The following is a 72,089-nucleotide window of genomic DNA, read 5'->3' as shown; positions in this document are numbered from 1 at the left end:
TGAGGCTAAGGGAGGGGGTGTGGGAGGCGCGTGGCTCGGGGCGACGGCGGGGAGGCGTTGCGGTCGCTTTGGTCATCAGCTGCGGGGTTCACAGCGGCGAGAAGGCTCCAGAAAGGTGCTAAAGTGCATCAATGATGTGTGGTCATGGATCATCTGAGGGCCAGCAGACACAGGCTGGACATCGCTCAACGACAGGATCACTTCAACGAGTGCAAAAGTACAAAAAAAAAACCCTGAGAGGAGACAAGAAAGACACAATAAATCAATTTAGAAAAGTTGTCATATGCAGCTACAAGTCAGGGCAAGTATTTCAGGTATCTGCATTCGGGGGTTATTCGGATCTCAAAATAAATATTCGGATATTCGGGTCCAGCACTAGTATTAATATGATACATTATTTTGAAAGAAATCCATTCCTGTAAATAGCGTGTTTACAAAAGAATAATAATTGTAATGTTGGCCACTTGGGACTTGCAGTGGATTCTAATAATATCTAACACATTTATCCCCTTATAAAGTTGTTATGGCTGACTAATGTTAGCGGACAGTTGTCTACTTCAACATCCTGTAGATAGAGTAACATGATCCACTAGAGTGCAGTTGGTGTACAACCAATATTAAGTCAAATATTCATTGCTTTGTGGGTTTTTAAAGTCTGTACCAACTCCTGAGGGACATCTGGCTCTTAATGCTCCACTTTCGTCACCAAATAGACTGTAACTACAGCTGCCTATATGAAAGAGACTGGAAAGGCTTGTGCATGATCTGAAAACAACTCTTTACAGCTTAAAATCGAGTCAAAAGCAAGTGAAGGTTCCAAATCATCCAAAAAACACTGTTTACAGTGGCATTTACAGTGCAGAGGAGAAGTGAAGTCGCTGTGTACAGGGAGTTCTGTTCCAAAATAATAATATAGGTCAGGCAATGATTATGAAAGTCAAGAATCTCACCAGGCAGCCAAGTAATTATTAGGTTACCAGTTGCCTGATTAACCCTCACAGATACTGTTAATACTCTATACATGAAGAATTGCAGGACCACAAAAACTTCTGGCCCTTTAATATTTATTGGTATTTTCCTTGTAACAGTGAGATCAGATCAGCATGTGGTGGTGTGTTTTAAAAGCTGCTTTTGTATTTACTTCTGTCTCTCCTTATGTTTTGGTTTGCATAACCTTCTCCAAAACAAGATCTGGATCTAAAGAAAACATTCTGGCCAAACAATAGAACAGAAAAGATGAATCACTTTCCATTTGAAAGCTTTGCTCCTGAATCACAAAAAAAGCCCTTCCTTATTACGACAGTGGCTTTCACATGAGCTGACTAACACATGAGCAGTGGTAGCACCTCAAGACAGGATGCTGGGAATCTTTAGTTATCCTCATTTTCTACATCTGGCAACTAAGAGCGCTGGTGACTTTTGGGGGATTTCTAAATTCCATTACATGGATTAATCAAAATACACAGATAAACCCAAAATGACAATAACTGTCAGCTGCAGAGGTAGTTTTGAAAACAATACAGCCAAGATTTTCTGGCTGCTCTCTGTGACAGCAGCAATTCTGATGTCTGGTTGTAAATGTTCCAAGGTACTAGTTTTACATGCTAAGCATCACGTCCTCATTCCTCATAAAAGATGTCAGGAAAGACTAGTGCACCTCAGATAAATATTGTGAAAACACACACTGCAAGGTCTTTAATGACCATTCTGTTAATAATCGCCTGCGGACGCACACATATCCGGGTTGTAAAATTGATCACCATCACTGGTTTAATTTCCTGTCAGGCCTGATGGACGTGAGCAGCAGCTGCAGCCTCTTCAGTTATTGATCTGATGGAAGCGAGCAGAACGGCGCTGTTCTGTCTGCGTCTTACTCACTCGTAAATAAAGAGATCTGCTGTGCTCAGAGTACACTCAGACGCAGCTCGATTGCAGAATGTCTGCTGAACTTTGCACTGGATGGTCTTTCATGCTAAGAAAGCAGACAAAAATGAGAGCTGATGGGGGTCACTGTCCAACCGCAGCTGCTGTATAAATGGTATTTACTGGCACAATGAGTGGGCAATGCTGCCCTTGCTCTTTAAATCCTTCTTTTGTTCTCTATTTTACAGTTTGAGTATACTTAAGTTAATCTAAACAAAATCCTCTGACTGTCCAGCAGCCAAAATCCAGCTGAGAGAAGCTCTGAGTTTAAAAAATAAATTTTATCTAGATAAAAGAAAAAAATCTATAGGAGTGCATGTTTTTGACACTTTTTAATCTGCATTATCCCTGTTGAGCGACATACAAAAAAACTTCTGGACCATTTCTATATGTTACTGAGTGTGAATCAACAAAACTGTAGTACTATTTGACGGTTAGATGACAGTCATTAAAGGAAGTACAGATCTATATATTTTTATTTTTATTCCATTAGCATTTAGGCTAGCTTGCACAATAATTGCTTGCAATGGCCACTCGGAGGCTGAAGCAAACGTTTATCCTAAAACCAAACCGGAAGGAACGCCGCATCAACAACCAACAACTTGAAACCCGAAATGCCCGATTTTTTTCTACCGACACTAAAACGCGCTACCGTCGGCTGTGATGCGTTCATGTCTTCGCGTCTCGGCTCGTAATTCTCCGCCGTCGTGTAAAAGAAGTAAACAAAGCGCTGTTCAGTTCAAGAACAGCCAAACTCCGCCTCTGTAAACATCAAGCAGCTGTGACGGGCAGAAAACAGAAAAAGGTTTTAACTGTCTGTCACACTGACAACAGCAGGCTGATAATCTGCTGCACCTGTTTCTCCTCCACTATTCCCCCCTCCTCCTGCCTGACAGGACATTTCAGGGATAAATACGAAACATGATTGTATCCGTCTCATTATAATCACCACCCAACACAAAGAAAAGCTCCCGATTAACGGCGATTAATGTCGTTAAACGGGTCACTGAGTCATGGCTGTGGCTCACAACGCAATTGATGCATCTGTTACATCAGCTCCTGCATTATTTACTCATCTAAGGGCAGAAGAGTCTGCAAGAGAGGGAAGCTAATGCAGGACGCCTAAAATCCTTAAATCTGAGATCTCAGTAAGGTTGCAGGATTAGTAATAAACCACAGTGGATGTACCATAATCAGGGATGTAGAGGAGGATAAAACACAGATTACACGGTTTAAGTAAGAAAACAATTGTTTATACACCAACTACAAATAGCAGTAAATGGGGTCTGCTAAGGAATAGTCTATTTCAGTTGGTCTTAGATGTTTAAACCTGAAAACGTATTATTATTTCTATTTGTTGGTCTATAACGTGTTAGAAAACAGTTAAATGGCTGATCATAAGTCCCTACTATGGCAACAATCGACGGTCATTCGCCCTATCGATTAATCTGTCGAAAAGGGCGTTTTGTTAGAATATATGGAAAACTGTCCTTTGCCAGTTTTGCAAAGCTCAGGATCTTCAAATGTCTTCTTTGTTCAACCTCAAATACCAAAAAAATTGACCTTAAATCAGCAAATCTACATTTTGGAAAAGCTAGAAACTTTTTTACTTGACATTTTTACCCTACAAAAAGACGAATTATAAAAGCTGTTCTTGTTTGCATTTCCTGTCCATGGTCCGCTAACTCATTTAGTACTAATGTGATTTGCCAAACAGTCTGTGGGGGAAAAACGCCAAACTGGGCCAGGAATAATGTGTAGCAGCAGCAAGCTGTGATCGCTGGAGGGTTTTGATGGTTAAACAAGGGAAGGGGAGGAGGTTGTAATTCTACACTGGCAGGGCTGAACCGCATAGCCTGGCTGCTGTTAAACCTCTATCTCCAGAAATGTAAGATACAATATTTGCCAGAATATACTTGCAACTTTTGAGAGTAAAGTCGAGGAAAAACACGATGTCCTGCAGAGCTAAAAGAGCTAAAGCTAGCTTAAAAATGGCTAGCAAGATTAAGCTAATACTGGAGTAAGTCGAATAAAATGCATAGTTAAGGTTTAACAACACACTGTAGCTTATTTATAAATGTCTATTTTCTTTAAGTATGAAGTGTCTTTACTGTAATGTAGAAGGAAGAGACAATAAACTACAAAGTAAGAGACAACAGAGCCGTTAACGTCCATCGAGAAGAAAACAAAGAACCCACCTGCGGCAGAAGGAGGAGATGTAAACGAGTTCAAATCGTGATTAAAATCCTTAAAACTGAGGTAGATGCGTTACTTTTCGAAAAATAGAAAAACTTGAGGTTTCTTCTCGGAAGAAATAAGGTATAAAAAACGTTAATTTATGGACTGTACATCGGGAGTCACAGTGCTGTTGAGCCTTTTTTTTCTTTCAGTCCGTTTCCTCCTCGGTACCCCGACTGCGCCTTCTTTTGTTGTTGTTGTGGAGCTCCAACAGCTGATTGCCGTGACGTCGACAAGGACAGCCTATCACAGGGGCCGGCCCAGGAGCCTCTCATCCAATCAAGATGCGCGACAGGGGCAGTCACTAACCCACGTGATTGTCCCCCACCTTCTCCTCAAAAAGGGCATGACTGGGCAAAGAGGACTACATGTGGGCTCCCTCCCTCAAAAACAGGAGAATGTTACATAAGCAGACCAACATCCGGGTCGATCTGCTCGGTTTCCTGTTTTCTAAGTATCCACCCACTCTATTAATGCCAACATTTTGGTGAAATATGATCCAACAGGTCTGAGGCTTGCATAATAGAGTAATAAAACATTCCCAGCAAAAGAAAACGTGGAAGTTTTCAAAACACCTTTGATCAGAGGTGGATGTTCCTCGTCCACCTATGCAGCAGTTTGCATTGAACTTTCTAAGGACATCATTCTTAAGTTATGTTATTACCATGGCCAGATTAACCTCCTAAGGGGTCCAACTACCATGCTTTGCCCTTTTATCTTCTTTATACGTGGAAGTTTCATTATTTCCCCAGTCTCACAAAAACAACCAGCAATCCTGAGCATACACAGAAAGGAGTCTATTTAGCTAAAATTTTACAAAAGCAGCTTTTCAAATGGAACTTTTTGCCACTAAGTTTTTTTTAAGACATACCAAAGTGAATCTGTTAGGTTTGGCATCAGAGGATAAAGATCTGCAATCAGTTTACTTAAAATGTTTATTCAATGTTTTAATAATGGAAACAGTTGCAGATTGCACTTATACAGGATTTCTATGATGAAATAATATTGTTTTTGTCTGTTAATTACTTGACAGACAGCTAAATATTAAAGCTATTTGATTAAGAAGTACAAAACTACAAGTCAGCTCAAATTGAACTTAAAATAATCATATGCAAGGTCTGATGTGGTTGATATTCTACTACAGAGGTACAATGTTTCTGACAAAGTAGCCAGTCAAACTATTAAAACATTAATAGACGAAACTTGGAGTTCTTTAGAATGTGGTGGCCCAGAAAATATAATAAGTGGCAGATGGTGAAAACAATTATTATGCAAAACCTGGGTTTTTGTTGCTACTTAATCCAGAATAACAGCAATAAAGTCTTTCTGGATTTGTCTGAATTCAAAGATTAACAAAATTCTTCAATACAGCAGCTCTCTACTCAACTCTCATATGTTAAATCTAAGTCCAAACTTCAAAAGTTACAAGTTTCTATTAAGGTACCCTAACTGGTTCCTAAGTCAAAACAAATAGCTTCATTAGTGATTATTAAATGATTTACGCATGCTTAGTTTAGCTTATCTTTTATAGATCTGCTGGAATTTCACACGATATGGAAGACTGGTGTTCATGGATGCCATAAATGCTACGAATGTTTGCTCATAATTAGCTTTTGCTACATATTTAGCCCTATACAGCTAGTACAGCAAACAGCAGACAGGCTGACTGTATTATAAAGTAATAGGATGGCTGATTTCTTTTTTCTGAAAATATAACATATAAGGAGCTGGAACAAAGAATCACAAAAAAAAAAAAAAATCTTAAAAATGACTTTAAAATGAATCAGCTAAATCACTGACGCAGCTCTGTTTAACTTTCAGTGTTGACTGGCCAAAAAAAGCTTGGTGTGTGTCCAACTTCCTCCAACAGTTTGTGTCTGATCCTTTCCTGTTTCAACATGACAATACCCAAAGCCAGCCCCATAAAGACAATTTGTCAGACACTTTGTTGTTGCTCATCTGCACATTGAATAGCAGTGAAGTACATGCTGAACCTCAATCTGGACCTCGTGCGTAAAAAATGGAGATAAAATCAGGTATTTGGGTCAGCAGTGGGCTCAACAGGTTCTATCAATCTTGGTAGGATGAAATAAGGAAACCCAGCCTTCACCCCCTCCCCTCACTGTACACCTCACCCACCCATTACCCTCCAAATGACCCATAATATGGAGGAAAGGCCATAAGTTCCACACCAAAGGCCTCCAGGATGTTATGTCACGCTCCTGTGCATCTCAGACCATCATCTGTTCTTTATCTGGGAAACTGCGAAGATGTTAAGCTGTCAAGAATCTCCCTGGTATTCAGTCAAACTACAAACTATTTCTCGAAAACCTCAAGGACTTTTATAAGCAAAATATCAACATGCAATAATGACTTAATAATGTACTGTAACTGAGTTGTAAGTGCTTTGTATGGCAAAATCAAGATATAAACTGTGTGAGAATGATGTAGCATTGAATATAGAGCAATAACACTACATAAAATGTGATAAAAATGTGTAAAATAAGTAAATAGAACAGATACAACATGGTAGAAAATGTGTTCTTTTATTCTCAGTTTTTTTATCTTACATATTCCAAAAAAAAAAAAAACTGCAGAAGGTGCTGTTATTGGATTTTTCCACCATTGTCAAATCAATCTGCGGGTTGTGACCTTTCACCTCCTCACTGTTGGTCACTCAAACTCACCGCGGCCCATAAAGATGCACGATAATTTTAAAAAATGCACACCACAGCAGACACATAATGAACCACCATGATGACGGCACACAGAAGGCGGACAGATGGGCTGACTAGGAGTCGCTGCAGCTCTGTCACCGTCTGCACATTCTTGTCTCGCCTTGTTTATTATAATGACAGCAGACATTACAGATGACGGGCGTAGTCAAAGAGCAGGTTACAGGAGCAGGTATTTCCTCTACGAGATTACATGAAATTTACCATGGATACTAGTGGTGCCCAAAGAAGGCATCCAGTAGGATTTTGGTGACATCCTGACATTTCTTCTACCGCCAAGAAATGTCAAAGTCTAAGAAGCAGATTGTTTTGAAATGTAACTGGCCAGTAAAATATATGACTTTTGGTAAGATTTCACTTTTAGGCAAGCAGCCAATCTGCATTCCTTCCTCCATTCCATTTTTTATTTTTTTATTTTTTTTTTTGCCTTAACTCCAACTGTAAGACAGACTGGGTTTCGCTTGAGTTTGAAATGTGCTGCAAGTGACAAATGGAACTGAGGGGAAAGGTACAATCCAATAATAAGTGACCCATAGTCCTCGTAGAATATCTAAAGTAGTAATAATAGTAGCTGTTAGTGTCTGTTCTGACCTTCTCAATTACTCTCAAGGGTCAAGTATATTAACTTATGTTTAACTGCAATTTCAGACACTTGTGCCTTATTTTAAGTACTCCTGATCCATTTAATTTCAGAGTAAATTACTTTTTCTCCCTACCATTGTGTAATATGTATAGTTACATTTATGCACAATATATAGCTAAGCAGCTAATAAAATGTGTTACAACGGCCTGACTGCTCAGTTACTATCATTCATGTCATGCTTTTGGGTTAGGTTTTTCTATTTGTGCTTATTTTTGTGTTTTTGTGTTCATTTTGTCTGTCTTTGCGGTTGTCCTGCATCTCTCTGTTGTCATTTTATCTTCTTCTGGATTCCTTTTGAGAATGTTTTGTGTCTCTTTAATGTTGTTTTTGGCTCTTTGGTGTCATTTTGCCTCTCTGCGGAGTTCTTTTGTGTTTCCTGTAGTGTTGTTTGGTGTCTGTTTGGTGTAATTTAAGGTGTTGTGGTGTTTTTGTGCGTTCCTGGGGTTGTTTTACATCTCTCTGGGGTCATTTTGCATTCTGCGGAATTTTTGTGTATTTGTGATTGTTTTTTTTTTTCTGTATCTTTAGCGTAGTTTTGTGTATCTTTGTGGTTATTTTTTGCATTTCTCTAGCATTGTTTTACATGTATATCTCTGGTGGTTTGTGTGTCTGGGGTTGTCTTTAATCTCTTAAGGGTCATTGTGTTTCTTCGATGTTATTCATCTCTCTGCATGGTTCAGTTGTGTTTCCTTTAGTGTTCTTTAGTGTAATTTATTGTCTCGTGGGGGTTTTGTGTCTTTCTGGGGTTGTTTTTCACCTCTCTAGGGTTATTTTGCATTTTGTTCATGTTGTTGTGTGCATTTTTAGGGTCATTTTTGTGTCTTTATGGTTGTCGTTTTTTTTTTTGCATTTTTAAAGCATTTTAATTTATGTATGTTTGTGGTCGTTCTGCACTTCTTTAGCATTGTTTTACATGTTCACCCATGTGTGGTTTGTGTGTCTGAAGTTATCTGTAATCTCTTAAGGGTCATTGTGTCTCTTTGGTGTCATTTAGTATGTCTTTTGTCTGTTTTCTGTTTGAGGCAATTTTGTGCATCTTTGAGGTAGTTTTGCACGTCTTTGTAGTCGGTTGCCTCTCTGCATGGTAATTTAATATTTTTTTGGTAACATTTTGTTTCTCTGAGGGGAATCTCTGTGTCTCTTTGGTTTCATCTTATTGTGGTCAGTTTCTATGACTTTGTGATCCTTTTGTGTGTGTTTGTGTTTGGTTGATTGACTTCCCAACAACAAATCTTAAGTCACTTCAAACAGAGGCCCTGAATATGGGCAGTATCATTACTGTGGCTGGTATAAAAAACTGCCTTCACAGAAGTTGTGTGAATCATTCCAGCTAACAAAACACAAACTCTGGTTAAACATCCATGTGGAAAAATACACAGAGAAGCAGGACACTGGGACATCATGTTACCCTAGATTTTTCCATTCCTAACAAGGACACACCTGTACTGTTTTGCATTATAGCACTGATAAGACGTCCTTCACCGCTCCCTTCCTGTGTGTGTGTTTTTGTCTTTACATGGTGTTACATCAGTCCTGCTTCATCTCCAAAACAGACTCTAATCTACAGTCTCAAACTGGACATTAAAGATTAGACCAGCATGGCAATAAAGAAGTTTCATATAAGGTGTGTAGCAGTGTATTGTGTGTGTGTCAAAGCTTGGTATATTTCATTGATATGTGCCACAGAGGTCCACATTTTGTAAAGAAACTAGTAATCAGTGAGCCACACTGCTGGGGGACATTTTCCTTCATTACTATGAACTCAAACACTGTAGTTTACAATGTCTAAGCCGCACACTGAGATTAATGCACTGCTCAAAATAGTCACCAACAAATGTACTATAAACTCTTGTTACAGTAACATTTGATGAGTTCAGCTAATTTAGGGAATTACTGAGCCTTTCAGCTACAAGTGAAACTATACATTTAAGAGGTGTTTTTAAAGACTTAAACCTTAAAGATGACAACCAAAGATGAGGTAGGGAAGTCTGTCCTCTGCTTGGCAAAGTGAGAGAAATCTGAGGCATGACAGTGAGCTATGTCAGAAACACAAACTTTACATTTAGGGGTTGTAGCTGGACAGATTATTTCCATGATTTTAATGCTATGAACAGAAATTTCTTGCCTGCTGAGTCTCACATTCAGCTTGTTTCATGCAAAGTGTTTTCCACTTGAGTCATATGTTTCTCATTTTCTTCTTCTTATTTCTTATTAACTAATTGTACAGGTGTAATGGAGCACACAAGGTGGTCAGGGCTCTGTGTGTTTGTATTGTGGGGACATTGTGGAGACATGACCTACTAATAGGGACAAAATGTCCACATAATGTAAATCATTACATTGCAGATTTGGGTTAGGTTAATATTAGGTTAAAGTTTGGTTAAGGTAAGTGTTGGAAACTTGACCATATGTGGCTCAGTTGACAACATAATAAGCAATCATTGCTACACATGACATCATCTGCCACACTGTAGTTGTGGTTTAAGGTTACAGTGAGGTTAAGTTAAGGTAAAAGACAGAAACATTTTGTGTGTGTGCAAAAAACAATGCCACGAACAAACTGTCCCTCTTGTGAACATAAGTAATTACTGTCATACATCACGTTCATGTGTCACAACAATGCACAGCCGCCTTACTTCTGCTGCGTCTTTATGCAGTCTGGCTAATGTTTACTGTCAGTGTTACACAATTCTGTCCTCAGTGAGCGAACGGCAGAAAGTCAACAACCTCATGTTGTTGTTACTGCTGACGACTCATTGAGTAATGAGTACTCACAGAAATTTCTCAGAATCCTCACTGCTGAATGTGACGCAGTTCATTAACACCACAGAAATAATTATTAAGGTAAAATAATTATTTGTGGTCTCAATTTTGTTATTTATAATATGAATTTATGCAAACTATTTACCAGTGTAGGAAGAGCTATTCAAATCATTTGCTGGAGGGTAAAGGCATCAATACAACTAAAAAACACTAAAAGCCCCAATAACAAGTAAAAGTTGTGGATTCAAAGTAGGTATGTGAGTATCAGCAGCAATAAATACAAAAGGCAAAATAAAAGTATCTCATACTCAGATAAAATAGCCTGAAATAGTTCAACATATGTATATATATATATATATATATATATATATATATATATATATATATATATATATATATATAGTGAACAATTACAAATTTACATGTAAAAAGCATTGTAAATATTACAATTTTTGCAATATGTAGATACTCGTCTTACGAGTAGCCAGCAACAAAAGTTGTCATGTCGTGAAATATTTTTCCCTGTGATGTTGTACAAAAAAATTTTTTGTAAAAACAACCTCAAAGTACATTGAATACTTTGTTACCTTCCACTACTGCATAACAACTATATGAAAAGATTGTCAGTGATGAGTCATTATCATTTAAAATGAAATTAAAAAACATCCATTCACATTAGAACAACCTAAGCCCAACTTGCTTTTTAGATGAGGTTGTTCAGTATGTTGCAAATCATAAAGACTATGAATTAGCAGTTTGAGAGCTTCATGACCTCAAAAAAGTATTTTTGTCCTTTGTGTTTACATCCTAAATCTAAGACATTACTTTTTACAAACAGTTCTTGTTTTGGACCTGTAACATGCAGAGTAATAAACACATCAACTGCAGGCTGGTTTTAATATTTCCTCGTGCTGTAGAATGTAGCTGTAGAGATGAGTACTCAGTCATGGTTCAGCTGGGGGTTTGTCCTATAGATCAGGGTATTAGCATGTATGTAGGAATGTGGGCCAGGCTCTGTGTGTAACACACTGACCTCTGAGGTGTGACAGTTCATTACATTACAAACAGCCAGGATCAGTATCAGCACGGCCACTTTATCCTCATGCATGCAAAACATCACAGGACAACTTAGAGGAAGCAACTTGTCTTTTCTATACTGTGCTCTAGCTATAAGTTTAATTAGTTTCAAGTTATTTCTTCTTAAAAGTTCTAGTTTTCACTTCAGAACTCACATAAAGGTCAAATGTTCTCAGGTCACAGTTTGTTAAAAATAAATAACTGCAAGTTTCCAGTTTTCTATGATAGTAGAGTTTTTAAAAAATGAGTGTTTTGATTAATGCTAAGAGAAAACTGGGACATTTGAATGTTATGTAGTGAACACTTGGACATGAAAATAATTGCTTGTTGCACTTACTCCTGTACCATGAAAAGAACAACACAATCTCGCCCAGGGTTTTCTATGTGTTCATTGAGTGAGTTACAATTTACAACAAATTAGTTAAATATAAACTAGATCTGCAAGATATTATGAAACAGCCCCATGCAAATTGGCCCCACAGCCATACCTGTCATAAGTTATAGCTACAGGAAAACAGTCAGGAAAAGAGTGTTATCTGACCACAGGTTGATGATAGAGAATGCAGAACCTGTTAGAGTTTATTGCAATGGTGTGAATTGCTAACAGATTTGCAAAAAAAAGGTAAATGGTATACATTAAAGTGGAGCTGTTGCTGAAAATATACCAGTGTAATTTTGAAAGCACAACTTTTCCTTGTAATTGTTTTTGTGTCACTCAGTGTTTTCGAGCAAAAAATCTTACACTGTTAATTAAAAAACACAAATTTAAGATCACAAATTATTCCTTTTATCTCTTATCACAAACTCAGCAGGGTCATGTGGACAGATTTATGCCTATGAACATTTGAACACTTTTCAGAGCTTGAAAAGCCCTCACTGCTGGAATCCCTGAAGCAAACAGCAAACTTTTTACTGTCACCTTTCAAAGCTATAAGAGGTGAGTTTTATTTAAGGCTGACAACAACCAGTTCTAACATTTTTCTAGAATTACTTAACTGCCAACACAAGGTCACTGACCTCTACTGTCCGCTCACAGAGGCCAGAACTTTGTTAGACAGATTACATAAAGAGTAATAAGAGCTGAGCCGACTGGGGGCCGGGAGGAGCCACAGAGGGCCAGCAGGCCATTGGCTCTAATGTCCTGCTAGCTATCTCTGTGAATTACTTTTCTCCTGGCCGAGCTCCAGTCCTGCCGCTTATGAAGTGACTTAATAATAGCAGTGAAGTCCTAAAACGCAGCCTGTTTTCTTGCTCCATCAAAATAACCGGAGGAAAATGAGTCACGGTTTTGAAAAAACGTTTGACCGCACATGAAGAGATCCAACACTTTAAATTAAAGCTGCAAGCAGCGTTGGACGGGTCCTCGCATCCTTGCTGGTAGGCGAATCCGCGCACGTCCACCAGGTGGCGCTGCGACCGAGAATGCATGTCGGCCTATGGATGCGACGAGGGCTGGACTCTGATCACACGTGTAAAATTTCAGGCAGATCGGACCATGTCCAGGCTAGTTATAGAGCATTTCCTTCCATCCACCAGGTGGCGCTGCGACCGAGAGTTTATGTCGGCCTATGGATGTGATCAGGACTGGACTCTGATCACACCTATAAAGTTTGAGGCAGATTGGAGCATGTTTAGGGCAGTTACACAGCAGTTGATGTTTCATGGCGAAGCACCAAAATTCACGAGGCCGCCATGGCCACGCCCTCAGACTTAAGGTGAGCATTTTGATAACTTTTGATCACCCATGCCTGGAGTACATGCTGGCCAAATTTCAGGTCACTCGGTGTTACCCTGTTTGAGTTGATAGCTTTTCAAAATGTGTAAAAATCACCAAAAATTTAAGGTTGGTGTTAAATTCTAGAAAGAAGAAGAAGATTAAAGAAAGAAAGTACATAAAAAAGAAGCAATTAAAGAAATGGGAAAAAGTTAAGACAATTAAACTTTTATAAAGTATGGGGGGAAAAAAATGTAAGAAATTAAAGAATTGTATTTAATAAATAAACAGGAAATTTGTGAAAAAGTGTTGTAGTCTTTTGCAGTTAATTGATGGATAGGCGTAGTGAGAGACAGCCAGACAATGGGGTAGAAATAAGAATGAGAACAATTCATACAGCACGGGGTTGCGAGCGGGAATCGAACCAGGGCCTCAGCATTGAGGACCTACTACATGCGTCAGTGGCTTAACCCGCAGAGCTATATGATCACACATGTTACCTGTCAACAAAGGTGTACCAATCCAATAGAAAGTCTAGGGGTAGGGTTAGGGTTACAGAGGCAGGTCCTGACAGTAGCAATGTACAAAAATGGATATTAAATTTTACAGATTTTCATAATTTAATATTAGGTCAAACTAGCCAAAAAATTCTTAAAAAGAAGTTGGGGTTTTCCCGGTGGATGTTGGCCGTGCTATATAGAGCGGCCAACATCCAACGGGAAAACCGGGGATTCATTTCTCTTAATATTCCGATGCTTCGCCTGGACAGTAAAAATATTTATGTGTAAGATTAATTTAACCCTATTTTTGCACTACAGCTGTAAGGACCTTGCTCTGTAACCCTAACCCTACCCCGAGACTTTCTGTTGCATTTATACATGTTTTAAAGCACATCACATGTGTATCCATATAGCTCTACGGGTTAAGCCACTGACGTATGTACTAGGTCTCCGACGCTGATGCCAGGGTTCGATTCCCGCTCGCGACCCCGTGCTGTATGATTTGCCCTCATTCTTATTTCTACCCCGTTGTCTAGCTGTCTCTCACTACGCCTATAAAACAAAAAGTGAAAGACACAACTACACTTATTTACATAGTTCAATGTTTCTTTACAAATAAACACCTTAAAGACAATAACACTTTTACTAGGAATTATACACAATTTACTATGAAAACTTTAAATATACAATTACACATTAAAATCTACTACAAGTTCTTAACATTACAAACTACAACAGTTTAAACATTTAATATTGAAAATAATATTTTTACTCATCACATCCAATAATACTTTTCACTCAGCAATTACACATTAAAAAGACAAAACAGTTGTACATCCAATCTAATATTATAAAATCATGAAGAATGACAAAAGACCAAGACTAAACTTTTAAGACGAATCTAAATACAGACAAAAAATTTGATAAACACCAGTGACACTTTTGAATATCTAATTACACAGAAGACACAATAACAAAATCCAAAAAAACAAATAAATTTACATATCTTAAAACGTTTTCTATTCTGAAACAAAAACATCTGGTTGTTTCTTCAAACAGTTCCTCTTTCAATGTTCTGGGTTGCACTATGAATTAATTTACTAATAACTCTTTTCTCAAAACTGCTTCCCTCATAAAGTCTACTAATAGTTGAAATCATTGATCAAACTAATGTTACCTTCTGATCACCACTAACTATACTTTTCAGTGAATACAATCAAAGTTTCTGGACCATTTCTAAATAGCACACAGGTGAACATCTCACCAAAACTCAAATGGATACTCTAAATGTGAAATCAAGACTCATGTTCACAACTTTTAAGGCTTCGATTAAACAGAAATTTCTAACTAACAGAGAAGTACTAAGACACTTTGCACATTTCAGTCCTCACACTATCTGACATTTCAAACTAACAGACAACTACACATGGACATAGAAGACACGAGTCCTTGGACTATCTCAAGGTTCTAGTTTACAGACAGCTACTGTGAAACTTCGAAAATTTCAGCCCTCACACTGTGTGAAAGCTCATCTCCTCAGGACTCAAGAGGTCTGTACACTTAGAACATCTTGGAAATCAGGGTTCAACCCTCCAGCACAAAGCCTAAAGTCCAACCTCCTCACAAAAACTGTCGAGTCCAAACTCAAGTTAAAAATTAAAGCTGCAAGCAGCATTGGACGGGTCATCCGTCTTTCTCTACAAAACTCCTTTATGTCCCCGAACAGTGGCCGTGAAAACCAAAAAAATAAAATCTTTACGCTCTTTACGCTCTTTACGCTCTTTACGCTCTTTACGCTCTTTACGCTCTTTACGCTCTTTACGCTCTTTACGCTCTTTACGCTCTTTACGCTCTTTACGCTCTTTACGCTCTTTACGCTCTTTACGCTCTTTACGCTCTTTACGCTCTTTACGCTCTTTACGCTCTTTACCTTTTTCGGGCAACTTCTTGGTCTTGCCAGGAACCACCCTTCAACTCCACTCCACTAACACTCCACACCACAGACCACAACCTTTCCACTCCGCTATCATCCTCCGCAAGGTTCCCAGTGGGGATTCGAACCGTGACCCTCCACATGACAGACACACAACCTATGTGTGAGCTATCTTTCACACAAGGTCCTTCCTGGACTTTGTTGTAATGATGGTTGAAAGAGGTTGTCATACAGCCAAAGTATGTATATATTGTAAATAAAGCTGCTGTAACAATGTAAATTTCCCCTGGAGTGGGGAGAAATAAAGAACTTCATCTTATCTTTATCTTATCTTAAAAAGTGTCAAAAGAGCCCTGGGCTGGATTCGAACCAAAAACCTCCTGGATGACAGGCAGATAACTTACCACTGCGCTATCCTTCCTACTGGGTGTAACTGTTAGTTTTCGTAAATGATGGTACACAAAACTATTAAGGAGGTGAAGATAATAAAGGTACTAAGGTGGATTTCAACCGGGCACCTTCAACATGCCAGGCAAAAAACTTACCTCTACACCACCTGTCCTACAAGATGCTGCTCTAACTTTGCTTAAATGATGCTAGCAATTAGTATTGGAGCATCCAAAGGACACATAAAAAGTCTGAGTGGGGATTTGAACCATGGACCTTCAACATGTGAGGCACAGAACTTACCTCTGCACCACATTTCCTACAAGGTCTTGTTGTAAATTGGCTTAAATGATGGCATCAATCAGTACTGGAGCAATCAAAGGACAAATAAAAGGTGTGAGTGGAGATTTGAATCATGTGAGGTACAGAACTTACATTGCAGGTTTGTTTCTGAGACTGAATACACCCAATCTCATCTGATCTGCAAAGCTAAGCAGGGTTGGGCCTGGTTAGTATTTGGATGGGAGACTACCTGGGAATACCAGCTGCTGTAAGCTTTTTACTTCTCCTCACAACCTGAACAAGACACTGCTGGTCATTCACTAGAGACAGCTATCAACTAAAACCTCTTGATTTCTTTATTATACACTCTATGAGGTGGATAAGCTGCAGCTCATGCTGACTTATTGCTGGTTCTGGTTGGAGCCAAAGAACAAAGGCGTCACCTGTTGGAGCAGCTGATGTCCTGCAGCCTCTTCACCACAGAAAGCCTCTGACAGCTTCAATTCTTTACACTCTGACTGCAAGACACCAATCACATAGGAACATATACATGTGTGGAACAAAGAGCTGAGCTGACACTCAACATGTGTTTGACCATTTATTGATAAAGACATTCAAACATGTCTAGAGATAGAACACCAACGCACGGTGTAAGACAGGTCAGAACAGACTTCACCTGCTCAGGAAACTGAGGTCCTTCGGGGTGCAGGGAGCAATTCTGAGGACCTTTTATGGTTGTGTGGTGGTATCAGCCATCCTGTATGGAGTGGTCTGCTGGAGCAGCAGCATCACGGCTGCAGACAGGAAGAGACTAAAGAAACTGGTTAAGAAAGCAAGCTCTGTCCTGGGCTGGTGTTAGACAGGAGGATGATGACAAAGCTGTTGTCTATCATGGAGGACATCTCCCACCCCCTGCAGGAAACAGGACCATCACCGGCAGCTCCTTCAGGGACAGACTGCTTCACCCACAATGTTTGAAGGAGGTCCTTCCTTCCTGCAGCAGTCAGACTGTGTTCAATCAAACCTGCTCCCAGTAGTTCAGATCACCCATGAAGTAACTGCAATAAAATGTAAATAAGTCAATATGTGCAATTTCACAAGGTTTTTTTTTTTTTTACAAGCATTTCTATTTCTTCTCTAAGGAGAAAGCATCTATTTATATCTGTGCACTGAGTGCTGCTTTTCTTTTTACTTTTTTTCCTATCTGCTACTGCCACACTGAAAATTTCCCCACTGCAGAATCTACCTATCCATCCATCCATCTCTCTCACGGGTGTGGGGGTTGATTCACCTGTTCTCAATCACCTTAATCCACGAAGGCCCGGTTCTTCATTCTTCCGCTCTCTGCCAGACCAGAGACTTTGAAACCAGAACCTTTCTCCTACAATTAGTCTGGTTTCCCCTTTTTGTTTTCACCTTGGTTTAGTTATCCTTTCTGTGTTGGTTTTAGTTTCATTCGTTAAATAAACTCCTTGTAATCTTTGACCTGTGTCTGCAGATGTCCTGTGACACCAATGATCCCATCTGAGATTTAGCATGTTTTCAATTATTGGTCCCATTTCTTAAAAAAAAAAAAAAAAGCCCCCTGAAATCTGATCAGATAAATGAATGTGAAACTACTTTGTGTCTGCTGCAGCTGCCTCCCTCTGATCTTGTTCCTGCCCACAGCACAATCTGATCAGTGAAACACTGAAGGACAACTTCAGCATGTAAAACATAAATAAGCAAAGGCTGCAACTCGTGATTATTTTAATTTTAACTTAACTTTATGTGCTGTTCAAAAACTTTATTTTTTCTGCAAATGTGTAGTGATTCCAAATCTTGGTTACTGATCTCCTTGATTAGAAAAAAAATCTGTATCGCCCCGGAAAAAAAACAAACATGTCAGGCACCCTATGATGTTAACTGTTTGCCTGAATGTTTTTGTTTAAAATCCTCAGTAATAACCTTTGACTGGTTGCTCTTAACCCTGTAAAACTCACTGCTGCAAAAATACAACATCAGCTTATTTTTTAATTACTATTTTCTATTATATATATCTGAAATAAACCCTAATCTGGGGTCTGACAGCAGCGTGAGGTCAAAGAAGCTGCCATCAGCTGCTGCACTTCTGTCCGTCCAGCAGATGGAGCCATGGAGCTGCAGTGAAGTGAAGAGCAGCACAAGGCAACCACCACTTCCATCCACTGACGCATTCAATTTGACTGACGCTAATGTTCTATTGACTTCCAACCACTAAACCAATAAAAGCTGCAAGCAGCGTTGGACGGGTCCTCGCATCCGAGCGGCCCGACTGGCCCACGCACATCCACCAGGAGGCGCTGCAACTGAGAGAGTAAAGTTTCAGGCAGATTGGAGCATGTACAGGCTACTTACACAGCACTTCCTGTTTCATGGCGAGAAATCCAAAATGGCCGCCAAGTGGTGCAAAGATGTGATTAGGGCCAGACTCTGATCATACATGTAAAATTTCAGGCAGATTGGAGCATGTACAGGCTGGTTACACAGCACTTCCTGTTTCATGGTGAGAAATCCAAAATGGCCACCAAGTGGCACAAAGATGTGATTAGGGCTGGACTCTGATCATACATGTAAAATTTCAGACAAATTGGAGCATGTACAGGCTAGTAAGACAGCACTTCCTGTTTAATGGCGAGGAATCCAAAATGGCCACCAAGTGCCACAAAGATGTGATTAGGGCCGGACTCTGATCATACATGTAAAATTTCAGACAAATTGGAGCATGTACAGGCTAGTTAGACATGACTTCCTGTTTCATGGCGAAAAATTCAAAATGGCCGCCAGGTGGTGCTATGACAGTGAGTCTATATCGACCTATGGATGTGATTAGGGCTGGACTCTGATCACACATGTAAAGTTTGAGGCAGATTGATGCATGTCCAGGCTAGTTAGACAGCACTTCCTGTTTCATGGCGAGACATCCAAAATGGCCGCATTCTGCTGGTCACCATGGCCACACCGTCAGACTGTTGCAGAGTATTTTGATAACCTTTGATCAACCATGACTGGTGTCCATCCTGACCAAATTTGAGCTCTCTCGTGGTTACGGTGTTTGAGTTAATAGCTTTTTAAAATGTCCAAAAATGACAAAATGTCCAAAATATGAATCATATTTCAAAATGGCCGCATTCCGTGGCTCGCCATTTCCACGCCTTCAGACTTTTGCGAAGCGTTTTGATAACTTTTGATCACCCGTGATTGGAGTACATCCTGGCCAAATTTCAGCTCTCTTGGAGTTACGCTGTTTGAGTTTATAGATTTTTAAAAATGTCCAAAAATGACACAAAATTGTCCAAAACATGACTCATAATTCAAAATGGCCGACTTCCTGTTGCATTATGGGTAATGATGCAAGAGGCTTTTTTGTGCGTCTTGATGAGTTACATATGTGTGCCGAATTTCAGAAGTCTAGGTCGAACGCTGTCCGGGGGCTGAATTTTCGTAATTTCTAGGGGGCGCTATTGAGCCATTTTGGCACGCACGCGTGCCATTCCCCTAAAATATCAAATTTTTCGCCAGTCCTGATGTGTGTGGCGATTTTCATGCGTTTTCGTGTATGTTTGGGCGTCAAAAATGCGTTTTCCCCGTCCGTAGAAAAAAGTATAATAATAATAATAATAATAATAATAATAATTCCTAGGGTTTCAATAGGTTCCTCGCACCACTTCGTGGTGCTCGGACCCTAATAATAATAATAATAATAATAATAATAATAATAATAATAATAATAATAATAATAATAATAATAATAATGATAATAATAATAATAAATAATTCCTTGCATTCCAATAGGGTCCTCCGCACCGTCGGTGCTCGGACCCTAATAAAGACAAGAGCCAATGTGCACAACACTGGAATTACATATTGGTGTTTTTTTTGCTGGGCAGCACCACGGGTCATTTAATCTTTTAATCTAAAAAAAACTGTCGGTTTATTTTCTGGGCTGGAGGAAGTATTCAGATACTTTATTAAAGTAAAAACACCACATTGTAAAAATACCCCATTAAGAGTAAAAGACTGCCTTGAAAACATCACATTAGGTTAATGTGTGCAAGTATAATCCGGAAATATTGTGGGAAAAAAGGGTTTGAAACCCTTTTTTTTGACTTTTAATGACATCATTATTACTCATACAGGACTGGGAAAGCAGCATATTACTGACACACTTTTAAAAATGACCTTATATAAAACTGGAGAGGATTTTTTATGCATACGCTTATATGCTAAGTTGTCACCTTGATGGCATGTTATTTAGCATGTTTTTTGGGGTTTTTTTGTGAATCCTCAACATTACAAGTCATTCAGGAGACTCTGGAGAAGCCGCTATGAGCTGCAAGATGAGGGTCACACGAAAGATGAAGACAACTAAACATGTTTTCTGATGGTACTATGTTGATGGTACAGCTGTTACTGGAAACCCAGCAAAATTACAGTCTGAGAGGAAAACATGCATTTTTTGGGTCTGTTTCAATTGGTCTGTTTTAATTAATCCATGGTTTTGGCGCCTGGATCCTTAAAGACGAAAAGTACTGAACTTCTCCTACTGATTTTCTGTATTTTATTGATGTAATGGTATTTTTTTCCCTCGTAGTTAAACCTATCCTGTGATTTGAGAGGAAAATGTCTGTCTGTGCAGTAAATGGCTTTTAATCCAGACAGGAAACAATCTTCAGACCCCTTTAGGCGTGTGCTGGGGTGTGTCAAAAACCTGGCAGGAAGACAGGAAGCAAAAATGTCTATGTAGTTGAGCTTTGAGTCTCCTGTTTACAAAACCTGTTTGGGTTGCTGCACCTTCACTCTGCTAATTATTCTGAGGCATTTGATTTTCTCAGACTGATGTAAAGTTCCTGAACATGGTTATTTAATGAGACATCCGAGCTCCTATTCAGCCTCCCAGTTCTAAAAGTATATTTGACATTTGGACGGTATGTTAATCTGTACAAGAGTTCAAAGTTCAGTTATACAGTATTTTAAGTACATCTGCTCCACTTAATTTCAGAGTAAAAGTACCTTTACTCACTACCATTGTTTAATACGTGTAGTTACATTTATACACAATATATAGCTAAGCAGCTGATAGTTACTATCATTCATGTCATGCTTTTGGGTTAGGTTTTTCTGTTTGTGCTTATTTTTGTGTCTTTGTGGTTGTCCTGCATCTCCCTGTTGTCATTTTATGTTCTTCTGGATTCCTTTTGAGAATGTTTTGTGTCTCTTTAATGTTGTTTTTGGCTCTTTGGTGTCACTTCGCCTCTCTGTGGAGTTGTTTTGTGTTTCCTTTAGTGTTATTTTGTGTCTCTTTGTTGTAATTTAGGATCCCATGGTGGTTTTGTGTTTTTCTGTTGTTGTTTTTCACCTCTCTGAGGTCATTTTGCATCTTGTTTGTGTTGTTTTGTGCATCATTGGGGTAATTTCCCTGGTTTTATGGTTGTTCTTTGCCTCTATAATATAGTTTTTTGCATCTTTGTGGTTGTTTTGCTTGGTATTGTTTCACACATTCACCTCTGAGTGGTTTGTGTGTCTGAGGTTATTTTTACCTCTTAAGGGTCCTTTTCTATGTATTTTGTCTGGTATCTTTTCGTGGCAAATTTTGTTAGCTTTTTGTGTCTTTGTGGTCAGTTGCATCTCTCTGTGGTAATTTTATGCTTGTTTGGTGTCATTTTGTTTCTCTGTATCTCTCTCATGCTGCTGAGGTAAATGTGAAGCAGTTTATGTCCGAAGATTCTCAGTCACCCAACTCAGGATATGTGTAAATGCTAAAACAAATACATTTGTTGTTGCTGAAGTTTCTTGAATTGGTTTCACCTCTTATCTGAAAGGTTTTAATTCTAGTTCACCAGCTGGGAGTCCCAGACAGTTCAGCTCTGTTAAGTTTGCTTGAGTTGTTGACCCAACTCAGCCATTGTGTGAGTCGTTTGCATCGCCTGAATCAAGTTGTGAATGGGAGTTCAACAGTCTCAGGAGGGATGTCAGGGCCGCATTGTCAGCTGATAAGTGGTTTCGTAGACCATCCATTTGTTTAGTGATGGTTGCTCCAGCTGAACATTGGTGGTTTCTTTCCCCTCTCTTTTAAAAAAATCTGTCCTCTTTAAAGTGTTTGCATTGTTGTCCTCAAATGAATGTCCCTTGTATTTCAAATGTGGTGGATTGCTGAGTCCTGACCTGAGGATTGGGCTCTCCTGTGTTGCGCTTTGTATTTGTGAAACTGTTTCGTTTTCCTGGTGTACAGATCTGTGCATTCCCTACTGTATTAAACTGTGTACCTTACATTGTTCTGCTTATGTCTCTTTGAGCTTTTGCAGAGGCCCAGTAACCACATGTTTCAAATGTTTCAGTCAGTGATGGGAATCAAATGGTAAATATTGATCTTTGTGTGTGGGTTTTCTGAATGCTGAGGCTTCACTAATCTTTCATGTGCACTGCACTGTCCACGAAAGCCAGAATATTTTGTCTGATATCTTCCCAAATTAACTTCCTGTCCGCTGCATTGTTTTGTGAAGGTGTCAACGTAACATGTTTTCAATCTGACCTAGCTGTCATCCACATACCTAAACCAGTAGGTTGGTGCATTTCCTGCAAAGAAAACAACAAACAAACAAAAAAGACCACTGCTGGATGATGTGTGCATGCTTCTGTCTGTGAAAACTCTCCTTATATTAGAAGTAGGTGGTGATCAGGCTGAGATCGAGCAGCAAACATAGTTCTGGTGGTCAAATTGCTGTTCTTTAGTAATCATTTCCCCTAAGTCTTTACAGCTTCTGGGATGGGGGCGCACATTGGGTTACCGTAGTTTCAAGAAAGTCTGGTTTTGTTTCTATAAACCTCTTGGCAAAATCATGAGACTTTTCAAGGTTGCATAGAGTTTTAACAACCAGAGGAGCTAGGATGGTGGCCTAGTGTGTGGTAATGTTATAGACAACCAAGCTGCAACAGATGATGGGTCTGAGTGATGCGCCTGCATTGTGCATTTTAGGGATTTCATAAATGCAAGAGGTGGATACCCTGGGGTAGAAATGGTAATGTAGTGGTCAGTCAGTGTATTTGTCTTTTTCCAGTTTTTGCAGGCAGTGTAATACATCCTTCTTTAGCTTAGCTTAGCATAGCAACTTCAAATAGAGGCTGCTCTTAGCTCTTTGAATTCCTTTCAGCAGGTTCTGTTTTGGGTCTATTTCTATTCTTATTTATTTTTTTACACCTTAAGTACATCCTCCAGAACACATCTTACACATTAGAGAAAAATAATACCAGCTTGAAATGTTTACGTATTTAAACTATGGTGGTTTGTTTAGCTGGTACATTTTATCTGTTAAAAAAATATGTCTCAAACAACACGAAGAAGCAAATATCTGCTCCTATTCGGAAAATTAGTGGTAGATTGGAGCGACACTCTCTGCAGCGTATAACGTTCAGCTTGTTTTTGTTTAAGATCAGCTGAGAGGAACTGATGCAATATTTGTCAACGGTGGAGTTTTTTAACACTTGCAGCAGAAAATGTGTATTTGTTGTAAAGCTGTCAGTGTTTCAAAGAAATAAGTAGTAGTGTGTGACCTATTTCTAGGAATGGCACTCAGCTCTCCTGTAAATGGCAGCTCATATCTGAACTACAGGGCAGCACTTCAGTCTGCTGAACACTCTGCTGTGCATGTGTGCATGTAACCTGTCAGAGTCTAGAAAAACACACCTGCAGTGCCTGTGGCGTGACACACAGATGTTTGGAAGCCTTAAGTTATGTCTGTTACATTTCGGACTGTCAAAATCTGAAACCGTTTCATATTTTAGACAGTTTCTCTTTATTTTACAGGCTTGTCATCAATATTAGTCTTCTATTTTACTGCTAGTTCCACTTTTTCTGACAGTTCATGGATAATTTATTTATGAAGTTGAGGTGAATTCACCTTAATAATACAGTTTCTTTCTGTCGTCCTCATCAACGTGTGTGCTAGTAGTTTCACTGATTATTTGGTCCCTGACGAAGGTTCCTTAAACTAAACCTAGCCGTTTAATTCACTGTCAGACATGAAAGAGAACCAGAACAGACTTTTTTCTTATAAAGGTTTTTTGCTATTTAAAAATTGAATACAAAATAACATGCACAAAATAGTATTTCATCGTGTCAAATAAATAAAGATGTGTTATTTCCTGGAAAAAACTATTACTATTGTTATACATGGAATACTTTTTAATCGTGATGGCTAGAGTAGCCTTTGAGGCTCGATCACAGCAGGAGGCACATTTAAGTAATTTGAAACTTCTTTCGCAAAGAATTTAATTAGCAGTAATTTATGAAAAATGCTTGTATTAAAAATAACACTAAGCCTGCACTATTGAAGGTGGCATATCATTGTTTATTCAAGACAGCTTCTGTAATCTGCCAAACACTGAAATGCTGTCCATAGCAACAGCTTTACTGTGACAGATGGAAAAACAGAGAGTGAAAAATTTGCTTTAAGAATCCTCAAGAAAGATCTGCACTTCCTTTCTCTTTCTCCGATAAATCCAAATTGAGTAGAACATTAAAAAAAACACCCATGCATCAGTAACTGACAAAAGGTTGAAACTAGAGTTAAGTGTGGTTTGCATGTGAAGCTTTTTAGGGCGACAAGCGTGCAGGTCATAGTCGAGGTCGTAAGTCAGATGAATGCTCCAGTGAACTGCCAGGCGACAGAAATGCTCCTATAGTTGCAGTGACCTGTGGGTGAAATCTCAGCCTCAGTTGACCTGGATGTCAACGGACATAAACAACTGTGTCTGCATGCAGCAACACTAGTGTCCTCATTGTAACACAAAACTGGTGCTGAGTGGGGAAAAAAAAACTGAATTAAGTCGGTCAGGAAAACACAGATGACCAGGCACGACTGAAAATTACATAAAATTTCCGCACAAACATTGTATCCACAATTAAAAAAAAAACATTTCTTGTGTTTCTTGTGACCCCTAGTACCTTACTATGTGACGATCAGCGTACGTTTGGTAGTCTGTACATTACTCAAAAACGGAGCAACAGATTTATGAAATTTTGAGGGAAGGTCAGAAATGACACAAGGACCAAGTGATTAGATTTTGGCAGCGATGCGGCTTCTAGTCTGGATCCACAGATTTGTTAAAGATTTCTGTATCATTGCAAGACAGCAGCACAGTGTCACTGTAACTATGACAACAAGTGAACACTTTGTCAGCTGCCTGCTGATGATCACATAATTGCGATCCTACTACAAATCCAGCGCTGCGGACTTATCGGGACTTATGTTGGAAATCATACAACACTGAGCGGCCTTGGCGGAATGCTGCGCTGTGCTATTTGACCATCGGTGCACAGCGAATTGAATAAGAATTATAAGTGGCACAAAAATTGTGAAACTGCACGTGCTACTGATGAAGGCTTGTTTTAAGGTGACACTAAAAGTTGGGCAGTGCTTCCCTGTTGCCTCATCATTTGTCAGTCAAACAGTCTGGTCTAGTGTGAAATATCGCTTTTATCCAAAGTGACGTACATCTGAGAGTAAATACAACACAAGCAAGGATCTAGTCAGGAGAAAACAACCTGGGTAAGTGCCATAAAACAAGTCCAAGTGTGTTTTCTTTGCATATTGGATGCAAATATTCATGTTGAACAAATAGAAGGACGTTGCAGTGATTGGAGCCTGGAGATGGATGTGTAGGAGGAAACTATACTGAGAAAAGGTCAGAGCAGCTCAGTAAGGCAGAGATAACAAAAAGAACAAATGAACATAAAGTACGTCATTTTTTGGGACTGCGAACGGAGTTCAAAATCCATAATTGTGAAATATGAATTGTGAACATAAAGTAGTTCATCTTATGTGATCTGTATGAACTGCACTTTGAGCTGGCTGAAGAGAAAAGTTTCACAACACTGGCACTGAGACTTTACAGTCCATCTTCCCCGAAAGGCCAATGAAATCCAGCAAAGGAAGAACCTCATGATTTAAGTAAATCAGTAAAAATCTGTGTCTATGAGTGAAGTTACTTATCCAAGATACAGGCGGATACAAAAACAAATCAGAAAAGGCTTCTTTTAGCAGTCAAAATCAAATTGTGATATTTACATTTAATTTTGTTTAAAACAGGCAAAAAGCACCTGCCAAAAATACATCTGGTGTCTAGTGACATTTAGAAATTACATCATATCTTGAAATCTTGATTTGATGCAAAGTTGGAACCTTTTTACAGAGAAGTTTAAACATACCAAAAAAATTGACATTTGTGCTTATTTAATTGTTTATCTGATATAATTCTAGTAGCATATTATAATAAATCATAAAATATTTAGTTATTTTACATTCAGGCATTGAGCAGAGTATATTGAGAAAAAAAAAAAAAATCTTTGTTTTGATTTTTCTTTTTAAATGTCAGATAAAAACCCAGTTTGCTTTGAACACCACTGTCCCTGTGGTTAAAGTCCATCTGATTACGTGGCAACCTATCAGGAGGCTCTACCACAAAGCAAGGTCAATTAGTCTGGGTGAAAACACTGTTGATGACGTGTTTGTTTTATGAACCAAAGCATGAACAATTTATTGACACTTGTATTGTTGTTGATAGTTTCTGGTAGAAAATAATGAACTGACAGGATTATTCTATTAGCTGACCAAGAGAAACTGAATCTGTGAATTTTAGCAGTTTATAATTTGACTGATAAATTTTACTGGGGATTTTTCAGTAAGACCTTTGTCCCTGAAATGTAAGACTGTTTAATAAATTTGAAGACCTTGAAATAAATGTTTTTAAGACCTACATATACCCTGACTATCCCTGAAAGATTATCATGGGTAGCAAAGTGAAATGATGACATATTAAAAATGCCTCTATTGCTTTATGTCCCTTTCAATGTAATTTTTGCAAATTACATGCATTATATTTTTGTCCTTTCTGGGATCTTGGACTCAATTATTCCAGTGATCTGATTGGTCAACTCATGCTATCGGCAGATCTGATCCTATGATTTTACCTCTTCCAGAAACACACTGCTACCACGGAGACCGAGCCCAGAAAAACTGACTTAAGATCAAAGATCGCTGGATAATCCATTAACATTATTTTGTAATACAGGCGCCTGGGTAGAATTACTTTATGACAAAAAGTTGAAAAGCTCGACGTGGCCGAAAGTGGGATGTGGAGACTGCTGACAAAATAAAGCTTTGACCGCTTTTCATTCATCATCACATTCAAACATTTTGGCTGTAAACAAAAGCCGCGAGCAAAAATTTGAACAGCTACCAAAAGCATCCTCTAAAAATACCTGGTGGTCAGTTTGATGTCAACAGATTATAAAGAATGTTACAAAACTGTCTCATTTCAGCAGGACTGTCAATGGAAATTTTTAGATTAAATAAAAAAGGATCACTGAGTGTCAGTTTCATCTCTTTGTGCAATAACACTGTCTCCACTTGGTCCTCCTGACAGTTACAACCTCCCTGAGCACGACGGAGACCAGGTTTCATCCTGAGAGTCTGAGTCGTCCAGTTCAAAATCCCCCTTCCCAGACACTACGGCTTTGTCTCTGGCACGTGAAGCAGCTCCGTTGATGTCTGTCAGCGGGACGTAGGAGTAGTCCTGGCGCTCGGGGAAGTGGGATGCCACTGTGCTGCAACATGCCTTTACGATGTGAACCAGCAGGCTGAGCGACAGGAGAAAAGCCAAGACGAGCGTGATTATCAGCCATGTTCTCCTGAGGAAAGAGGAAGGTTAGATTAATTTGATGACTCTGCAGCTCAGTAAGTGGAACTAAAATCGTGGAGGTGGCCACAAAAAGCTAGCAATTATCTTGTATGTGTACGTAAACACAGCAACGGTCAATAAATTATGACAAATGGTTATTAACGTGCAGCGTTCACTGAGTGTATTACTTCCAACTCACACGTGGTCCTTTTCTCCTCTGTCTTTACATGCTGGGTCTAATTTTACTACAGTGACTCGCAACTCTGACCTGCAAAAACCCCTTGAAAATTTAAGTAAATTCTCAAAGTCACCGACATACAATTAGTAATGTAATATATGTGCAGAAACAGCCTAACTTATTTTCCTTGTGTGTTACTAAAAAGAGGCAAAAAAGGAGACACAGAGATGGACAGTTTACCTGTTGCTGAAATACTGTTCAGGGAATAAACTAAATAAAGCAGTAGCCAGAATGAGCTGAAAACAATAATCTTCACCCTATGCTTGTGAACACAACAAAAATATCACTTTAACAACTCTTGTTTGAATTGCTGCAGCTTGAGTACAACCCGTGAAGCAGCCAAATGCAGCGAACATCATGGTGACTACAAAGCTTCCCAAAATGAAAAGGAATATGTTATGTATGTTATGCCATTATTTGGGTCAGCAAAAAATAAATAAATAAAAAAGTAACAAAGGGATAAAGAATATGCCACGGCTGCCACTCTCAGCTGCTTCTACATGCCCTGTTCATGTGAACACACAACTGCTTTGTGTCTTGTCACTGTGACTCTGCAGCAAGATTTAGTAAATTATTCCCAATTAAGGCAAAGGAATGTTTTCAGATTTGTTTGTTTGTCTGTGTGTTTCTCTCTTTGCCTGCCTGCAAGCAAAATTATGCAAAACAAACGACCAGATGCAAATTGTGAGATAGGGCACTGGCCTTACTTTAAAAAGTAACAGGGGCATGATGATTTCGAGGTTCACATACGTAACAAATCCTGGCGAGGATCCATGAGACATGACATCAACTACAGTCCACTATACCACCAACATGCTTGTTTTCAAACAGAATCTCCTAGAACACATTCACAGTCTTTAGCTTAGCTGATCACATGAAAACCGACAGAAATAGTTTAGAAAAAAACAATAAACAGATACTTTATTAAATCCATAGAGTGACCCAATTATGGCATGTAGTGGTTTCAGAAAGTTGCCAAAGATTGGTGACACAGGCTATCCTATCTGATGTTGAAAAGGCTTGGGGAAAGGAGGTTTCCAACGCTATCTAACACGCACTGTGGACAGACCATCGAGCCAGCCCAAAATTGCCAGTGACAGACATAAGTTCCAATTTTTTGGTCAAATAAAGCTTAAAACCAATGACTTTTTTTTATCTTCTCTCCTATGTCCATGACCAGCGTCCATTCGAAAAGAGCTCTACAGACACCATAGCAACAACCAACAATCCCTAACTTGCATGTGAAAGGTAAGGAGGCTAATGAATGCATCCCATCCTCAGAGTGTCAGCCTTGTTTACATGTAAAAGAGAGCCTGAGACAAAAAGCCAAATGCATGTCTGGACTGCCTTGGAGACTTTTTGTTGTTGTTAGTTTTTTTGTTATTTTTATTTTTTTCACTGACAGCAGGAAGCCTACATAATTTCTGTTTTCAACAATATAATTATTTCTTTTTAAACAGAAACGGTCACATTGAGAAATGTAGCACTGTTGTTCTGAGCATCTTGAAAATGACTCTGCTCGAACTAGCCTCGAAGCATTCGACGTATTTTTGATTTTTATAATGAACTGGTGGGTGTAAATTTAAGTGACACTGATAGAAAACAGACCAACCATAAAATGGGTGTTTAAATGGCTGAAACAGGAGACAGCCTGACCAGCTGTGTGTTAAATAACATGCATTTGGCAGGCAGATGGGGCAAATTTTCTGCATCTGAGAGATGTCTGATAGTCTTTTTTTGTATTTGCCAACTGTCATTTATGCAAGGGAAAAGAAGCACAGAGAATAATAGAGTCTATTATTTCCCCTTATTTATTTTAGTACACATTTGGGAGTATTTGTCTCGCATGCTGAAATTAAATCAAAAGCTGATGCTGCTGAAAAAAATGCTAACTGCAAAATGCCACAGTTTATTGAGCGGGTATCAAATAGACAGCAGAGGTAAAAGGTCAAAGGTGAGGGTAGGTTCATGTCACTTGTTCTTTGACACTTACTCTGTCAGATAAGGCTGTTCTCTGTTAGCATCTTTCTCTTGTCTCCATGATGTAAACATCTGTTTGGCCAGGCAGTGTCCAGCTGTAGAGAAAGAAGAAGAGGTCAGTAAATTACATAGGACATCGGTCATTGCTGGGCAGTGTTTTTATCCCATCCCGAGTAAGTAATTTTCTGCGCTGGAAATAAGTTAAACCACAGGTACTTTCAGTTTGTCTGTGAATTGGCTGCTCCCTTTGTAATTAAAATCCCATACAGAGTCACATCTTGTGTGACCTGGTGTGTTTCTTTCCTGCATAAAGAGCTACTTGTCCGGCTTTGTGCTATTTTCTTATCTAATAGGTCAGCGTGAAATTTGAGAAGTATCATGACAACAAGACCCAGTAAAGTGATCATCAAATTTGCTGGAAGAAATTGCAGTTATTTGACTGTATTTTTGGAATATATTTGTTAACATTGGACCAAATTGTCGCTTTTAAAAGTCAAATGAGATTATTAACAGCTGCTGTTTGCAAGGTACTCATGGAGGTAATAGACAGAAAAGAAAACCTGAAAATGAATTTATTATCAGGTTTCAGGCAACTTTATTCTGTGATTTCCAAGCAGATTTATGCATGTTTTTTCACAACAGGTATTAGAGATGACAAGGAAGTGAAAGTCCTGCTGAATGATTTCAATATGTGTGCTCAGCCTGAGTTATGACTCTGAGAATGAAGATCACTTCTGAGTTGAATTCACAACAGCAGTATCTCTGCCATCCCTTCTACACTCAAGCAACAGAACGTCACGCACTGTGGGGTTTAGCTTTAGCTGATAATACACTGCTGGGATAATATTTTCACAGAAAGCTACTGACTACAAATTCAGAATTTACTCAGATGTGTGGTTTTGAACTGAAGCAGCATCATTGTTGACTCTTTCTGATATGTACTGGTTAATCTTTACATCCTCTATTTCTACTGTGCTATTTCTTGGGAATAAAATTCTAATTTAATGGAATTTACACTTTTGTGTTTAGATTAGAGGCACGGTAGAGGCAAAGACAAAACCAGGCAGTCATGCAATGTCAGTATCTATACACAACATGTACTAATAGGCATTTCTATTGGTTTTTTGCCCACTCTACATACATCGTGATGGAAGGCTTAATAGCATCTGTCAGTATAATATACTACAGCACCACAGCTGAATCAGTACACCTCTAAAACCATTTAAAAAAAACAGAGCATTATAACCTTCATGAAGGGTCATTTTATTGCAGACCTGTTGAATTTGTTTTAGCGAGGTGTACCTAATGAACTGGTAATAAACTGCAGAACAGAAGTGGATAAACAGTGTGAGTTGGAGTTATAGTATTGAGAGTTTTTGAAGCTGATGTGCAGGTAAGTAACATTTCTAGTTGTCCCAGTTGAGTCATCACATTGCTGCTCTGTTTGGATACATAGCAACAAAGACAGAGCTGTTCCCAGCTCTGCTCTATGTAAACAGTCAAACATTAGCTAAACATGAGCACATACGCACACTTGAAAACAATAAGGAACACCGTCTCTTCTTTGTTTCCATATTGAGGCTAATATACACATTTAGTGTCATGAAATTCTGTCATACACACCCTTTCACTGTTAAGCCTTGGTGGAGATGCATTTAGCCTGTGAGTATCTCGAAGCGTTTTCATAAACTGATGAAAGGGCAGAGAAATAATAAATCAACAATGAATGAAAAGTAAGTTAGTTAAAAAAGGTTCACCTGTCATAATATGCTACTAAACTTCCAATCTGATCCACTATCTAATCAGTGCAACTCTATTTCTTAATCTCAGATCGCGTTTTTCTACCCTGAAACCCGACCTTTTTCAAAACAGTCTATATATTGAGTAATTCTAGAAACATGACCCTTTATGCTGACTAAGCTGTCTGACAACAAAAGCAGCGAAATATGTAAATGAGAACAGTCACACCTAGAATGAATTTGCATTAAAATACGGTATAGACGACCCACAGAGGGCAGAAGGACACTGAATAGATGCCTCACAGGTTTTACATCGTATGCCAGGAAAAAGGACAATTTTCTATTGTCTTTAAGTTTTTGTGTAACCACATAACAAATGTTGATCTAGATGATAACGCAGTACAGGTTTGGTCATTAACCTGTGTTTATATATATTTTATCAGAAGGTCTCCTGTAAATAAGGATTTGGTCCATTAGACTTTCTTATTACCAGATGCTTGCTGTGATGCCATTTTGTTCAGTTTCCAATAGAAAAGTAGGCAAAGAAGACGACAATGAGTGATTTTCACGTTATTCAGTTGTTCACTGTGGACAGAGCTCTACTGTGGATGTCCCCACGGCATCACCCCAACATGAGTAATACAAGCACGTACACTACCAGCCAAAAGTCTGGACACATCTTCTCATTCAATGGTTTTTGTCTGATTATTTCATAAATTGTAGATTAATACTGAAGAATTATGTTTCAAACAAAAAAAGTGTTAATCTTCAGTGTTAATCTACAATATAGAAAATAAAACAAATAAAAAGCATTGAATAAGTAAGTGTATCCAAAATTTTGACCGGTAGTGTACACAAATTCAGACAAAACCACACCTTTAGGTGCAGGTGGGAATAAGGAAGAGGAAGCAACTGAGATGCTTCATGTAGATAATCATCTCAAACATTTAATTCAGTCATGTGAAAACTCTGAATCTAATCATCCGCTGAATGAGGTAATGATGTGACCCATGCATGCTTATGTGTACGCGTGTAGCTGTTTAAAAATGCATGCACCTCTGTGTAAGGTGTAATTGGTTTCTTCTCTCAGAGTGGCATTACAGCTTCCAGTTTGCGGGTCACATGGACACAGGTTTTCACAATGACATTCCTGAGCGCAGGATGGACCGAAAAAACCCAGAGGACACACTGATAGAAAGACACAGAGAGAAATAAAGATAAAGTGACATGACATTTTTTCACATTTTAACAAGGACAAGAACAAATTTAGTGTCAGAAAAGCACACTAAATGTCATGAAAGGTACATTAATTTAGTGGTTATGCAAAGGACAGTTTTGTTTCTGAAGGTTTCACGCAGTAAAACTTAAGACCATTAAGACCTCTTAACTACAGCATAAAACACAGTTTTAAAAACCTGCTCCACTGTCACACCAGCAACAATATAAAGTAGGATTTAATAAAACCTAAGGCTGTAATGCGTGGAAGGATTTATTACATGATTATTTTTGATATTTACCATCAGTGTATAGTATAACAAAATTTTTTTCTTTATTTAAAATTGATACAGGCTATTACGATGTTCCTCAATACTGCAGCTAGCAGTAGTATTTATTTTTTCATTTCTTTATTTTTAAAATGGAACAGTTTGTAATAATGAACATTTACATGTAAATATGAGAGACGATAGCCATACAGCTAATTTCCATCTCGAGTCCCATTTGCAGCAGCTGAACTCATATCTGGTGAAGGACATCTAGTGTGATGTAGTGTAACCTGTTGTTACGAGAACTGAACTGACACAAACGTGAACTGAACATTATAAAAAAGCTTACATTGTTCACAGGAGTCACCCTGGAAACCAGGAGGGCATGTGCAGCGTCCATAAATGGGGTCACAGGAACCACCGTTATTGCAGGAACAGGTCTGATTGCAGCCGTCACCATAGAAACCTGGGAGGCACTCTTCAAAGAAAAAAGGCGAAAAAAACAAAGTCATGTAATAAATGAATGAGTCATATTTTTCTGTCCTCTAATACATTTTTACAGAAACAATAATTGCCCACAAATCAAAGCAAACAATCAGGTATGTAAGCCCACCAACACAAAGTAAGCAAAATTATGTGTGTTGCACCGTGCAAGTTAAAACAATGTATATTTGATTGAGTTCATCAATAAATCTGCATTCCATATGAAACTAAGTGTGAAATCATATGTGGACAAATAAATCTTACAGCATTTTCCAAAGAAAGCAAAGGAACTAAAATAGGTGCAATTATTTTCACAAGTGTTTGAGAATTTATTAGACACACAGTGCTTAATTCCTTTCACAAAAATATGGGAAGTGCTGACATAAATTTCAGATCAAATACAGATGTACCATAAGTATACCTTTCAAAACATTTTTTTAAAGAATAAAGGGTTTATTTCCCTGCTAATTTGACAATTCCACTTTGTCACATAAGCTGAACAAAGTAAAGATGGCACTTCATGAACTTCAATTTAAGTGACTTACCATAAACTATTTTAGTCAATCGATACTGACTAAAACATAGCTTATGACTCTTTTTGTCAACTTCTCCCATGACATAACCTCCTCTTTTCTCACTACTTGGGATCTCAATTCAGTCCTTTCTGTGGTGCTTTTCTCACATGATCACAACAAGATCGTCAAATGTGATGCTGACGTTGCAGAACCTAGAACTGCTCCTGTTGCTGTCACTCTTTGTTAATGGGATTTCACAGTATTTGTAAAAGGAGTGCAACCAGCAGTCTTTTAATTTTATCTGCACCCACTGTTTTGAAATGAAGAACTAAAGACCATTCAAGGGTGAATCGTAGAAGTAGAAATCAGTAGAAATCAACTGGACTTTTCTTGGAGGTTCTTGAAACCTACAAGGTTTCAGACGAGGTCTGAAACTGTTTAAGATATGTAGATGACACCTGGGTCAAAATCAAACCCCAAGAAGTAGAGGCCATCACAGAGCACATCAACTCGGTGGATAGCACTTAACAGCAATGTACATATTTTGGACAGAGAAGACAGATGGTTTGAGAGAGGAATGAAGGAAGCCATCTATGTCAACTTGGAACAGCCATCTCTAAACAAAGAAGGGGGTTTGCAACACCACTTATCAAGCACCTACAACACAGTGATAAGGTCTCTCCTCACAAAGTTTTGCCATTGTAAACATCTTGAGTCTCTCCTGACTTGGCAGATTCACATCCTTTGTTGTGTAAACTGGCAGCTCCACCACCGCGATTGCTGTCAATGTTGGTGGACCACTTGGTTTCACAACAATTTGCACCTTGAGGCATGTGAATCCTGGGTCGTCAAAGGGCCATTACCCATGTGAGTGACTATAAATTCTGTAAACTTGTTAACTTGAGAAAAAGGCAGTTTATAATCCAACAGAGGAGCCAGAGTTGATTTTATGACTTCCTTCAAGGGTTAGTTGTTTTGAAAATCTGTGCTGTTGATAAATGGAGCAAAAAAAGCCATTTTAAAAGCTGGTGTCACTGGACCTTTAGGGTAGGTTAAGGAAATGGTAATATCAAACTTGTGTCAGAAAATAAAAAAACGTGTGTGTGTGTGTGTGTGTGTGTGTGTGTGTGTGTGTGTGTGTGTGTGTGTGTGTGTGTGACCAGATAAGGTTTAATTACCTTGGCTACAGTTCTTCCCTCTCCATCCAGCATCACAGACACAGCCATCTGCAGCACAGAGGACACAGACAGAAAGACGTCAAACACTGCAGAACAACAATGAGTCACCAAGCAGTGATCGAAGAACTTTGATCCATAAGTTAAAATCTCCCCTAGACATGTTTGCAAATACATAAACATTCGGTTTGTTCTTCCATAACAAATTGTACTACTGAATTAAACGTCTTATATTAATATCTAAGGCTGCCAAATGATTTGACATTGATTATGTAGAAATAAAAACATCAATTTTTGCTTGTAGTTTAATTTTTTTAACCTAACCCTGGCCTCGTGATAGAGACAAGGAGAGTGAATTGTAAAATTCTTTCAAATGTCCCATATCCACAAAGTCCAAGGTTACTTCACACGTACAGATATAGAGTTAATTTAATATGGCTCTGAAACAAAATCACCCCAAAAGATGGCCTGATGGGGTTTAAAAACAGAAGAGACAAATAGAAAAATCAAAAGGAAATCTAAAACTTCGCATTCAGTCTGTTTTTTCACCACCTGTAGCACCTGGGCTTCAGCTTCACACTTACTGGCAGTGCAGAAGCCATGGGGTCCACATGTCTGACACACCAGAGAATCACAAGCGGCACCCTGCCAGCCCTCTTGACACCTACACTGTCCATCCACACAGTCACCGTGTCCACTGCAGTTTCCTGGCTGGCATCGACGCTGATGGATACAAAGGATGGTGGAGACATTCCGACCACAGCGCCACCTGTTGTCTGGTTTACTGGGAGGGGAGGATGACAGGTAGAGTGCATGGACAGACAAAAGAAGAGCACATGTAGGATCAAAGAACTGCCATTTCAATCAAGTCTGTTGTACACATTTTCACATCACATGGGATAGAATAAAGACATTTCAAGAGTAAAGTTTCACACATATGAAGCACTTCCTGGCTTACCAATGATCGGAGGGGTAGCTGGCCAATGAGCCATTAACCACAAAGGTGGAAGACCCACCTCCATCCAGGTTAATAGCATTGATCACTCCATACTTCTTCAGGAACTCCGCCATCTCCCAAAGACTCATTCTGTACGGACACAAAAACAAGTCTAATGCTAATTGAAAGCTGGAGACAAACACTAAAACAATAAAAATGCTCAAAATAGACAGTCATTCTGGCAGAATGACACTGGCAGTGACTGCCAGACAACATTCCCTCAGTCAGTCCTTCACAACAACTTAACTCAACTCAGTTTAGCAAAGACATTCATGGACTCCAGAGGAAAAAATCCTTCTGACTTTGGCGATCCTCTGACTATAGCAGCATAAAATTTGTGTCTGTGTATAGCCACTATGTTACAAGCAGTAGTATATATGCTTGGCAGCAGTGTGCAGGCGCATATACAGATGCAGATCTACTGCATGTGTATGGAATGTAACCTCTAAGCAGCCTCAATGCAAACTATAAAGTAGTATAATTTAACAGAAAAAGTACACAGTATTGACACATTACGTGTACTCGAAAAGTTTTCAAGGGAAATTTAGTTTTTTAAACATTAACAAAGGATTTCTTGCTTAACTCATTCACAAAGGGTTCACATACTAAAATCAAGGACAGTATATGCTTAAATGCAAAGTAAGCTGAAGAAGCTAGATGCTAAGCCAGACATGATGTCAAGACTTTCAGTCAGCATGAAAAAGTCCTGACATGCTAAATGTTGCATAACAATAATAAAAGTTGGCACATTAACTTTTAACTCTGGCATACGAGCATTTGTTCGTTAACAACACTACATGTTAACCAGCTAAAGTCACAGCAGAATCTACTTTGAGTAATGGAAATGGGTTGCCATTTGTCATTAATTTGCTGTCAAATTTCAAAAAGGCCTTCGTAAGATGTACCTTTGACACGATACATGCCAGGAAGTGAGAGTAGAGAAAGAAAAGAGGTAAAAGAGATGGCGCTGTAAACAGTGTAACTGTATGTGGATGCTGCTATGAACAATGGGTGACAACCATCTCTTTAGTACTTTGCTTTACTTTCTGTTTACTAACCTAATTTGAATTGAAACTATCGCTGAGCTCAGCACACTGATAAGATAGCCAGGATTAAGATAAGATAAATAACTAAATAGTCCCTGAGGGAAAATTTGTCTTGGATCATTTCCACTGGGCTGCTTGTGTCTGCAAAGACAAACAAGCACCTTCAAAACAACAGCCATCAGCCAAAGAACAAAACACACAGACAACAAGCTAAAAGATGTACTAAATAAATTCATACGTAGATGTACACAAAGACCAGCAGCACAGAGATTTTGCAAATCTGCTCAGCAAAAAATAGTCTATACATTGTAACACTGACACTAAAATGTGAGCAATTACATATATACAAAACAAAAAATCTAAAAACAGCAATGACACAAAAATACTTGAGTCCATATGGTGGATTCACAAAATCTTTTCTTGTTGTTACTGCATTCAGTTTATGAGCTGGTCTGGCTTAGTGATAATAAAGGCCCCACACCAAACAACAAATCCTTTTACCAATCAGGCAGAGCGATAAGCCTGACGTGTCCTAAAATAGCTACCATTCAGAAGGCAAATGGTAAAGACACTGGTCAGTTCAGCTGTCTCACAATATCCCATTCTACACTTTTGTTTTGTGGTGCATGGAGTGCATTTGCTTTAGGGTGTTATTCTCTAATTAATACAGAAAATGATTAAGCAATTATCACAACAGTCATTAATTACATCTATGTCTACTGACTAACTTTTAGGCATTAAAACACAATTTTTTTAGCGTTTCTGTGCCATTACCTAAACTATGTTTCCTGTGGATTTTCAGCTTTCATAAAGTAAAATATGTAAGTGGTGAAAGTAAATACAACACTTAAATCCCTTTTTCAGTCAACAGTCACAACAACTAAGATGTATACAGTCTTTGAGACACCATGGCACGTTTTCAGCAGCCTCCACTAGAAATACTTGATAATTTCAAACTGCAGGCTTGTTGGTGAGGACAAAGGGTCAGTCTCGAGGTCACTTCTTTGACTTTTCCATGTTTTATCGAGCAGGTGGAGGCATGATATTGAGCTAAGATACACAGAGTGCAAGCGGACACAAGCAGACATGCCAGCTTGTTGTGCTTTTAAAGGCAAAATCATTAACAACAACACATTAATCTTTGGAGTCACTGCAGGTTTGCAGGGTCACTGCATCGAGGGTAGAGGGAAGGTCAGATCAATATAAATCGATCGGTGAAGGGATCTTAGTGGGTTGAGCTAACATGAGCCTGACAGTGTTAGTTCATCTCACTAACTAGCTCTTTCAGGGCTATAAAATGCCCTTTTTTACAGCACTCCTGTTCACCACATTCACCATCAGATTATTTTCATTCTCAGCCTGGAGGCTCTTTATTGATGCTTCCATTCCCACAGTCTAATATTTCAGCTTTTTTTCTGTTACAGCAAACTGTCTTTGTCACACCAACCTATCAGGAAGCAAACAAGCAGGTTGAATAAAATTATTTCGGTGAGTACGCTTCCGTTTCTGTTTGCTTTCATATTGTACATTGTATTTATAGCTGTCTACTAGGTTTTAGGGTTGGGTATTAAAGTTGTGTACTAATAAAACTGTGTTTGTTGTGTCAAGTTTTGAAAATCGTGGAAAATTGGCATCAACGGCTTGGCCAGTTGATTTGTCTTGTTTACTTGTTTGATAAGATATTTCCTGATCTAAAGCAGAAAGACTGTTTAGGCAAAGTCCTCGTAGAGATGTTTGTGTCGTAAGAACATAAAACACTGATGCAATAAAAACACTGGCTTCTTTTGTTAGAATGAAATGTTTTAAACTTCTATTGAAAACAAAGAGGCATGTGTTTTCTTTTTAAAAATGCAAAGATTGCAGTGACTTTACATGTATTTTATATGATTATGTCAAACCTTTCATTGATCTGTTATTAACAATTTTTTTCGGTGAATGAACACAATCCAGAGAGCACGGAGGTTGCTTTGCTCTGTGTTTGGTTCAGTAGTGACTCAGGCCTGTAAAATCAAATCCTGCATATTTAATTCATACTTGGGGCACTTTGTGTTAACTCAAAGGCCTGTGAGTCACTTTAGGCTAATGGAATAAATTATCATATGTTTTTTTTCCTCATTCACATCTGTATCTACTCTTTCTTTCTCCCTGCAGGGAGACTACCTCTCTCATCCAGTTACTGGGTGGTAAGTATAAAAGTACTGCTTCGATTTCATCAGGATTTCTTGCTGACTAGATGTTTAGAAGAGAACAGGAGTGAGCTATAAAGATCCTTTAGCTCTCTTGTTTTCTTACCCTCTTAGTCCCGTCTGTCCATCGATGTGAAACAGGATTAGCTTTCCCTCTGCATCGTGGCCCACTGCCGTCCTGGCTGAAACCACATCTACGAAAGTGCGTAGAAGCCCTGTGAACATAAAATAAAAAGGTTTGCTATTATTGCTTATTATTAAAATAAGTGCAAGAAGGGTTGTTGAATCACACTGTATTAGTCTGTCTTGGAACAGCTAACTTGTGTAGTTTCCCATAAAAAGTTTTGGAAAAACGTGGAAAACAAGATCCACAGAAATGTGCATTTATTATACACAGATTATATTTGTTTAACAATTTTTTGTTTTTAACCCAATGTTTGGTATTTTTTATATTCAACTCACATTTGGAAGTCTAACACCTTGTCTTAACAGCATCTGTATATCCAATTCCAAATCCAAGTTACAATGGCATGAGCCTCTCTGCACTGAAAATACCAAGTCTGTTTTTCAAGCTAAAGACAAAACCAAACCACAGAACTAATGAAAGTGTCCCTCCTTATCTGTTTGTGCATAAGGTAGGAGGTGAGCAAGACAAAATCCACCAGTATTACACAATGTGAAACACATTGTGTAACACCTTTTGTAATACTAATGGAAAAAAAGTAATTAACACTACTAAGCACAACTATTTCACTTAAAAATTTACTGCTTCCTCTGCAGGCTTGCAATTACATCATGGTGTTCAGCTGTTGCATCAAGTTGTTCATATGTTGAAAGTGTTTCCAAAGTCATAATCTAGATGACTTAACCAAAATATTACTTTTCACAACTCAAATTAGCTCTTGTAGGGTTCAGCTGTTGTGTAGTATTTACATCCATTGCTTGCTCAACGCCACTTTGACATGCCTAACTGTTAACCATACTATCAATCTGTTGCAATCCAATCAAGTAACCATCTAGCTTGGAACTAGCTAATTCTTTGTAAGAACTTAGGAGGAACTTTGTGCAGAAATTTAGTGATGAATTGAAACAGTCTGTGCAACCTGGTCCAGGGTGTTTGTAATCTAAAACTGGAACTTAATTTAAGCTCTCCAGTATTTTTAGACTCAACACCCAACTGTCTGTGGTTGAGTTGCATGTCAGTGGTGTCGGCATCAGGCATCATAGAGGAAGTGCTTTACCGAAAAAAAAAAACCAAAACTTAAAATATAGGCCATCAAAGAGGTAAATATTTTCTGTGTTGAAAAAACATTTTGCAGTAAAGACCTGAAAATCAATTCCTTAATTTGGAGACAGATATTCCAAATAAACAACATGATACCAATGATAAGGTCAAGTTTCAGGGTTATGTAAACCCCTACAAATCACTTCTGGGAAAACTCATCCTCATCTATTATACAGTGCGTTAGTGTGTGTGTGTGCGCACGCATACGATTCTGGCTTATTAAGCTGTGTGCATTTAACAAAACCTCATATGAACTTTGGCTGGTCAACATACTTTCACTCTTGTTAATCAAACATGACTGTGTTGGTGTTTTGGTGGTGTGATACGGTTGTATCTGTCACAGACAAGTTTCTGTGCTATGCAAACATTGGAGAGCAGCATTGGTGATATGGTTACATTTAATTACTATTGAACTGAAGCTGATCTAGTTGCTACCTCCCAGCCTGGGCTGAGGTCAAGTGAACTGATCCTAGACAATGGGAGAGTAGTCTAGAAAGGACTGATATGTTAATTCAGTCTGTTGAAATCAAATATTGGCAAAATTCTTGACTTTTTTTGGACACTCGTGACTCCAGGTTTATTGACAGCCTGTGTCATGTTATGCAGTCGGTTGGCTTAATCTTAAACCGCCTAGTCTACATTATTTTTTATTTTTCTGATTAATTCCTTCCTTGTTAAAGAGGTGGCAAATCCTTCAGCGTTTGATTTAACCAAAAAATATTTATTCTTTGCTGTGTTTAAAGACCAATTTCTGCAGGTTAAAAAGAAACCTTGCTTTCAGCTGTTTATTTTTAGCAGTATTTTTGCATGGATATACAACACCTACCTGTCTCCTGTGTCTTGTCACACTCAGCCTCCATGCTTTGGTTGATGTAAACCTCGCCATCCCTCAGCAGCCATATCACACCACTGACCAACTGGACAAAAGGGTTGGACTGGTCCAAAACATCTTCCTGTGAGAGATATCTGCAGAGCCAAAAGAAAGATAACAACTCATTATAATAGCCTACAAAAACTACTATTATATTTCTAAACTTGATATTGTTGACAATTGGCCAGTCAACAATGGGCAAATTGGGTCCATCGCTGACTGGCTCATTGGTCAAAACTGCTTGTTTAGAGCAGGTCTAAAACCAGGGACTGTATTGTCATGGTTAAATATGGTGAAATGAACCATCTTTGCAATATTTTGAGCTGAAAAACTGAAAACCAGTGTAAGGAGGTATGAGACTTCAATGAATTTGCTGAAAAAGGGTACAATTTGGGACCGTTAAGACTAAGAAGCTAATTGCTAGCATGTTACTTTACAAACAGCAAACATGTTGTGCTCTGAGAAAAGTCTCAGCAAAGTGAGGGAACTCAAAAAAAAAAATCTAATTTTCAAATCAATTGTGTATGACATCACAAGTGCACGCAGGACACAAACACAGAAGGTTTGAGAAATACCTTTAAAACATTCACTTTACACTTCAAAGATTAAAATGTCCACAACAAAATACATATAAATTTTAACCATATGGGACCTTCAATATACAATCACTTCAAGGTCTACTTTTTGTTCAGTTTGACAAAAGAGGTTTAGCCCTTCATAACAAGCGATTCTGCCACATGTACCAACAGTGGCAGATCAACCTGTTTACATCTTGCAGCAGCTGTTGCTCTTTGATAAAGTCCATAAAAACACTTATCGATCTCATAACAAACAGATATCAACATTTCAGATCCAGCTTGTTAGTCACGTGGTAAAACAGCTGGTAGTACTCTGGACTTTATTTAACTCAGCAGGGCGAGGCTTCTTAGCAAATGGACATTGTTTTTAACATGGAACAATAAAAGCTAAAGATCAGATTAAATAAAGTTCGCTGAGACAGAAATTTCTAACTCTACCAGAATTATTTTCACAATTGAATACATATCTGATCAGTGTTACTTGTGAGAAGTCAGTGTCCTGAGGAGGTGTAAACACAGCCTTTCCATTGGATCACACTGAGACCACAAGTGGGCATTTTGTGGATGAAGCAATATTTTCTATTTTAAATTAGAGGTAGGTTTGTTATTAGCCTGACTTACAGGTCCAGGACAACACATTAAAACTCCTAAAACTGTGTGGTTGTGAGGCCCCAACACAACCACAGTGAGTGTCGCATTAAGTAGGAATTCCTGGCATTTGTGACCTCAGTTATCAAATAAACAAGTTAAATACACCTCTTATGGTTTATATGTTAATGGTGAGAGCACATGTGGTTGTTTGTGTGGGTCAGTGAAATGTGTTCATCTTCCAGTGGCAGTGTAAAATTTTGCTCTATTATAGAGGAGTAATCAAATAATACTTTTGGAATTCTGTTGTTTTTTTTTTAACTCATATCTATTTCAGCCTTTGGGTGAATCTTCAGTGAGCAATCATTTAAAAAAAATTCCTCAGTTATTGACAAGCCAATTGGATAGCAGTTTTAAGCATTTCTATTGTGATTTATTATTTGACCATTATAACCCACAGGTTCAGCAGTGAGTCATGCATCATTTGTGGATTGTTTTCAAGTTGTTCCTTAAACTAGAACACAGGTTAAAAAGCTACAGGCCTGTGCATAACAGGATGTCACAAATTTGCAAATGTGTTTCACATGACATAAAACCAGAGAAGAGGTCAGTGGCAGGAGCAAACAGTGAGAAGAGATTACATATTAGAAACGTGAGGTCAGGTGCAAACAAGCAGAGAGAGGTGACAGGAAGTGTGCTGTGTTTATGCAAAATGTAGCTTCGGACTGTTTAAAGACACGTCCCCGCACTAATGATAACTTTCATACAGGTGGCCCATGCCTTATCAAAATAAAAGCAGTTTGTATGCTGAATGTTGTAATCTGGCAGCTTGCCGTAGCTCGCCTGCAGCATTTCAAGGATTCTTGTTTCTAACAATTGTCAACTAGCTTTGAGTTCCACTTCAAACTTAAAGTTCACTTAAAGTTCACTTGAAGTTTTTAAAGTAAAATTTAAGATTTTATTGTTTATTGTGACAATGCTAACAGTATTCAGCTGCATCTTAGAACAAGGTATTAAAAAAACAGTGTACATATCATCATAGATAATAGGTTGTGCACATAAATGGGGAGTGGGTGTGCAGGCATGTTCAAAACCAAAACTGTGGAGCAAATACGATGTAAAGATGTCCATTAGGTGTCAATATTTTTCCCATTTTCTGTGACACAGCTGGCTGCTGAAAATCTTTCACACTAGTCTCTAAAGCCAAGCCAGTGGTATCCACATTTCCTGTTATGTTAAACCAACAAAATCCAAAAATATTAAATCACAACTGACTAAGAAAAGCAGCAAATCCTGACAAGTGAAAAGCTACAGACAGAGAGTGTTTCTGTGATTACTAGACTACCTTCTTACTTGTGAATTACTGATTCATTCCTGCAGTTTAAAAAATAATCAACATGAGAAATGTGTCAATTCTGGGGTCTCCTATTTTATGTAACAGCTTTATTTTGGTAGGTAAGCTAACACGGGTTAACATAAAAGTGGAGCTGGCACACTGACAAGAGAAGAACTGGTTAACAGGGAAGAAAGACTCCATGCATGAAAGGAGCTACTACAGGGAACTAAAGTTGCAGAAGCTGTCTGTTGCTATGAGTTTTATTTCTAGTTTTGTCTGCATCTCTTTATGTATACTATAATGCAGGGCTCAGCCACAAAGAAAAGAAAGTAATTTTATTCAGTAGAAGAAGCGTGTTACTTTTTGCCTACATCTTCAATTAAACGGGTGTTCAAAATGGAACATTTTTTTATCCCTAAATGAAAAATGTCCATAAGCAAACTACAATGTACATACTACAGACACTTGAAGTGAATTATACAAAAAATAGCACCAGAGTCAAATTATAAATAGAGCAGTATCATTCCTAGAACTATATATTGAAGTGACTAAGTAAACCTGGTACCTGAAAAAGAACATACCTAAAATTTGAAAAAGTGGCGGCACTATTTTGGCTGAAACTGAGGCCCTTATACTTCTTTTCCATCTGACATTAACTACTAATGCGAAATACACAAGAAACACACACTGTATCACTTATTTTGAGCAACGTCAGGCCATGCAGAGTTTTGATCACTTGGATGAACCTACCCTTCCATAATGCAAGCGTGATTGTGTCCAACTAATTGCACTCAAAGTCACAAGCAGTGTTTTTCAGTGTCACAGATCCAAGCTGGATCTCTTACCCGAACACCAGGCTGCCATCCCTCCGGATTCCAAACTGTGCGTTTTGCACTCCACCGCTGTCCTGAACCATCCTGCTGTTGCTCACCACATTGCCCAAACACGCGCCTGATCTTGTGTCGAAGAAGCCGGCATTCTGGGCATACAGACACCCAGCAGCTTTAGCCGTCTCCTCCACTGAAACTCTCTGATTCATCTTACAGCCGTCAGTCCCTCCTGGCTCCAACACCGACACCGCCCTCAATGGGTCATGGACCACCGTCATGTGACCTGGACACAAAGATGCAGCAAGATGAGATGAAATTAATTCTTTGGGGACACAAAGTAAAATACTCACACTCAGAATTACAATGAAACATGAGCTCATTGTCAAACGGTATATAATTCATGTCTAGTTTAGTCAGCAGTATAATGGGGTTTTTTTGGTCGTCATTAATCGGGGCCGAATATCCGGAGCCTGGAAGTTGCTATTTGGGAAAGCCCTAAATATTTGTTCCACAGAGAATACAATCAGTCCAAAACACCCACACTGATGAAGTTATTTTTCATTCCTGTAACTTCAGATATCTTTACTAACCATAAACCCATCTGGAGCTTCCCGGCACATCTGACACGAACAGTGTGGACTCAGCGACCGGCTGTCCGCTGTGGTTACTCGATGGCCAGCTCTCGTGGGTGGTGTTGCCATGAGTGATGTACTGACAGCTTCTGACATGGCGGTGAGAATGGGTGGGGCCGTGACCATCAGCATAAGGCAACAGGAGGTCATCATCCATAGACACTCTAGAAGAGGAAATTTTTATTCTTTTTAACTGCGAGAAACAAAGACCAACTGAAAAAAAATAACAACTCTGTGTATGGTTCGATATTTTGCATATACATAGATGTATGTATGAGATTTGCTTCCAAGTTGTATCAAAGTGCTTGTACATCATTATATCTGTCTACATCAGCTTCTTTGGCTCAATCTGCAAGGAGAGCCAATAAGGCCCAGAATATATCAGCATTTCTTCACAATTTAATTTCTTGCATTTCTTCATCATTAATGACAGTCAATGAATATCTTTGGGTTTTGGGCTGTTGTTTGTTCAAAACCAGTATTCTGAAGATGTCATCTTGGGTAATTACAGAGGACTTTATATACTAAATTGTAACATTTACAGGCACAACAGGAATTTCAGAAAATATACAACAGATTGCTATAGGTTATTATATCGATAATAAAAACAATCAATACTTACAGCCTGAATTAGTGATTGTTCTGCATAATGGCAAATTTATAAAATTCCAAACATATTCACGATTACACTTTGGGGCATATTAAGCTACTGTCGAGAATGTAAAGAATTATTACATGTGACTGTTTTGCAATCATATTAGATTTTAGTAACCATTATTTAAATGTTTCATTTGCATTGGCAGGCATCTACAGCGCATCCATCAGTTTTTGCCTTTACTACTTACATCAAATTACAAAATACAAATACTGCAATAGCTGATATTACCTCTGTTACCCACTGGTATGTTACCCATTGGTATTTTTCAAGGAAAAATACAAACCCAAAATGAGCTCTGATGATGGCATCCACAACAGTACAGCAGTGTGTTCAGTAATGTCAACAAATCCTGTAGTATCTCATTGTGTCTTGCTGACTCATAGCGGAAGAAAAACATTCCCACAACTCCGAAAGAGATTAAAAAAAAAAAAAGTAAATAAAAAAACTTCCCTTTGGGGACTCTGTGGAAATAGTATATGTTTTTAGTGTTGCTTTTTAAAATATACATAAATCCTGTGTTTACTCATCTAATGGGGTAGATTTCATCACACTGGCCAAATCAGAGTGTCATCATTTGTCGGAATGTGTTTTCTAAAGAGCTGAGCTGCGGTTTCTCTTAAGCCTCAAGTAAAAACAGTCCGTGTCCAATCCAGCTTTTCAAAACTGTAATATCTCATCATTATTTTAATGTTTAACTTCTATCCGTGACTTCCTCTTTTAGTCATGCTGCTATTTTACACAAGTGAATTTTTCACGTGCCATTTTTTTGCGAAAGAATTACTTCCATGAATAACTGAACACTAGAGTTGTTGATGGCAGTATAAAATTAGTTAAACAATTAATCAGCTATGTTTTTCTGCAATCTGACATTGAAACGGTGTCTCAGCAATAATGTCAAGTTCCCATAAAATAGATGATTTGGGCTTAAAAGTTGCATTTGCAATTTCTCTGCTGAAACACTAATATCTTCAATTTGCTTGTTTTGACTGAAAAGCTGTATAAAACCATATGATATTCAATTCAATTTAGTTTATTTGATTTTAACCCTGCTAGAATAACAGCTTGACCTCCTGTACCTGATTGGAAATTGGACAGATGAAGATCAGCTGACTGTCTGGTGAACAATAACAAAATATGAGGGTTTTTTTTTAGTACAACTTGAAAAGACCTCCCTTGAATTGTAACATAATATGAAAGCAGGTTTTAGAAAAGATTTGTATCATAAATTAATAGAATTTTAGTATTTTGAAGTCGTTAAGGAGATGGCAGCAAAAAAAACTGGAGTCAGTGGCAATTCTAAAGGTTTTTGCAGAAGAAAGACTTTATGAAGACTTGTGGGAAATTAAATCCTCAGATTGTATTGCCATATGAAAAGCCAAATTATACTAATAGATTTGTTTACTTCCCTCACATAATCAATGTGCTCTCTCAGACTAAGTGGTCTTCTTTAGTTCATATTCAGAGAAATATATATATATATTTTCGCAACTGAGGCATACAGCTATAGTCAAGTGAGACCCTTGATGAGCATTTATATGTCTTTTTTGCCACCAAAAAAAATGGAATTACCTTCATCATATACAGACATTTTGCTAACCTTAAACCATTGTGCATGAGTATCTCATAAATGCCTGAAGATCAGGGTGCAACAGAGCCATTTCCTTTTATATAATCGAGAAATAGTAGTGTCTCAAGAGTTAAATGTCTGTTTTTTGATAAAGAAGCAAGCAAAAATCTTCTACCAACTTACTAATCCAATACTTATACTTGCAGTTCCACTCATTCTGAAGGGATAGTAAAGGTTAAACACTATTACTATGGGTGCAGAATAAGAGGTAGACTGTTAAGCATACTGGCATAAAAAGCTCTATGCAAACATGTAACATGACATGGCTGCCTACAGGCCAACACTTGATATAGAGCCTTACATAAAATTAGCTTACATGCACTTTATCTCATTTACATGTTTCTATTTTAATATTACTGCAGTTTTTCTAATATCCATGCAGGACTGAGTGATGCTGTGTTTATTTTTATTAGCTGTATCACATTTTTACTATTTTAACTCCTTCACTCCTCATTCAGGTAAATATGAGTTATTTTGTACGTCTTTTTTGTGTGCGATTTGATCCCCTCCATATTTGTCCATTTCTTCAGTTTCAATCTAAGTCCAGGATTTTCAAACCTCACATACCTTCTCTATCACAAGATGCCACTACCTCTTCCTACAAGGCGCTGGTGAGAAACTATTATCATTATTACTTAAAAATGATGAAAAGGGTACTGCTAATCCCACAGCTAGAAAACCATATGAACACATGGAAACACTAAACAGCAATGGTCTAAAATACTCACCTATGTCTGAAATAGCATCCCCTTTCTTGGCTAAAAGTTACGAATGCAACAAATTATTTCCATTATTTACTAATCTTGAGATTATTTTTGAGATTGCTTCATGTATATAAAGTCTGAAAATAGTGAAAAATGCTGACTGAAATTAGTCACATTTCAAAGGGATGCATTGGGATTTCCTGATTTGTTAAAATACCAGTTTAAAAGGCAATAATATTCTACTTATTTTCAGATTATAATAAGAAAGGTCACAAATTCACCCATTTGAAAAGCTGGAAGCAGAAAACTACAATAAAAAACTTCTACAAAATATTTGTAGACTAATTTTCCATCAGTGAATCAAATTTTTTGCAGATCTGTCTATTTAATAAAAAATTAGAAAATTTGCCTGCACGTTGTTAATGATAACGTTTAACTTGTTTACATTGCACATAGGTGGTGCAGCAGCGCCATCTTGTGGCTAACTCCTCGAATAGAAGCTGTCAGCTTCCTTGAAAAACGAAAATAAAACTTGATGGCTCATTTTGTGAGTCAAAGTTTGATCTAAACAAGTTTTATATGCAGTTGAAATCATGAAAACACAGGAAAAGTGCAATGTACCAAATGTGTTCAGTATAACATATAATTATGCCATTCACCGTATTTATTATTTTTGCTTTAATACACACATTTTAAGCTACATTTTTAAATATACATATATATTTACCCCAATGGTGGTCTTGAGGGCTTACTTTATTTGAGTTCAATCGGCACACATCAAATGTGTGAACTTTGAACCACTCAAAGATAAAACTGTAAACAACGGATGCTGTTGCCCAACAGCTAGCAAGTAACGTTAACATGAGTTTATGTGCTTACGTGTTAGCATGAAAACACTGCGTCATTTTAATTTTTAAATAAATTTGACCCAAAATATCCTCAGCCAGGTACCTTAACTGTCAACTACGATGTAAAGAAACAAATGTGGACATACTTCTCTAAACCCTCAGGCTCGGCGAACGGCAGCTAGCAGGCTAGCGCTAGCATTTAGCTCAAACATGAACCAGCTCCTTACCGGGTGTTTTTGGTGTCGGACAGCCGGACGCAGAGCCACAGCAGCAGCCACACACGCGTACATTTCACCGACCCTGCTGCCATAGGAGGAGGAAAACTAACCCGCCACACTCCCCTCTCCTCCTGCTGGATCCGACATTATCCAGCTAGCACATAACACACAACACCAGGGTGAACGCCACACAGCGTACTTCGGGTTACATTACAAAATAAAAGCCATGTTAGCGGCCGAAAAGTAAAATCAATGATTTGATTTGATTATTTTTATTTTCTTAATAGGAAGTAAGAAGACGAAAAAAATATTAGCGATAAATAAAATAGATATGATTACAATAAGTCCAAGCTTTTAATAAGATAACGTGTCCATGTTGACGCCAACTGTCATAGTATGTATGGCAAAATTGTAATTAAGTGAAAACCCAAATTAAAAATTATTTTACTTACCTTGGCTTGACTCAAAAAGGCAGTTAATTACACAGAATCTCATCTTTTTTTTTCTTTTTCTTTTTGCTTTACAAAATAGCATGCTACTTAAGAAGCTTGGCTAAGCATGAGTATCTAATAATATAATAATAAAGTTGACAAAATTTGCCAGCTGGACAATACACTTTATTAGACAATGAGACATTTAAAAAGGGCACATCTTTTGCTCATCTATTGTAGACATTTTACCTCACAGACTAAGACCTCATTCTTACACGTTGCATTACTTGAACATTAGCAATAAAGCCAAAAGTCAAGTGGCACTGTTGCTTATCCAGTTTTTAAAAAAAAATTGTATTCAATAAACAACACTAAGGATGTATCTCTTACAACAGCAAGGGCACACCGTTAAAAAGCTTTGGGCCAGAATTGAAAGTAGCGCAAACCATACATATATTGTACAGTATATTGCAAATTGTAAATATATAATTTTCATCAGCCAATAAATTTCATGCAAAATACCCACTATGGATCAACGAAAATGAAGACATTCAAAAAAAATATGGATAAAGAAAGATACTGAGACTGTAAATCAAGAGGCGGTTTAAGCGTGAACTTTGTATGCAGAAAATATTCCATGAATGATGTGCTTTTACTTTGAAGGAAATAGCAGCGCTTCAGAAATTTTTGACACAATACACGAACTTGACGCAGGGAGGTCACATGACTTGTGTCCGCGTGGCTACAGCCACAAGTCTGTCATCTGTCCTGCACCCATAGACTGGACCACATATACATATATGGGCAAACTGAATGAGGAAATAACTTATCAGTAACCGACAGGACATGTTTTATTTTTGATTGTTTGTTTTCTGCCTTTGCTCAGTTGACATGTTTCTGCTTGCATTCATTTTCTCAGCATTGTACTTTTGAGTTCCACTTTTTTTTTTATCAAGTTAGTTAAACTAAGAAAAAAGGAGGGGGTGAGGACACAGGATGTTACAATCATGTTTTAAATGCAGAAAAAAATGTCATATTAGCCTTTTCATTTGCAAAATTTCAATTTTATTATTAAACTGAAAGGAGAATGCCATTTTATGGTTTCAATGAAATTGAAGCAATCTCTGGCAATTTCTCTTCCTTGACATCAGTTAATAGTACAAGTTTGTATAAGACACCATAGAGAAACCACCTCCGACTTGCCTGCAGGAGGTACAGCGCCTGTCGCTTCAGCAGCAGAGAGGCCAGTATGACAGTGATCATCAGCCAAGTCTGTCTGTGGAAAAAGGGAGCAGCTTAAATTTAACTTCATCCCATCGATCCACAGCATGTGAATGACATACAACATGATGTCCTAAATAAATGACATTTGCTTATGTTGTCTTAAATGTGCTTCATTGGACAAGGAAAAAGATAATTATTGTGTCTTTGCAAGATTTTTTTTATGGTTTGTTAGCTTCTTCCAACCTTTATCAAAGAATTCCTGAAAGACTTGTGGATTTTTTAGATTTTCACACATCTGGTCACTTTCTGGCAGCGTAGCACATCGATTTTTAAAATAGAGACGACCTTGAATACTCAACAATACCATCTACAGACAATATTTACTTGTTTTATTTAGAGGGCAATATCAGTTCAGGGTCATAATGGCAGCCTAATTTGCAGACAAAGTATAAAGTACACTATAATATGATAGCTATAAAGCATCAGACTGAATGAACCGCTCCTGTCAGTTTGCAGGGTGGGGCTTTCTGCACCATTCTTTGGTCTGGCTCCAGTATTATAATTTCCCACTGTCTATCAAACAGTAGTTTTCCAGTGCTTAAGCAGAGCTGCAGGTAAGGTAGTGTACTGGAAGTGCAGGCAAGTGGTAGAGTGGTGGTTCGAGAAAGAAGTGGAGACTTTATAGATGTGGAAATTGTAGAGACTCAGCGGTCTAGAGTTAGATCAAAAGCATGTACACAGGCCTAATCATGACAACTACGCATCTGTGTCCACATCACATTTTCACAAGAAACTAATATCAGAGCTTGAAGTCCTTATAAAGACTCTTTCACCCAAGAAAACCTGTCTGAAAAGCTTGCGAGGCACAGTGTTGCTTTAACACCCTTGTGTTGGATGAAACAAGTAAATAATACTTACATAGACTTTCTTATACAGTCTATGGTATGAAGTAAGAAATGTTCATTGTGTTTAAGTATGTACCCTACATATACATGTATTTTTGGACATTGGAATTATGACTTCACTGCAACTAAAGAACTAATCTCCTCTTTTTGCAAATGCCAGCAAACACTGTATGCTGGTGCCTTTACAAGATCTAGAAGTGTCTGCTATTCAACACTATCTTCATAATAAAAAAAACAAAAAACCGTGCCTATTGCCACTTTAAAATACAATGTACAAATAATTTTTCAAATATTTAGTCGTTTTTTGGTTCCTACTTGTTTTTCAACACAAACGAATATAAGTAACGTATCGCCCTATCTATGGTGAAAACCAGTCTGTGGTTGTGCCTAAGTATCTGTTACACCACAAAGCATGCAAAAGAAGTGACAGCTCTGTTTATTTTATTATTATTATTATTATTATTATTATTATTATTATTATTATTATTATTATTATTATTATTATTATTATTATTATTATTATTATTATTATTATTATTATTATTATTATTATTATTATTATTATTATTATTATTATTATTATTATTATTATTATTATTATTATTATTATTATTAGACAGGGACAGATGTATCGTGAGAGTATAACATTTCCTACCATTATTTTGGGAGCAGTATGAGTCAAATTCCGGTATAATTGTTACCAACGGTAATTCGCTTGACCTAGTGGTTTCTTGTGATTCTAACGTAATACTTACCACATTCCTGTTTTATTTGTAGTATTCATAGTTTCTGGTTTTGTTATGTCAATAAGTAATTAACGAGTCAAATTAGTCAAATTGAGAGTAATGTAAAGTCTCCCGGTGTCGGCTGGGCGGGGGAATGTTTTGATGTAACACAAGGAAAGGGTGCAAGTTGAAGGGGAACATGGCAGCTTGCATCAGTGCTAAACCTGGATTATTAAGCAGTAAAACCTCGCTGATTCACGGTCTTTACAGAAAGATATCCCCGAATAGTGTTTGTATCCGACGAGCGGCTGAAATTCAGAGTGTGAGAGCTTCAGCTAATGCAACAGTAGACCCACAACACAGTGAAAAGTACTGTCTGGACTTGGTCAGGTGGGTCTCTACACTCAGTGCTAACAACACAAGCTAGCTAGCTAGCCAGCCAGCTAGCTAGTTAGTTAGTTACAGAAGAGAAGCTGAGTTCATGCTGAGAAAATCCCTCATATGTCTCGTCATTTTAAAAGCTATAGTAGTTCTATACAATGATAATAATCACATTTAGTTAAGCCTATGTTTTGTAAGGGGACATTTTCCACACCAAAATACATTCAGATATAGAGCAATGCAAGATTTTAAAACAGCAGTGAACGTACTTTGAAAGCCTAGTATACTGTTAAAATAATTAGTGTCCACTGTTCATATCCCGCACTCGTAGCGCCTAACAAGTGTGTTTGAAGGAAAAAAAAAACTGTCTTGGTTGTGTGTATTTGGCCAGTAATTATAATATTTTGGGAAAATTAGTTATATCCAATCCAATCCATTCCAATCCGACTTTATTTATATAGCACTTTAAACAACTACAGATTGGAACACAGTGCTGTACATCCAGAACAAGGCAAATAAAATCAGAAATACACAATAGAAGCACTAAAAACAAATAAAATCAAAAATAAACAATAAAGGCACTAAAAGCAGATAAAATAAGAAATACACAATAAAAGCATTAAAAACAAAATCGCACAGTAAAGGCAATAAAAACAAATAAAATCAGAAGTTCAAATGAAAACATCTGTTCTGCAAACACTTCAGTAAGTCTCAAAGATTCTTAAAACTGTTGTAAGAAAATATGGTGGTGGCTGATGTGGGCACGTTTTAGTGTAAACGTGGATATTTTTTAAGTGTTTCCTCTCATGTTTTTTTTTGCCTTTGTTTGTAAATGTATGGACTCATTGACTGTTGTACGTTTGAAATAGTCTTGTTACCCTCAAGCATATTAAAATGTTAAACATTGTGCACATGTGGCAGAGTATGAATAGAAAAAGTATGAAAACATTTGAAAAATACAGAAAGAAGTGCATTTACAACTTGAAGAGAATTAGATCTGCTACTTCTCTTCACTCTCACATTGCTGGCATCTTTCTCTTCCTTCCCTCCTCTTACGTCCTCCCTCCTCTTACGTTCTCAGGTCCAGAGACTATGAAGGCTTCATGTCTTCGCTCCTCCTCCCATTGGAGGCACGGCGCTCCTCTCTGGCTCTAAGAGCCTTTAATGTGGAGCTGGCACAGGCAGGTATTCCTACAATTATGTTGGATGGGAAGTGATTACTGATAATACTACTGTTATCATTTCACTACAGGAGTCACTACTGATTCTCACTGCTGCTATTGCAACTACTGTACCATTATCCTTGAAAGTGATGCTGCTCCTGTAGTTGTAATAATAGTAACAAAAATAATGTTAAGTAAAAATAAAGGGGTTTAAAAAAACTCAAAATAGTGTCTGATATGTGTTGCCAGTCTTGTTCAAAGTTGTTTGTCAAATATTTGACATCCTATATTTGTTTGTCCATAAGGTGAAGGATTCGGTTTCCCAGAAAACCATTGGTTTAATGCGAATGCAGTTCTGGAAGGCAGCCATAGAAGAAATCTACAGAGATGAGCCTCCAAACCAACCAGTCAGTATGGAGCTTTGGAGGGTAAATATCAGCCTACAGAGTTCAGAATTATTAAATGTCTTACACATCTTTTGTCTAAAAGCCATTGATACATTTCTGGGAAATTCTGAAAACATTAGCAATGCCCTCAGCTGTACTTTTGAAATGTTTTATTGTTATGTAAACAATTTTTAGGGGAAACAGATTGTTAGGTGTGGGATGTCTCATTTGAGTTGTGTGCTCTGCAGTCTATTTTGGTGTTTCGGTTCCTCAGCTTTGTGGTTAACTGATTCACAGCAAGTTGAGTAACCGTTGCACTTCAGCTCATTAACAGTCTGGATGATGTCTTGCAGGCAGTGAGGACACATGACCTGACCAAAAGATGGCTGCTGAGGATCGTAACAGAAAGAGTAAGATATGTTGTTTCTAATTAAGATGATCAGTTCTGAAACTGAAATTTCTGCAACTTATGCTAATGCTATATTTTGTTATGTCAGTAATGCCATTGATTGACAATTTAAAAATAATTGCCAATTAAAAAATATTAATGAAACGTTCTGCACTTGTCTTTGCATGCAGGTACTTTGTGATTCTGTTATATAGAAGAGCTGTGCTGCTTAAAATATTTTAGTATTTTGTCTAATATTTTTGATGAATTCCTGTGTTGTTTGATGACCTTCTTGAGGCAGTAATTAATTTCACAAACCATAGACTTTTGCAACCTGTGCCCATCACAAGTACAGTAAACAGTGCTTGAATTTAAGGGGCTAGCTGCATATTGTTATTAATTAATTAAGTAAATGATAACTTACAAATTTAACAATCATCAAATCTGTGTGCTTCACCAGGAAAAGGATCTGGATGATAAAGCCTACAGAAACCTTCAGGAACTAGAGGCATATTCAGAGAACACACAGTCCTCCTTAATATACCTGCTGCTGGAGTGTTTAGGTAAGGACAGACAAAGCTGCGAATAGCTGAAGCATAAATGAAAATGACTGTAAACTGAAGATGTCCCAAGCTAATCTAACAGTTTGTTTCAAGGCCAATCCAGGCATACTTTAATGAATCGATATCAACTTCAAATAGAAAAAAAAAAAACAATCAAAATCTGTTTGTTTCTTTTCTGTGTGTTTAAACCACACTTGGCTTGTGTGGCTGCTGAATTACTTAATGATAACTGGGTTGTACACTGCAGCGCTTCACTAGACATAATAGCAAAAGCAAGAATGAGTGAATGTGAAAAATGATTCGGTCACACCAGTGATCGACTGTTAATGCCTCTTAGCTTAACAAAGCCGTTATTTCTCCTCACTTTCTTGTTAGCAAAGATGAAATGTACAGGGTGCAACTTCTCAATTTAGCTGGCATTTGCACTGTCTAAAATCACAGTAATTCCATGTGTTAATGGCAGGCTTAAATATAATTGGATCATCGTTGAGTTTCTGTGCTCTCTGCAGTCAGTCATCCACAGGTTGTTTATGAGGTCATGAATCATCGTCTTCTAACTTTGTGCTACAGCCTCAGACTGTTTCTGTACTCCCAACAACTCCAACAGAGAGAGATGTCCTAATTGCATCAGGAGTTACATTTTTCCAGCTAACGTTTTTGAGCCAGATTGTTGGTTAAGTAGCTCATAAAAAATAAGATCTGTCCAATTTAAATGGCGGCTACCTCAGATTGTCTAATACACATATCATCAACAGTGACATGAATGTGAGTATCAGGTGAGACTCTTTTTAAAGACAGCCAATATGAAAGGACTGAGAACAAGGCCGAGCCCAAACACTACTTGTTATAAAGACATTCCATTTGTGTTAATACCTGTAGAAATTTTGTGGTTCCAGAAGTAGTTTCGATTCTTTTTTTTGTTTGATGCACAGTGATTAGTTATCAGTGTTGGGCAAGCTGCTTGGAAAGTGTAGAGCTAAGCTAGCAGTAACTCTCCATTAAAGGAAGCTTCACTACGCTGAATTTTTCACTGGTTTATTTCATTTGTAGCTACTGTATTTATCTTTTTCTTTGTTTAATTGTATTTTTTGGTAAAAAACACAACTAGTTAGTTATCAAGCAGCGAGCTAGTGTTTACAGACTGCACTAAAGAATAGTATTTGATGTCATGATCTTATAAAGGTGCTAATGTGCTGTTGGCCATGCAAATATGTCTGTATACATTGACAGAGACACATACTGATTCTTAGTTTTATTTCAGACCTCAGCAGAAACCTCCACTGTGCTTGTCACTTTACAAATGCTCAGGAAAATACTAGTAACGCTACTTGCAATGGTAGTGCCCCACACTGTATTATTTTCAAAATAAAAACAAATTTTGCCTCAAGCAGTCAGCATTACAGAGAAAGTGTGAGTAACTTCAACATAGGCTCTAACAGGAGAATGGAGAAATTGAGTCAAAGTAAGTAATGCCAAACTGTGTGTCTGTTTTTCTTTGCAGGCGTGAAAAACGTCCATGCAGACCATGCAGCGAGTCACATTGGTAAAGCTAAGGGAATCGTAACATGTCTCAGAGCTACTCCTTATCACAGCAGCCGGCGGAAAGTCTACCTGCCCATGGACATCTGCATGCTGGTGAGTTGAGGATTCACAGTGACATCAACATTGTGAACTTTTGAGAACCGAGGAAGAAATTTACCGAAATGTCTGCTCAGCTGATCAGAATTTGATGAAACTCAAGAGGGTGACACATCTCAATCTCAGAATTATCAACACTGCATTTAATGAATTGAAGGCATCCAGTTGCAAAACACAGAGAGCCTCAGATCTAAACCCGCCTGCCTGAGAGAAATACTGCAGATAAACTAATGACATCGCAAACAGTTTTCAACCTTTCATCTTGGCCATCTGTCAAACAAGGAGAGAGCAACAAACTGCTGCTGTTAGAGGAGAGGAAGAGGTGATGTATTCACTGTGCTGCTGCATGAAGCATGTCTGCTCTGCCCTTAATATCTTCAGCTGAAAAGTAGAAGCTTCTGACCCGAGACCTACTGAACAGGCTCACCTCGCATCACCTCTGCTCTGCTGCCTGAAGGGGGCTCTGGTGTTGTGCTGAAATACCTTGCACTCACACAGAGGAACCCTTTAGCTCATGTTCTTCATCCAGTCAACTTTATGGACTCTTAAGATTTAATTTAATATTTTCTTAAGTAGCAGACGGCCATTTGTCTCTGTCAGACAGAAAACATACGGAGTACATTTTCTGATACTTAACTAATCATTTATTCTCATAATGGGAACATGTACAAGCTGACAAGGGAAAAGATAAGCCCACTGAAGAGCCACTTTTATTTGCACAGTCAGTTCACTGCATCAAAACCACCTCTTCATTTAATTGATTCACTGGTAATTTCTAATTTTCAACTTGAATATTCAGTTTAATCTACTCATGTTTCCTGATCATTACTTCATCTAACATTCACTTTCCTGAATTTAATTAAATTTCATAATTTATACATCAGTTTATTTATTTAGAATTACCTTTGCTATTAGAGAGGATTTCAGCTTCATTGCTCACCTGTACTCTCTTTTCTTGGGAGAAACAAGACTCTGGTGTTGTGAGAAATACATTAAAGAGTCACATGAATAAAAAATGAGCAAAATTCGAGCAAGGAAGTTTACATGTTGAAGATTTTAAAACCTGGCATGACGCACCACATTTCTCTCACAGCATCGAAGGTAGAACTTGTTTGTAGATTAAATGTGCAGTCACACCATCAACTATGAATATTTTTCCCATCCTTCATTCACTGACATCGACAAAGTCCAGCTTTTTATTTCAGCAGTGTTGCACACTGACAGGGTGTCAACACTTGCAGCCATTTTTTTAAGTAAAACCACACCCTCTTAGCATCTTGATATGCATCATCCTGTCGTGGGGTAACTTCAGCTGTCACAAAGCACTGAATTTAGTTTCCTCAAAATGACAAATACTTTCTCTTTGTTGCCATTGGCACAAATATTAGTTAAATGCTATGAAACTATCAAACAGACAAGCCAAGGTTTTGGCAGAAATGTTACTTAGATTGAATGCATCTTATCTTAATGCATAAATAATTGTAAGCCTTATTAACCCAACTGATTTAATCATGAAAGAGATATTAAACTGCATTTTGTCTCTCATTATAAAGGTCTTTAATAGTCTTAGAGTTAATGTGTTTAAAAAAAACAAAAAAAAAAAAACAACTGACACTGAAAAAATTACCACTGTGTGAAGTAGAGTTGAACAATATGCAAAAATCATATTGGTATTATTTTAATAAATATTAGGATTTGAGTCAGGATTTCAGTGGGAGTGATAATTTGATCCCTAATGTTTAGTTCTAAGTTGAATAGCTGTCAGTTTGACAAAATATGCTGCATTTTAGGGCTGAGGGAAGTTGTGATATGTAAGGAAAAAAATTTAATGAATTTATGCACCAGCAAATCATGAGAATAAACATTCATTGCAGCCCCTAAACACTTTTTTTCATCATTATTGTGAAATAATCTGGTAGCAAAGTACAATTTCCAACTTTATAAGGTGTCGAGGAGCACCTGAAAGCGTCACTGTTTGAGCTCATTTCTTGTATGTGTGTGCATGTGTTGTTTTTTTTTTTTTAATCGTTCAGGCAGTCGGAGGAATTTGGAAGGTTTTAATTAGATACAACTTGACCCCAATCTCAGCATTAGCTGGAGCATTGGTAACTTATGATATTGATCTCTCTTCATGGGATAAACTGCAAAGAGCAGAAATCCAATTACTTCATCAACCCTCTTACAGAAAAGGTAAAAAAGTATTCATCCTGAAGCAATTCCTGTGCAAAAAAAATGTTTGAAACAGAATCTATCTATGTGCAGTATACAGGTTTAAATACAGTTTAAACAACAAGGTGCAATTCATGTTTCAAATGGAACCTGTTGTTTGCTATGTTGTATATTCAAAGCAATGAAACAAACCAAACAGTATAGTCTATAAATATGCACCAATGTTCCAAACCACTGTTGGATATGAGAAAAAACAGCAGGAGTCAACACTCAATCACTGGAATGAGACATTTCTTCCTCGTCCGCACTGATCTTTCAGCTTACTAGCTAAATTAAATTCTTTTCCTTTAAAGATTTTCAAAAAAAAGGTCTTACTCTGCAGTGTGGTGCAGTGTGGGTTGGTTTATATATCAGTGCAGGGTGGCATCCCCCATGGCATAATGTTACACTTCATTACTGATGTACCAGACTGCAATTGGTGCAGTTTAACTTTCTTTTTAAACGGATTAAAGAAAAGACTTGACCAGGGTGTGAAGTGGAGCCAGAATGGATACAGCTGAACTACAGAGATAAGCTTTGCTGCTTAATTGATCCTATAGCTATGACCTCGAAACACAGACATCATGGGTTTCGTTATTGTGTGTTTCTCCAGCATGGAGCTTCTCAGGAGGACTTCATCCGTGGCAGTCGGGAGCAGAACATTCGGGATGTTGTGTATGACATCGCCAGTCAGGCTCATGTGCACCTGCAACACGTACGTACCAAGATCATAAGTATGTGATAGTTGAACGTGTTGTTGGAGAGTAATTAGGATTTATTCTATTATAAACCCGTTTCTGGATCCTGGCTGTAGGTATTTAAATACATACAGAGGTTTATATTCACTTGGCAGATACTTTTGTCAAAGGCACAGTAGATCAAAGAATAGCCTTCAGGAAAAATGTCCTCAACCCTCAGTTCCTGCACCATCTGACACAAGTTCCACAAGGCTCCAGGTGCATGACACACAAAGTGCATAGCAAATTACCCCTTTTTCTTTTGCAAGAGAAGAAAGGAGAGAGAGCACATTCAGCAAGTACCCTCAGAAGAGATGGGTTTTTCAGTGATTTTTAAAGACAAAGTGGGATTCTGCTGACTGAACTGATCCAGGTAACTCATTTTACCACCGAGGAAGCACAGGGGAGAAAAGTCGTCTTTCATTTTAGAATATTGTTGAAAACTAGAAACATTAGTGAGTGAATTTGAGTATTTGTGGACATGTAACCACAAAAGTGTTCATTTTGGGGGTGATGTTCTGTAATTTCATCCTAAAGTGCATCAGTCAACCTCTTAATACTGTGCAAATTTTTAAAAACAGTTCATTAATATATATATTGCTTAATTTTTTAAGGGTTAGTAATTATGTAAAGCAGCTAGCCAGGGCAGCTTTTAGAATTTGTTACTCAAACAGGAGAAAATGGAGCTTTTGTTGGAGACTATTATCAGCGCAGTGACGCTTTAATGACTGTTTCTATCAGCAGACAATGTATGTGGGACTGAGTTTAAATAAAGTACTGTGTGTGTTCATGATGCTAATGGAAATTTATTGTTGGCATATGTGTTATTCTTATATTGCTCACTAATATGTTGTTAGTAATAGTGAAGTACGACTGGAACATAAGCATAACATTTTTGAACTGGCCACCATCAATCCAACAACTGGTAGGCGCTGATATATTCACAATATTTCAAAAAGTATAATGGTATTAGTTCGGAGACTCCCAAACTTTGATTTGTGGCAGATCACCACAATATCAACACTGGCTACCACAGACTTCTTTTCTCTTTATTTTCTTTGTGTAGTTTTTAAAATGGGTAAAATTTTCTTTCATTCTAGAGCTGTACCACACTCTCTTTGTCTTAGACACATTGACATCAGACCTGTAAGTGGACAGCACCTCCTTCTGTGCACACTCGAAACATGCGTAAAGTGAACAACTGTTACTGACTTTTCTTCATAAACAGGTAGTTTAAGTTAACTCGTAGAAATTAGTGTGTTGTGAACACAAAGCTGTCAATCTCTGTGTTTACCTCGCTCTTCAGTGAAGTTATTATAAGCATGTCAGGTGCTGTATCACCTTTTTAGAGCAGCATCTCCTCCCAGTGGCAAGGACTTATCTGGTTTAAGCTATCTGTTCTCCTAGCTCATAGCTGCTAACCAGCCTTTACTGTCTGGTGAAGCAGGAGAAACAGAGAGACTTTTTATCTACTCATTTTATGGCTGATGACACTAACTTAACTTAATCGCCTCTGTTGGAAAGCACTTAACATTTTCCACATTTAATGACAAAATAAAGTGACAAAAACCATTGAAAAAACAAGTGAATATATTATGACCAGTATAATACCTATAGTGAAGGTCTGAGGCACAGAGCAATAATCCAACTATACAGTGCCTGACAATCCTTGTCGATATTCTTCTTTTAATGAGATTTGTCATCGACAAAGAGGAAAAATATTGATCACAACCAGGCCCTTAACACTCTCAGGGCATGAATAAAACCTGAAAATGTGTATGTGCCTAGCATTACAGTCATGTCACACAAGCTCGCAACTTATTTTTGCCTAATACATCTGCTGTCCGAACTTATGACTCATTTCACCGAAAAGCTAAAATAACTCCCACATCCGTTGCAGTTGTGTTGTGTAACCCTCTTGAATACCTCTTAAGCCACTCAATGGCTTTCTGTTTTGTAAATTTAAATTAACATGAGTTAATGCGTAGACATTCCGTCTTTCTAGCTCAATATGGTAGCTAATTAAAAATGTCCTTGATGCAGCTTTAGTTTTAGCACTAACTTACTAATGAAGCGCTAATGAGATTCAAGTTGGGAGGTTTATTAGCCTCCACTTACATGCCTCGTTGATTTTTATTTTTGTACTTTTGGAGACTTTTTTCATGAAGCTGCTGCCCACACATTCATCAGCATTTATGTTTTATTTTGTTTATACTAATTAAGAATGTCAGCAACAGTTAAAGTACCTATGATGATATTAGGTGTAAAAAACTGGATTATAAATGAGGATTTTTTTTTTATCCTTCATAGATTTAATGTGTCTTGGCTATGAGCCAGCTCAAAAGTGTTCTGCTAATTAGCTTAAGAAAACCATGACACAGGTTAATGCAGAGCTGATGTGAGCCAGGAGAATATCTGTGTTTGAAAAATGTATATTTGTAATGATAAAAACAACAATAAAAAAAACTTGCTTCAAGAGATTTAAAAAAAAAAGGACATGATTAAAATGGTTGAAACAAAAAATGTTTTTTCTGCAATATGTCTATATAAAAATATATCTTTGCTAATGAATCAGTGAGTTGGCTCATTTAGGAGGGAGCTAGTAAATTAGAAACTTGTTGGTACCTCTCGGTTAATGAAAAAAAAACCCACAATGGTCACAGAAATAATTTGAATCTGACAAAAGTAATAATAAATAAAAATTCTATGAAAATTAACCAATGAAAATCACATTGCTTTTGAACCGTGGTTCAACAGGATTATTTTCAGAAATGAACTCATGAAACAGGTCTGGACAAAAATGATGGTACCCCTAGAAAAGACTGAAAATAATGTGACCATAGGGACATGTTCAATCAAGGTGTGTCCTCTAATTAGCATCACAGGTGTCTACAAACTTGTAATCAGTCAGTCGGCCTATTTATAGGGTTACAGTAGTCACTGTGCTGTTTGGTGACATGGTTTTTCTTTCATTAACCGAGGGGTTCCAACAATTTTGTCCACGTGTGTAATTCTTACAGCTCAGATGTCCCATATGGAGTAGATAATCTGAGAAGATGACCTTTTCCACAAAAAACATTTTGACCTGTCACTGCAAGAAAAGTGCACATATTCTTGACTGCATTCTAGCTAGGTGGACTACAACCAAGATTCTGCCACAGTGTTGGCATGAGGCAGATTGGCTTCAGCCTTGCTTTTTCTGATGTAACAACTCAAAATGTCTGTCATGAACAAGGCCTATTAATGAGGCAAGAAAGGCTTCTTGAAACTTCTGTTAGCATTCTCAATGGCAAAGTGCTACTTTGAGCATACATGTTTGTTAGAGAGATCATGGCCAGCTATCCAAGTGCACCTTGCTTGTTGGTCTCCTACTAGTAACAGTTTAGCAAAAATAGAAGACTGGCAGGTAATGCAAATATGTGATATAATTTGCTTCGTACAGTGTGGGTTATTTGCATATGTGCTGGCGTGATGTTAGACGCCATTATTATTATTATTGGGGAAAGACCCATCAGGGTTAAGAGTCCTCTCATATTTTTAATGCTAATGTAGCTTTTTAGTTAAAACAGGTTTAGCCTTCAACCGATATATCTTTATATATAGTCAGGCGACTTCTTGATCGTAATTTGATTGATGTCTCTGTGCAACAAAACGCGAGTTAGTTGATCTGAGCTGCCACTACATTAATATCTTCTTATGCGTTTCACATTTAAATTGCATAATCATGAATGAGCAGGAGAGGGTCAAACAGCTTTAACCAGTTGAGACTCGGCACATTAAGCATGGATGATGATTTTACTTGCAAGTTGATCGTTTGTTTAATGTCTGTATTGTTCCCTCTCCTTCAGGCACGATCTTTTAGCAACAGTGTTCCAGCAGCAGCCACTCCGGCCTTCCTTCATACAGTAAGTCATCAAACATCAAATAATAGAATCAGAATATATTCTAGGGACAAATTTTTGGGGAAAGTTAGAAAAAAATATCTGAAAATCAATAATCCAATTGTGTCATTGAGTTCGCGTGAAAAGCTTTACAGCACTGGTTGCAACATTTAGGATCTGAGAATGTCAGTTTATTCAAATGAAGTTTTTTTTTTTGTTGTTCATAAATACAGAGTTTATAGTAGTAGAAACACATCTCTACTCAGACTAAATAATTTTCCAGACTTCTGTTGCACCCAAACACATAAACCTCATCACTTCTTATCATGAGGTAAATCAATTTCTCAAACATCCGTTAGAGTTTAAAAAAAAATGAAAAATAAAAAATCTGACTTTAAGATTCTATATTTGTGAGCCTTAAAGTTGTGGATAAAAACAGTAATAAAGAAATGATACATCTTAGCATGAGTTTCACATTTTTTCCTCACTGATATAAAGATGAACAGATGTGGATTAGTCATTAATTTTCTCTCTTTAGGCTGCGTACTCTAGATAAGATCGCATTTAGAAGTTTAAAAACCGCCTACAGAAACTAAAAAGTAATGCTTGTCAGATTTGTTCTGAAGCAAGAGGAGTTAAGTGCCACTGACAATAAAAGAGACAGAGATGACACACATCACACATCTAATTATTCTGTGCAATGCTGAAGTAAGTTGAAGGGAGTCATTATAAACAGTTACGGCAATCTGCTTAAAGAACAAAATGCTTAGAATTATATTCGAGTCTGTCTAGTTGTACTTTAGGATCAGTTCATCCGTCAGTCACATACGATAACAACTTTTTTCTGGATGGTATTTTTAATTATCTTTGCTTCATTCTGCTATATTTTTGTAAGAAGCACGTCGGAGAACTGCTTTATAACTCCCTAACAAATTTACAAGAACTCACAATCTTGATCATGTATGTATATCAGCTGTAGATCCTCCACTCTGTCAGTTGTGACCATCATTGTCAGGCCAGAGCTACAAATACAACATCTAGGGCAGAATGGTTATGGCGGAAATGATAATCATGATCCGTGACATTAAGATCACAGCTATTCATCACAATTATTGATTTCAGGACCAGATTGTTTTGTCACACTTCCACAATTAAATAACCAGAGTGCTGGCTTCACTTACAGGTTGTGCTACATTCCTGTAAAAGTACACATTTTTGCATCAAAATAAGACTTAAAATATGATGGAAAATAGTAATTGACAACATTCAATACATCTCATTTGCTGCACATTTGTTTATCACTAGACACTGTGATTTACAGATGTTCATTAAACACCTCACATTTAGATAGTAGTAGATAATAGCTAGGTGGCTGTGCACAGGGAAGCCTCTAGTCTCCCCCGTTCAGTTGCTACACGCCACTCAGACAAATGTCTGTTGAAAAAGCAAAATTAGACCTTCTAATGTCAGATTTACATCAGTTAAAATCACGTGAGTTTATCTACATGGACTGTTTTCTATGAGCAGAGCACACTTTTTACACATAAATTTTGCATTTCTCTATGGTAATTTAATTGTGGGAAGCCAAAATTGTGATTAATCGTCAGTTAATTGTGCAGCCGTCTTTAGGCAAGTTAAATAACAGCAGCAGTACTCCAGTCAGATTGTCTTATGCCATTTTGCAGACATAGATTGTTATATTGTGGTCTTTTCGAACTGTAAGCTGCAAAAAAAGAATCGATGAAGTAACATGAAGTGGATGGACTACAGGTACACAGAAGAGATTGTGATGAAGCTCCTATTTATCTGGGAAGTAGCAGGTTTTCATGCCTCTGTTGTTTTGGTTTGCACTGAGAACAGGGTTTTTGATACTTGTGCTGTTTTCTCTGTATATACCAAGTCTGAACCCCTTAAACTAATGCCAGTTGGGCACCTCGAATGTGGGGCCACACTGAGATGACAAGACGGTAACAAGCAGAAGCAAACAACATGCTTTATTATGCTCCCAATACATTAAGCTGTCAGCTGCATAAAGCCGATAACTAAATGTGTGTTTTCAGGCTTGTTAGCCTGTGGAGTAACAGCAGTGGGTCTGCTGTAACTCTGGTACTTGGTAACGCACAGTATTCGCTGAAACTCTAGGCAGTAAAAGCACTTTATAATGTGCAAATGCAGTATTATCTGTAATCCAGTATCAATCAATTTCTGAATTTTAAAAGTACAATAATAGCAAATACCAAAGTGTGTGTCTCTTAGAAATTGTACTATGCAGCATTGAAGTGAAGTTTATAAATGAGCATAATTTTAACAGCAAATCCTTCCCTGAAACACAGGACTGCTCTTATAAAACACATAAAGTGCAGCTAGAAATCTGCTGTAACTACAGTGCAGAGCTGAGAAGCACAGCAAAAAGCACTCTGCCCTCCTGAATGTAAAATTTAGATTTTACGCTGCAGTGGACCTCCACTGTGCAGGGGTGGTTATTTGTGCATATGCGAGCATCTTAGTGTGTGCGTGTGTGCGCGTGTGCATGTGCGTGTGTATGTGTGTGTGTGTGTGTGTGTGTGTGTGTGTGTGTGTGTGTGTGTGTGTGTGTGTGTTTGTGTGTGTGTAGTTCTTCCACCTCAGTGTGCTTCTCCACGTGAGAAAGCCGACAAAGGTTTCTTAACCTGCTGAAAATTTAATACACAACGGATCGCACTTTTGGACGAGTGTCATGTGAAACAGCAGGAAAGACAAAGCGGTGCTGCTATAGCCTGGGGGAGTGAACCACATCGACTGACCAATGTAGCTCTTTAATTTGAACACGGGACCAAGATCAACATCAAATTTTCTATGCACATAATATATAATATAAAAATGTAATTATTCTTTTTTGATGTTATACATACATTTCTTTCAACTGTAAGTTCACCTAACTATCTGAAACAATTTTTAAAAAACGGTGGTATCGGCTATAGTCATGCATATAATTTTAGTCCAAATTGATACAACTTCAATTTTGTTTTTATGCTCAAATGGGAAAACTAAGCAGCACACATTTGTGGCTCCAGGAAAATGTAGCATCCTCTGATTGACCTCCAGTTTATTCAGTGACACACAGTGGTCAGAGAAAGGGTCACCCAGTCAGAGGTTCATAGGTAGGATTAGAATGTTGGTGTCATTTTTCTGTATAGCCTCTTAGTTACTTGACTACATCCATGGAGAACGGATGAGATGGATGCAGATCTACAAGTTTGACTATCACCATACACTAATAGCTACTTAGATAAGTACTTGCAAGTTGATCATCATGATAAACTTTCAGAAAATGATAGTCTCAGCTTTACTCTAAAGTTTTCAGGTCAATTTTTTGAGGTAGTTGGAGACTAGCCAGTTAACATAGTGGAATATTTAGCAGCAAAAGAGCGGAATATTTCTCTCAGGAGGTGGTGGAGACCAGAAACAGCGCTAAAAAAATAAATATTGGACTTGGAATTTGACAGTGGGACACAAGCATCACTCCAAAAAGTAAAACATTTGTCCTGTTATTTTCAGGACGTGATCAATGTGTTCTTTGCAGCCACTGCCTCAGCTTCTGTGTTGTTTGAAAGTGGTATCCATATGTCGCTTGTTATTGATTGGTTAGCAGAAAACAAAATACTTTCCCTTCCAACGAGAAGTTGAACATATACAATATTATCATTAATCATTCATTAGTCTAATCATTAAACTAGAATAATGTTCTGTTTACTCTGCATAGTCCATCTTCAAGGACATCCAGGATGAATCTGCACTCAGTCAAATCTGATGCAAACTCACCTAAACTCCTGTGTTGTGTGTGTGATGCAGGTGGTGTTGGAGGACTACCTGCAGAGAGTGCGGAGGGCAGATTTTGATGTTTTCCACAAAAGCCTGCGGAACAGAAACCCACTCCTCCCCATCCAGCTGTATTTCCGCTCCTGGAAGAAGACCTACTGACTTCGGTTCTCCTCCCCGGCCAGTCGTCCCAGTTTGCACCCTCTAGGAGCTGCAGGACTAAATCCCAGAGACTTCATCTCTCTGGGGTTTTCTGCCAGTCGACTGCCCTCAAGCAGGCTCAGAACCATTTTGAACCTCAGTCCTGCCACTGAAGTCTGCCTCTAGAGAAAACAACCGAAAAACCATGAGCCGCTCTAGACCGTTGTTTTCAGACCTCTGGTTCAAGCAGCAGCTTGTCGGTAAAATCATTAGTGATTTAGCCAGAAGAGTTCGCTGGACATGCGGATTACTTCATACGTCAGGCAGTATTGAATGGATTATTTTAAAATGTGCAAACAATGTTATTCTTGATCATATGTCTTTTAAATTATAATCCTGGTTAATTGCATCTTGGGTCTTTTTTTGTAGTTTTAGCCAACACTTTGATAACTAACTTAAAAGATAAGCTGCACTTGTAGTTGACACAAGTACTTAATGGGAGTCCTGTTAAAGGAGACCTGGCTTGTATTTACAGTTGAGTTTCAGATCTGCCACGCTGGACACATTTATTGTTTGTAATCAGGCCGTGTCATTCCCCAGAGTAAGTGTGTTAACATTTTTTCATTTACAGTGCAGCAGTGAGCTTTACAACAATGTTTTAGCACTGGATTAGCACCTACCAAGGTAATGAATTTTTATTTCACACTGTCTAGTCACTGAATGGGAGGCAAACACTGAGCAATCACCTAGTTTCTGCTCATTCATTTACATAGAGAGCACAGACAGGGTGAGCAGAAGGTTTGTAGTATGATCCCTACGGTGGAACTTATGGTGTAACCTCACATCCATATGCATGCAGCCACTGTAGGTCATAGCTTTCTCTTACCTCAATATAAATCCAGCTGTAGCTCCTCAGATCTGTAAAAATGGCATCCCTTAAATGCAGTGTGCAAGTCTAATCCACTAGTTTTTTTTGTCAAATTCAGTAAGTATCTCCTCACAGTCACTAGGTGTCCATTAAATGTGTGTCTGCTGCAAAAAAAAAATAATCTTATATTCATACACAAACCTATCCTGTGTATGTTGATACTTGAGCAAGGGGAAAAGCAGTGGGAGGGAGTCAGTCTGGCGCATCCTAACTATCTAAATTCACTTTGAATTCAGGCAAACTAACCTGAAAGATCACACAAACTTTGTAGTTAACACTTATCGCAGGTTACAGACCAACATCTTTGCTTCCACTTTGACCGAATACATGTAGCAAGCAGACTTTCACATACTGTAGTACTTGTCCAGAGAATGGTTGCTAAACCTTACAGCACTGTGCTGCTGACACAGTTTGCTCTGTATGTGCATTGAGCAGGAAAATGAGGGAGATTGCTCTGTCTTTATTACAGTACATCCATAAGGGCCAGAGTGTATGACATTTAATTATAGAAACACATGCAGGATGTGTTGTATACAGGGCCTTTATCTTTACTGCAGCAAAATCAGGAAGCCGTGCAGCTGGTAAATACTGATAAATGACTGTATTGGTTATGTTGTGTTGCCTGTTTTGTCATGTCCAAATGGTTCATTCATTCATGTTTTTCACACATACACATCTCCTATCTGTGTGTTATCTTCAGGACACCTTATCTACAAATCTGAGATATACATATTTCACTCCCCTGCGCTGTTTGTGTTACTTCAGTTCTCATACATCAGCCTACAGTACATCATATTTTAACTGTAAAACCTGTGCCATATTAGCTTAATATGAACATGTCCATTCTTCATAAGGCAGGGGGAGCGTCCTGGTCATAGTTCCTGAGCTGAACACTTGCTGGTTTAGCCTATTTGACTGACTTCACAGAACACAAGCTGCCTTCTCACCGTTCTTCCATCACAGTTAAATTTTTTGATTTGAGAAAAGACTAATATTTGGAGGGTGCAGGTCCACTGTCTGGTCTTTGATACTGTCCAAATCAACTTGAAAAGTTCTTGAATCATGATTTGAATCACTGAATTTTAGGGGGACATAACTTGAATATCTCACTGCATTTAACAGAAGAACTACAGAAATAAGACCCATGTTATAACAAGCTCATATTATCTGTTACATTTTTGGTTACAGAGAAATAATGAGAGGAACAAGAAGAAGATAGAGGAGAGATGGGAACGTCTGGCGGAAAAGCTGCTGTACAGCCATCATGGTTACTATGGTAACATGAGAAAATCACTTATCCATAACATCCTGCAATTTTTACAGCAGACTCTACCCTTAAATGTGAATCTTCACTCTTTTGAAATCGTAAAAAGAAAATTTACGCTATAAATGGCTCCTCTGTTCATCAAACACAGAGTTGCTATAGTGGAAAATATAGCCAAGAGCTTTGATATGATTTTGTTCTCCAGTTATCGAGGCCCATATGGCCATTGAGAGGAGAGCGACAATCAATAGAGAGATCAGAATCTCAAGTGATAATGAGACAGAAGATATTTGCACAAGTGGCAGGCAGTATCAAATAAGAAACATTTCGTCTTTGAATAGGCTCGATACAAAGTGCCCCTGTGGAGAACTGTCTGAAGTTTGCGACTGTACAAAATAGCTCAGTATGTTCAAATTGTCTGAGTGTTAGAGTCCCTTTATCAGAATGTGTCTCACTAGACGAATCCTGTCTTCTGCTGCTGTTATGAAAGAATAGAGTAAAATAGAGCCCTAAACAGAAAGAAAGGAACTGGTCCAAGTCAGTTTTACTTCACGCTGTGACTGGAAAACCTCCGGAACATTGGGACCAGTCACAGCTCTGTAAATTGAAACACAACCGCAAATCATTTCTGTTGTATCTGTAGGATAAAGTACCACCAGCATCTTTAAATAAAAGATCATTTGGGACTGTTTCTTATCTGACCTGTCTGTGGAACAGCTTCTTTGTTCCTCTGATATAAAATGTTGTTTTTTTTAGGTACTTGTAGTTTATGTTACTTGATTATTTCAATTTTCTGCTAGTTCAAACGTCTACTTCACTACATTGCAGTAGGAAATATTATACTTTTTACCTATACTTATATTTTACTTATATTTTTACTTCTACTTTACTTATGTTTGAAAAACAAGAGCATACAAAACTGTTGAGACTTTTTAGAACAGGAATCATTACTAAAGCCCTGTAAGACAATTATCACACCTATAGGGAGTTAGGGTAGGAGCCAGATCTTTCAAAGCTTGTTGTTGTTGTTTTTTTTTTTCAAAATTTCTTTGCTATTTTCACTAGATTTTTAAAAATCTCACTCAGGACAGAGAATCTTAGATTTCAGAACTTTCCTAAGTGTCTCCGGTCAATAGAGGTGAAGGTTTTTCATTTCAACCATACAGTTATACACCTAGAGCTAAAGTTAAGAAGAAATTAACATGTGTTTTTTCGGTGGAATTAAAGGAAAAAACCTGCCTAGTGCTAAGGGGCATACAAAGAGATGAATGCATCCACTGTTTAATGAAAAAAACAAATATTAGTTTGGGCTGTGAATCAATGAAACTAGCTAACTGACCACCTAGTATTCCTCCAACAGTAAATTCTGCTCACACACTGATAGATGAGTATTAATCTAAAAATGTCATTTTGACAGA

General features: G+C 38.0%; 3 protein-coding genes across 5 annotated transcripts in view; 1 reads left to right on the top strand and 2 right to left on the bottom strand.

Moving 5' to 3' along the window:
* tp53inp1 (tumor protein p53 inducible nuclear protein 1) overlaps positions 1-4,346 on the bottom strand; it is a 14,579-nt gene extending 10,233 nt beyond the window's left edge. Inside the window, exons 1-2 of the mRNA XM_023291088.3 lie at positions 4,122-4,346; positions 1-233 (exon numbers count right to left, since the gene is read on the bottom strand). The exon at positions 1-233 is cut by the window's left edge and continues 149 nt beyond it. The gene's annotated coding sequence lies outside the window, so the exon portion shown is untranslated. The remainder of the gene's footprint in view (positions 234-4,121) is intronic.
* Positions 4,347-26,262: 21,916 nt separating this feature from the next.
* On the bottom strand, positions 26,263-50,091 carry nagpa (N-acetylglucosamine-1-phosphodiester alpha-N-acetylglucosaminidase). 2 transcript variants are annotated; one of them, XM_023291098.3, is made up of 12 exons: positions 49,920-50,091; positions 45,814-46,019; positions 45,239-45,506; positions 41,847-41,986; positions 39,842-39,950; positions 36,465-36,593; positions 36,175-36,290; positions 35,510-35,557; positions 33,683-33,811; positions 32,906-33,037; positions 30,124-30,205; positions 26,263-27,902 (listed from the first exon to the last, which is right to left on the bottom strand). In XM_023291098.3, the coding sequence occupies exons 1-12, from the start codon at positions 50,000-50,002 to the stop codon at positions 27,638-27,640; spliced, it is 1,707 nt and encodes a 568-aa protein (XP_023146866.2). In that variant the 5' UTR covers positions 50,003-50,091; the 3' UTR covers positions 26,263-27,637. The 2 variants fall into 2 exon arrangements, with proteins under 2 accessions (XP_023146866.2, XP_023146865.2); XM_023291097.3 differs by having other exon boundaries at positions 36,091-36,290; positions 49,920-50,090.
* Positions 50,092-53,222: 3,131 nt separating this feature from the next.
* ndufaf6 (NADH:ubiquinone oxidoreductase complex assembly factor 6) lies at positions 53,223-68,888 on the top strand. Of its 2 annotated transcripts, none has more exons than XM_023291090.3 (9): positions 53,223-53,585; positions 54,658-54,757; positions 55,045-55,167; positions 55,479-55,535; positions 55,974-56,076; positions 57,578-57,711; positions 60,536-60,637; positions 64,508-64,564; positions 68,372-68,888. In XM_023291090.3, the coding sequence occupies exons 1-9, from the start codon at positions 53,395-53,397 to the stop codon at positions 68,498-68,500; spliced, it is 996 nt and encodes a 331-aa protein (XP_023146858.1). In that variant the 5' UTR covers positions 53,223-53,394; the 3' UTR covers positions 68,501-68,888. The 2 variants fall into 2 exon arrangements, with proteins under 2 accessions (XP_023146858.1, XP_023146859.1); XM_023291091.3 differs by having other exon boundaries at positions 53,445-53,585; positions 54,658-54,761.
* The last annotated feature ends 3,201 nt before the right edge of the window (positions 68,889-72,089 follow it).

Source organism: Amphiprion ocellaris, chromosome 9 (assembly GCF_022539595.1).
Source record: "Amphiprion ocellaris isolate individual 3 ecotype Okinawa chromosome 9, ASM2253959v1, whole genome shotgun sequence".
In the NCBI taxonomy this organism is placed as follows: Eukaryota; Metazoa; Chordata; class Actinopteri; family Pomacentridae; genus Amphiprion; species Amphiprion ocellaris.
Note: the sequence above shows the minus strand (reverse complement) of the source record. Positions and strands in the feature narration are given on the sequence as shown.

Excerpts from the sequence above, each read along its gene's own strand:
- nagpa (XM_023291097.3), bottom strand. The coding sequence starts at position 50,002 with ATGGCAGCAGGGTCGGTGAAATGTACGCGTGTGTGGCTGCTGCTGTGG. Across the intron at positions 36,594-39,841 it reads GGACAGACGGGACTAAGAGG|AATGAGTCTTTGGGAGATGG; the intron begins GTAAGAAAACAA and ends GTGTCCGTACAG. Across the intron at positions 36,291-36,464 it reads AGCTACCCCTCCGATCATTG|TAAACCAGACAACAGGTGGC; the intron begins GTAAGCCAGGAA and ends CTCCCCTCCCAG.
- ndufaf6 (XM_023291090.3), top strand. The coding sequence starts at position 53,395 with ATGGCAGCTTGCATCAGTGCTAAACCTGGATTATTAAGCAGTAAAACC. Across the intron at positions 55,168-55,478 it reads TCAGTATGGAGCTTTGGAGG|GCAGTGAGGACACATGACCT; the intron begins GTAAATATCAGC and ends GATGTCTTGCAG. Across the intron at positions 64,565-68,371 it reads CTCCGGCCTTCCTTCATACA|GTGGTGTTGGAGGACTACCT; the intron begins GTAAGTCATCAA and ends TGTGTGATGCAG.